Source organism: Heterocephalus glaber, unplaced genomic scaffold, assembly GCF_053883595.1.
Source record: "Heterocephalus glaber isolate CG9 unplaced genomic scaffold, H.glaber_assembly_v1.0 deba00000896, whole genome shotgun sequence".
Lineage (NCBI taxonomy): Eukaryota > Metazoa > Chordata > Mammalia > Rodentia > Bathyergidae > Heterocephalus > Heterocephalus glaber.
In genome coordinates, this window is record NW_028258170.1 from 502,871 (window position 1) to 574,959 (window position 72,089).

At 35.7% G+C, this 72,089-nt stretch overlaps 1 long non-coding RNA gene across 1 annotated transcript; it reads left to right on the forward strand.

Annotated features, from left to right (window-relative positions):
• Positions 1-1,610: 1,610 nt before the first annotated feature.
• Positions 1,611-55,103, forward strand: LOC147828850 (uncharacterized). The gene is made up of 3 exons (XR_015449995.1): positions 1,611-1,909; positions 25,019-25,088; positions 54,183-55,103. It is a non-coding gene; the product is annotated as an uncharacterized LOC147828850 (long non-coding RNA).
• The last annotated feature ends 16,986 nt before the right edge of the window (positions 55,104-72,089 follow it).

Genomic DNA, 72,089 nt, shown 5'->3' on the forward strand with positions numbered 1-72,089 from the left:
TCAGGAAATACTGCTCTCCAGTCCACAAGAAGGAAGAATCACCTTACTGTGTGTGTAATTTTGTAAGTATTATGCTACTGTGTGTGCACCTAGAGGGTCTTACCTTGTTTTGTTAGGTTCTCCCCTGGCAGGGTTGTTTCACAGGCTTTCTAACATTCTAAGACACATATATGTACTTATTCTTTAAATGGATAAACTCTCTGTACTTCTCTCCTTTTTCATTTATATTCCCCTCCTCTCTCTTCTTTATTCATTTTTCTCCCAATCTCTTGAGTAGCCCCTCCCTCCCTCTTTTCTCCTTATATGTAAATGTTCTCATTAAGGCCTTCCTGCCCAGCCTATCCCATCTAAATCCTCCTTTCTCATTTCTAATCCTAAATTAGGAAAAATGTTGGAGAGTTTCTCAAAGTATAAATTATACATTGGTGGATGATTTGTTGTTTAGATATTGACATTATTGATGATTATTGTGTCTTCACAAAGCAGTGGTAAGAATTCAACCTCACACAAAAGTTCTGTAACAGGAAGGAAGGCTAACTCTCAATTAACACTTAATAAAATATTTCAGCTTTACTATTATTTTTAACTTTCTTATTATTCTTCTCAAGAAAACACCTTACTTGACTATATATAACAAAGCAGGTATTTTCCCACTAAACATTACTAACTTTATGGTAATTTAAATCTAGGCCATTTAAATCTTTCTTCCCATTTTTTCTTTTAAAAATAAAAAATTAACTACACTAAAATGATAAAATATATTACAGGAATGTATCCTGTAGCAGAAGCCAGCCAGCCAAAAAAACCAGGATGCAGCTTCTGCTGCATTTTGGTGAGGCCTGAGGATTCCCAATTATACTCTCAGGTCTGTCAGTGAAGACTGGAGTCCTGTCCAATGCACGAGACATGAGGGGGCTCCATAGTAATAGGCTAACATAACTTATCCTGGCAGAATGTGTTGAGTCATAAAATTAGAATAAAATACTCAATGCACTGTAGTATAATAATTATGCAAACTTGAAAGTATACATCCAAATTGATTTTTCTCCCCCTCAAAAAAATAACTGGAGGAAACTACTGTTGTGCAGAGCAAACTGTAGCATCTTCAATTGCTTTATTTTATTATTTAAATTTTAATATTTTCTACTTTTTTCTAATGAATATATGCTATGTCTATAGTCAAGTCATTAATTTAAATGCAAAACATTTTTAGGTGAAAAATTTGATTGTACTATACTTCATAGTGTCAATTATAAAGAAAGTATGACTCAAAAAATTTCTTCTCTAGCTTCCTTGTCAAAAAATTCCTGATTAATCACACAAATGTACACATTATTCCTGGCAAGTTTATATAACTAGGTGTCAATTTAAAAAGTAAATAAATGAAGTTCAGCAGAAACTTGGAGCATCACATGAGAAGACGAAGTGTTTATGTTCTAAATGTGGGACTTCTAAGGGAAAAGACTAAATCTTTTGTTCAGTAAATTCTTGAACTTTTGTCCTTGGAATCTGGCCAAGAAATCTTCCCTGAAAATTGGTCCCTAAGGATGACCAAAGGCTGCAAGTGTTCTGAATGTACAGTATATGAGGCTGACTGGAAGGACAGGCACACACTGGTCTGTTTCCATTCACAGGTCTCCATCAGACTCTTTTCAGAGCAAACTTTGAGGTGACCTTTCCATCTGATCAAGACTGGAACAAAATTACTAGGGTAATACCGTTTACCTCAGAATAAAAATATGAATGCAGAAAAGCATAAAGATAAATTAGCTCTAGAAAAGCAAACAGATTACAATAATTTCCATCTCACTATGTGGTTTCCTGTGTTATTTCTGAGAATATTTTGTGCTTGACAAGTTTTTAAATAGACAACATTGGAAGACAATTTCTTCAGCAACTTTTGTGCACAGTAAGTACTATTCTGAGAATCAATAATGCAAAATAGGAAGAAAAGGTCCAAAGGGGTAGGGGTAGTGGGAGGGGCAGGGAAAAGGAAAGAAGGGAAAGAAATAATGATGAGAAATGAATAAAACGGAAATAAAGTCTTTGTAAATAGGGAAGGGTGGAGGGCATGAAGGGAGGGCTAGACATGGGGAAAAAATAAGAACCAAGATGCATTATGTAAAGGTACAATTCCCAATGAGTAATGTAATTGTGTTGTATACCTACAATGTACCAATAAAAGAATTTAATAAAAAAAGTATTATTCTGAGAACTAGAGTGTATTACACTAGATTAAATAAAGGGGATTTTATAATAAAAATGTAGATATATAACATTTGTATGTCACCATAAGTAATGCTAAATTAGCAGAAAAATCAATATTTTGTGAAATCAAACTATACAAGCAATGTACATATTCTGAAAATATAATATTGTGAAGGAAATTCATTTTGAATGAGCAAGTTAAAAAACACATTGCCACGAGAGATCAAGGTCCATACCACCTCTGACTGCTTCAAAAAAGATGGGAACAGGTTATTTCAGTGGACTGAAAAGTGTTCATTTACTCCACAGGAGAGACAGGAAACTCTTTTCCCCACAAATCTCTGTCTTCCTGTGTTAATTTCTGCCAGGGCTTTTATGTCCAGGTGACTCCAGGCTCTCTGCCTCCTTTTTCCAAGTTAAAGGAGACCTTGACCTCCTGGGTAGGTATCTGAATGTTCTTTTCAAGAAGTCATGATATTTTGTGAGATGGAGCATTAACTCTTTGTGCAGTCATTTGTGAAGGGACTGGAAAAGTATTCTTGCTCTCAGCCAGGGCAAGCAGGAGAATCAGACTATTTTTAAAAATCCAAAAGTTTGAAGATTGATTTTTCTGTCTGAGTTACTATATCTTCAGGATTTAATACTATTGTGATTCACCTAATCAGTATAATAAGTCACTGGGGGGAAATGGAATAGTGAATAAGACACTAACAATTGTTTTTAGCCTGGTCAATTATGTATCCTCATTCAGGAATGGTAAAACAAGTCCTAATCTGGAACACATATTATAAGTCTGTTATCAGAAGTAAAAATATCTAGGTACAATCAGTGGCAATATGTAACTGCTCTTTTTTTACATAAGTAATCTCTGTGCCTTCTTTCTAAAGTTAAGGATGTGGCTGTGTCCCTATGGTATAGTATTCTCCTGACAATTGAATGTGTTAATAATCAAAAGAGTTTAGAACAGCATCATTTTCATGCTAAAAACGGGTTGTAAACCTTTAATGTATATGAAACAAATGGCATTTTATAGCCATATCCATACATGGTTTTTGTATTTTTTTCACTCTTCTTCAAAATGGTTTTCATTAATTCCAAGAAGGCTATGAAAAATGGCGAGCAATTCACATAAATAAAAATACTTTTGGAGACAGGGTAATTTTTAAAATTTATAATTCAACAGATAAGTGCAGCAGGACATCATGGGTAGATGGAACTGCACCAGTGTGCCTGGCTTCATCCTCATGGGGCTGACAGACTCTGCAGAGGCAAAGCTGGTTCTCTCTGTGCTCTTTCTCCTGATTTACCTGATCACAGTGCTGGGGAACTCGGGGATGATATTGATCATTCGTCTGGATCCCCAGCTTCACACCCCCATGTACTTTTTTCTCACTCACCTGTCACTTCTCGACCTCTGCTACTCAAGTGTCATCACCCCTAAAACCTTAGAGAACTTACTGACTGCTACCAAGAGCATCTCCTTCCTGGGCTGCTTCACCCAGATGTTCTTTTTTATAGTTTTTGTTGCTGCTGAAGGTTTCCTTCTCTCCTCGATGGCCTATGATCGCTATGTAGCTATATGCAGCCCACTGCATTATCCAGTCATTATGTCCATGGGACTGTGCTGTGCCCTGCTCACTGGCTCCTATGTTATTGCCCTTGTATACTGCACTGTGATTATGGTTTCCATGAGCCAACTGAACTTCTGCAACTCTAATGTCATCCAGCACTTCTTTTGTGACACATCCCCAATTTTAGCCCTGTCCTGCAGTGACACTTCTGAGGTTGAAATCATTATATTCATTTGTGCTGGATCCAATTTATTGCTGTCCCTCATCACCATATGTGCAAGCTATGTATCCATCCTCTCCACTATCCTGACAATTAATTCCACTGCTGGAAAGAAAAAAACCTTCTCCACCTGCGCCTCCCATCTGCTGGGAGTCATCATCTTCTACAGTAGTACGATCTTTACTTACCTAAAACCAAAGTCTTCCTATTCCTTGGGAAGGGATCAGGTGGCTTCTGTGTTTTACACAATTGTGATCCCCATGCTGAACCCACTCATTTACAGTCTCAGAAACAAAGAGGTGAAGTATGCTGTCCTGAGAGTCCTTCAGAAGAGAGTGGGTTGTAGACAATTGAAATAACAGTGATGCCAGGCATTTACATTTACCCCCTTGTCTTTTGTTCTTCTCAGAAATTCTTTGTTCTCATTTTTAAAAATTTCATCTTTTTCTTTTCCCTTTCCAGATGCTCTTTACTTAACAAACTCATTCTTGGATATTTTGAGAGACAGATACATACAAATTCATTTTATATTTGTAATCATCAACTAAGTGTTAAATCTAAGGTGCAAAAAATCTGTGCTATTGAGGAAAACTTTTATGCAAAAAGAAAATTTTTGTAATTTTAAAAACTATGTCAATATAATATTTCTTCAAACCTCAATTTTAAAGTAATTTTACAATGAAAAAGCACTTCATTTTTCATATATTACTCCATTTGTAGTGATTTTCAGCAGCAAATTTTGGGACAATTGCTTTCAAGTCAAGATTACCACACTTAGATTCTACATCTGGGGCTTCTCTTGCAGTTGACAAACACTAGTTCACTGAAACAATAAGGTGCATTATGCACAACTGCATGATGTACAATAATTCCATGTCTCTCTCATCAGGAGGTGGACATAAATCTTTTAGGAGAATAAAATAAGTCTCAGCCATTATCACCAGAAGGATTGCATTCCTATAATATTTTGACATAAAAACATTACATATTTATGAATAGTGTTCCTTTATGTTTCACAAATCTCTTTTATTGAATTTAATTTATAAACTAACAAATAGTTGAAATATAGGGCAGCAGTTCCCACTTTAGGATTAGGTAATATATAGAAGTAGAATTAAGTTATAGGAAAGTGATATATCTTAATGTTGAAGACAATTTTAAAAATGATGATTATATGTAAAAGAGAAATACATATCCATTGTTGCCTGTTTTGTGCATGTTTTTTTATCAGTGGTTATTATTATATGTCTATATATATTTACCACAATTCCTGTCATTTCTTGTATAATCTTTGCCACTTTCTTTATTCACCTTGAAGTTTACTATCTAATAACCTCTGTGTAATTAAAACATGTAAGATTACCATGTACTCAGCATATGAGAAAAATAACTACTTTCATTTTATAGAGCTTTGAACCTGAAACGTAGTGAATTTACCAATTTGAAAGTCAGTGAGCAAAAACAGCTCTTTGGTGTGTTCCTGTGAGCCATGTGGAGACCAAATCTTTCAGTGACATGACAATGAGCTTCAACCGCTTGCTTATTTGGCTTACTCCTGATGTCTTCAGGTTCATAGTATTCTTTCAAAATAAATTAGTGATTATCACATTTGCATCATATGTTATAGTTTTAAAGTAAACCTGTTACAAAAGAAATAATTGACAACGAATTTACAATATATGACCGTCCATAAGATTAGATTAAGAAGAGGGATAAAAATCTCCTATTTTAAAAATATTTTATCTCTACACTTATAATGTTCATTTAAAAATTCTGTTTGATATCTTGAGGTTAGTGTATAATGTATAGTTCCATTTCCCAAGTAAGCTACTTTATTTGAACTAGTTCAAGAATAATTACATTGATTGTTTTACTCCAAAAATGTGATTATAGAAAGAACTATATTTTGAAATTAGGATCACATTGTGTAAAATCTATTTCATCATTTTAGGTTGCTAAAGAGCAACATTTAAGAATTAAGGTTTTTTAAAGAATTTAAGATTTATCAATGATTTAATAGTTTAAGACTTAATTATTTTATCCAAATAGTTTAAGAGGTTATATACTAATATTTTCAAATCAGTGACAAAATTATAACTTAATCACTTATTTGTATTTTCATGATTTAGAAAATATATTCCATCAGTTTTTCTTGGCAAACCCATCCACAGAATGTATGACCTTGTAGACAACATTTAAGTTAAAGAAATTCTTTCCTTTTAGTTAAATTAAAGCTGATTTGCTTTCTTTGTTATGTGGGGTGGCAAAGATTTATATTATGTTATTACAGAAACCTACTGTTATCTATTGATCTATAGGTGTCATCTTGATTAACCTGATTGGCTCATTGGCATTGGATCACCATGCAATGAGGAGCAAGTGCTGGGTATATGAGGAACTTGGGCCATTGTTCAGGATCTGTGCACAGATTATGCAGATACTCTTTCTTACTGTCACTTTCATTCTCAATACAGAGGATATTGAAGTGTCAGGAGTGCCCTGACAAGGAGGAATAATAAGGGTATGTGTGTGTGTAATTATATTATAATTAAAACTACTGTTTTGGTAGATATAGGGTGTTACTGTGTTTGGTCATTTACAGTCAGTGCCAGTGTTGTTTTATGTGGTTTTCTAACTGTTGAGTCTTGGGACATGCACCCCAAAGCTTTGCTGTTTGAATAGTTCATTGGAATATTGAACTACTGAATATTAAAATATTGAATATTGAATAAGCCACAAGGGGTTAAGGGAATAAAGTTTAGAAGGAAAAACAGAAACACTTTATTTGCAAGAGAGGAGGCTAGAAGGGAGATTACAAATGCTACCCTGTGAGAAGTAGGTAGGGGGCTTGAGAAAGGCTAATACCTGTGAACCTTTGTCTTCAGCTTTCTTTAATCAAAATGATTCTCTCTCCCAGGCCCATATCTGTAACTTGTCACAACCTGATTGGTTCTCTGGACTGGCATAGGTGGATCCCAGGCCCTGAACCCTACCCTGAGGTTCCACTGTCTACATGCACATTCCTAGATGGGCCAGCTTGTCTTTATCAAGGTCTTGTCTCTAGAATTTATATGTTGGTTAGAAGGAACTTTACATACAAGGTCTCATTAGTGATTACATATGTAGGGCAGTAATATATTGTCACTAGAGTGTATATATATGTATGTATATATGTGTATATATGTGTGTATATATATGTATATATATACATACATATATATGTATATATATGTATGTATATACGTGTGTGTGTGTGTGTGTTATGTAGGCCCCTCTCCCTTTCAACTCCATGGAGTTTTACTGTAGGCGGGTAGAGGGGGCTAACCTGGATATGGCACCTGCTATCTGCCTCAGTGCTGTGTTTTTCCTGCTCTCCATTGTCTTGTTAATTGCTCTCTCCGGTAAAGCTTTATCACTTGCTAATCAGGATTAACCAGAAAACCTAATGAGTCCTTTCCCTGCCTATGGACCCATACATAACATTTGTCAGATACATGCATCTGCTAGTTTATTAATTAGGTTCAACCTCCCTACATTTTTTCTCTCTTTTTTTATCTATAATACCTTCTATTACCTTTTTTATTTCTTCTATTCTCATATTCCCTCAAACATTTCCTCCTTCCCTTTTTCTTTTGCATAAATAATCTCATGAATGCCTATTTTCCTCATTTTCCACCTTGTTACTCTACCTTTCTATTCCTGAGTAGTGAATTTTGCAAAGAAGTTTTAAATTAAATGTTCATATATGGTGTGTTCATCAGATATTGACATTATTGGTGGTTGTTATGACCTCAAAAATGTGCTAAGAACTCAAACTCATGCCAAAGTTGAAAACCAAGCATTAGACCTCATGCTTTCATGCTGATACATCACAGCCTAAGATACATCACAACAACAAACCACTTACTCAAAAGATCTCTACACAACAGTTCTTCCACTCTCCACTCCCGGTGATCTTCAAACTTCAACAATCACACACACACACGCACACACACACACACACACACACACACACACAGACACACACAGAGACACACAATGAATCATCAGAAAAAAAGGAAAAATGTTTCCCAAATTCATAATTTCCTTCCAAAAATTGATTCCATTGATATTACAGTGGAAGAAATTTCAAATGATTTATAAAAATGATAGTGAAAATGATCAATGATAGCAAAGATGGTGCAAATAAGAAGTGTAATTAATGAAATACTTAAATATTTCCTGAGGTCATAGAAGGTACAATAGAGAACTGAGTGAATCAAGGAGGAAAACATGGTACAATATATGATAGACTGCATTACTAAAAATAGAAATTCTGGAAAATGAATTTAAGATACATTACAAGTCAATCCTTCAGTAGTCAATAATTGAACTAAGTTAAAGTAACAAACAAAACAATCCAGCAGGCAGGCAGGACTGATATTTAAACTCTAGGCACTCAGAGGCTGAACATGCCAACCCTTTTTCCCCAGGGACTTTGTCCTTATGGGAAGGGAGGCAGAGGCTGGCAATAATTAAACTAATTTGAACTAATAAACAAAACAAGTCAGCAGGCAAGATGGAAATGTAAACCAAACACAAGTGAGAATCTTGTTCTCATTCCAAAACAAATGAGGACTCTATCCACCTAGAGAAGTGGCCAGGCCCTCCTTCTGCCCAAACATGGCAGGTTTAAACAGATAACAAACAACTGGGGTGTCCTGGTGGTCTTACCTTATCCAATGACTATGTGGGATGAAACTCAACCCATGTCCTCTTTCCTTCTGGTTCTTAGGGAACTGCAAGTGGTAGAGAGAGCAACCCAGGTGCTCTGAGGCGACACAGAATAATCCCCGAGGGTGCACCTACCCATCTAGTTCTCTGGGGAAATCTTTGCTCCTCCTGCAAAGGCTTTGAGTGTGACTTTAAACTTATCAGCATAGTCAATCTTTCTACCCAATGCACCAAGATACTGTAGCAAATATATCTCACAGTGTTGTAGCTCTAGGTGGTATAAAAGAGTCATGCCAAGAAGAAACCATCACACACACTGGAAGTTGCAAGCAGGTTTACTTCCCTACCTGACTGATTGGGGACTTCTCCACAAAACAATCAGTCCCACCTGGCTGCTGAACAGAGTTTATATAGATTTCAGAATAGAGGGGTGAGGATACAGTGGCCAGACAGTTAACATTAGTTCACTGGGTGACATAGATACATTCAGTTTATACAATTCAATAGAAAGGTACACTAGGATCCAACTTCTTTATATATCAAGGAAGCAGGGGTCAGAGAAACTCTACTGAAAACAAAGGACAATGAAAGAAAACATGTTGGGCAAGCCTGAGTGAGACCTGGACATGCTTTAGGTATGGGAGTTGTTAGACCTAGGAGGAGATTTTTGTCTGCTACCTGATTACCTGCAGCACAGGATTGTTCTGGTCAGAAATCATTTCCTGGTTCAGTTTTATTGCAGGTTTTTACAACTTAGGTGTGAATGGAACCTCTCTTATACATTGCTATTAAGTTGAGAATATTTTCTATGTGTAATACCAGATTTACTGAAGCACTATCAACTTATATTTTTGAGACTCTATTCTATTAACTCATGCCAAAAATATGTAAACCCTGCATGTCCCAATGAATGCTGTGACTTATCAAATCCAGTAGAAATCATTTCTATAAAGTATTTTGTATATATTAATTTTCTGTCTTCTGTCATTGAGTTAGTGAAGATCTTCAATATCAAAGTGAAAAAATCAGGCAATTTTTATATTTCTTTAAAATAAGTAATCAAACACAGAAGCTCTGTTGCTAGGCAACAGAGCTTCTGTTAACTGTTAATTTGGACATCATTCTACAGAGGTATGTGACATTGAGCGAAGCATTTAAAAATTTTATATATTGTTTTCTCATCTGGGATACAATGAAATAGTACAAATATTTCATGGAGATATAACCACAGAAAGTATAGGCATTGATAAAATTGTTCAGTAGCTAATAAGAGGCATAGATATGCACATTATTACTGTTGAAAGGGAGGAAATTTTCCTCATTGTCTTAGGAAATCTTGTTAGTTATGAAAATGTTAAAACAAAGACAATTTAACTATGATGAGTATGCTAATTTATTCCATAAATTTTACACAACAAGAGGCTAAAAATGGCAAGGCTAAGGCCAACATCCCTTACAATTCACTTTGGAGTATTTTTAATTGGTACATATAAATATTGATCATTTTAATTACCCTAGCTCTCCTGCCCTCTGCTTTCTTACTATTCCCTGATTCCCTGTCCCATCACCCCAAAATTATTTTATATTATTTCATATTTTTCCTCTCTCTTCTCTCTCTGTTTCCCTCCCCCCCTCTCTCTTTCTGTCTGAGACAGGGCCTCACTACATAGTTTTGTTTAGGACATGGACTCACGATGGCAGCCACTGGACATGATCCTCCTAACCCTAAGTCTGGAGTGCTTAGATTAGACTGATGTCACCATGCCTACATCTAGCTTTTCTTCCTTTTCATGATGGGGGACCATTTAACAAAATGTGTTGCTATGTTGTCCAGGTTCACCTCAAACTTGTTATCTTCGTGTCTCAGTTTTCCATGTGCTGTGATTACAGAAATGCACCAATCTGTCTTGCTTTTCTTTGATTTGCTCTTCACATTATTTATATTGAGTTTTTCATATAATAGAAGTCATGAAGTTGAAGATATTTGTTCAAGTCAGCAGATTCTCAGCATTGTGAGGAGATTACATAGCCACAGGGTCACTAGGTTAGGACACAAGAGAGCTACCAATCAGGTAAAATTCAGATATATGGTATTTAAAAAGAGGAGTAACTGAAGTACTTCACAGGCACAGAATAAATGGTTGCTCAGTGTGGAGGAGAATTTGCCCTTGCTCATGCTGATAAGAGAGAAACCTCCCCATATTATAAGTGTCAACTATGCTACAGAGATAGAGCCTGAGAAGGAGACCTGAGTTGACACTAGCAAGTAGGAAGGTAGTGGTGCTTCTCAGTATTTCCCTGTGCAGTGAGACAGCCTTGGGTCTGGTGCCATCTTGGAAGCCCCCTTTCCCTCTGTCTAATTAGGACAAGCAGGAGAAGAAATTGGACAACACTCATGCTGAGAGGTATCTGGAATAACTTTTCTATTTTGGTAGGTGGAGTAGGAGATCAGACACCCCCACATGTCCTGGTCTTCAAGATGCAACAGGCACTTATCACAAGACAGACAGTGAGACCCTCTTAATAGTTAGGTTGGAGCCCAAAGAAGGTCAGTTGGGACATAAAAGAGTGAAATCAAGGGACTGAGGAAAATGGCCTTCTGCCTAGCTGTCTGGAGAGCAGACACCAGGGTAGGAAATTCTCCATGGAGTGAGAAAGGGAGCAAGAGCCCAGCTGGTGTTGAGCATATCTAGCCCAGTGAAGGGAAACAGCAGAACACAAAAGGCCAGGATATGGAAAACAAGGTGCTCTGAACACTGCTGCAGGCCAGAGCTCAGGCACAGGAGGATTTGTGGGAGGTGGGAGTCTGAGGCTGGGAGCAGGGCTGCAGAGAAGTGAGGAAGGGAAGGAGTGTTCAGCTCCATATCTCAGTGAACACCCTGATGTCCCAGGTTGTCTGCTCTGCTTGGAGGCTGTCAGAATAACCAGGGAAGCTCATAGACACTGGGCATCCAAGCATCTGGGAGTCAGGTCTGGGAACTGAGGCACTGGGGCCAGGGTTGGGACCTGCACACAGAGTATGCAGACACCATGCTTCCCCCTCATGCTGGCTTTGAACAGCAGAGGGGATGAGAGCAGCTGTGGTCCAGGTTCCCCAAGTGCAAACCTGGCAGAGGACAGAGGTCACCACGGAGGGCAGGGCTCAGCTCCAGACTGCAGTAAATGGCCTCTCTCACCTGGACAGAGGCTAAGAGACACAGGGAAAGACAACATGATTTCCATGTTGCTCCTTCTATTAGGCCCTGTCCCACAGTGGCATTCTAGAGGAAATACTGGTCCCCAGTCCAGATGCCCCTCAATCAGGCAGAATCACCATGTGTGTGATTTTGTAAGCATTATGCTATTGTGTGTGCACCTACAAGGTCTTACCTTGTTTTATTAGATTCTTTCCTGTCAGGGTTTTTTCCACAGGCTTTCTAACATTCTAGCACACAGGTATCTGTTAATTCTTTAGTTGGTTCCACTCTCCCCTACTTCTCTCCCTTTTCATTATTATTCGCCTCCTTTCTGTTCTTTATTCCTTCTCCTCCCATAACTCTTGAGTATCCCCTCCTTCCTATATATATATATAGAGGGAGAGAGAGAGAGAGAGAGAGAGTCATTAAGGCCTTTATCCCCTAACCCTACCCACCTAATTCTTCCCTCCTCCCTTCTGATCCTAAATTAGAAAATATGTTGGAGAAGGGCTCAAAGAAATTCTTAATTATATGTTGGTGAATGATTTGTTCTTTGGATATTGACATTAATGATGATTATTCTGTTTTCATAAAGCAGTGCTAAAAATTCAACCTCATAGAAAAGTTCTGCAACAAGGCCCTAAACCTTGCCCTCAATTACCCCTTCATAATGTCCTTGAGCTTTAATATTATGTTTAATTTCTTGTTATTCTTCTCAAGACAACATCTTACATGACTATATATAAACAAGCAGATATTTTTCCACTAATCCTTATCAATTTTATGGGAGTATCTAGGCTGATTATGTCCTTCTACTTATTTTTGTTTTATAAAATAAAAAAATCAGGTACACTTAAATGATAAAATATATTACATGAATGTAATCTGTAGATGAAGTCAGGCAGACAGAAAAACCAGAATGTAGGTTCTGCCTTACTCCTGTGTGGCCTGAGGATGCGTATTTGTCTTCTCAGTTCTGTTAGTAAGACTGGAGTCCTGTCTAATGCATGAGACATGGGTGGGGGGCTCCTTAGTATTAGGCTAACATGACTGGTCCTGGCAGAATATATTCTGTCATAAAAAAACTAGGATAAAATACTCAATGCACTGTACTCTAATAATTATGCAAACTTAAAAGTACATATCCAAATTATTTTTTTCTCACAAATAGTAAAATACTGAAGGGAATTACTATTATGAAAACAAAATGTAATGTCTTGAATTGGTTTATTCTCTTCTTTGAATTTTAAGTTTTTTAAATTTTTAAAAAGAATAAGCATTATATTTATGTCCATGTCATTCACTTTAGTATAAAACATTTCCAAGGGAAAAATTTTATTATTCCATCCTTCATAGTGTCAACTGTAAAGAAAGTATGACTCAAGAAATTTCTTCTCTAACTTCCTAGCCCAATAACTCCTGATTAATCACACAACTGTAAACATTATTCCTGGTAAATTTACATAATGCTGTGTCAAATTAAAGAGTAAGTAAATGAAGTTCAGCAGAAACTAAGAGCATCACGTGATGAGGTGAAGTGTTTTGGTCTGAATGTGAGACTTCTAAGGGAAAAGATGAAAATTTGTGCTCATTAAATCCTTGAACTTTTCTCCTTGGAATCAGGCCAAGGAATCTTCCCTAGAAATTGCTCCCCAAGGATGACCAAATGCTGCAGTGTTCTGAATGTGCATTATATAAGGCCGACTGGGAGGAGAGGCACACACTGGTCTGTTTCCATTCACAGGTCTCCCTCAGACTCTTTTCAGAGGAAACTTCAGGGCTTGAACAAAATTTCTAGGGTGATACAGTTTACTTCAGAATAAAAAGATGAATGCAGAAAAACATAATGATAAATTATCCCTAGAAAAGCAAACAAATTACAGTATTCAGTTCACTATATGATTTCCTACTTTATTTCTGAGAACATTTTGTGCATGAAAAATTTCTAAACAGACAACATTGGAAGACAATTTTTTCAGCAACTTTAGTGGAGAGTAAGTAGCATTCTGAGAACAGGAGGGGATTATACTAGATAAAATAAAGGGGGTTTTATGAAAAAAATATGTACACACATATCATTTGGGCTTCACCATAAGAAATGTTAAGGTTTTCAGAAAAAAGAATATAGAGTTTGTGAAATCAATGTGTTCAAGCAATGTACATATTCTAAAATATAATTTTTTTAGGAAAATTGATTTTGACTGGGAAGTCAAAATGTACATTGTTACCAGAGCTGAAGGTCCATTCTGCCTCTGGCTGCCTCAACAAAGGTGGGGAAAAGTCATTTTGGTGGAAAGAACAGGGTTTCTTTACTCCACAGGAGAGACAGGAGCCTCTACTCCCCACAAATCTCTGTCTACCTGTGTTAATTTCTGCCAGGGCTTTCATGTTCAGGTGAACCCAAGCTCCTCGCCTCCCATTTCCAAGTAAAAGCAGACCTTCACCTAGTGGGGTGGTATCTGAATATTCTTCTCAGGCAGTAACGGTATTTCTGAGACTTAGCAGTAATTCTCTGTGCAGTCATTTGAGTGGGAGCAGGAAAAGAATTCCTGCTCTCGGCCAGGGGAATCTGGAGAAGCAGCCTATTTTTAAAAATCCAAAGGTTTTAAAGATTGATTTTTCTGTCTGTGTTACTATGTCTTCAGGAATTTAATATTATCGTGATTCACTTAATTCCCCAGACAGAAATTACTTTAATTAGTATAAGTCATTGGGAACAAAAGGACAATGAATACGACACTAAAAATAATTTTTAGCATGGTCTATTATAGATCTGCATTCAGGATTGGTAAAAGGAATCCTGATCAGGACCACAGTATTGTAAGTCTGTTATAAGAAGAAAAATATTTAGGTAGAATCAGAGGCAATATGTAACTGCTGTTTTTTGCATAAGTAATCTGTGTGCCCTTTTCCCAAAGTTAAGGGTGTTGGTAAGTGTCCTTATGCTATAATATTTAGTGAGAATTGAATGTGTTAATAACTGAAACAGATTAGAATAGCATTGGTTTCATGTTACAAACAGGATATAACTCTTTAACGTATAAGAAAGAAATGGCATTTTATAGCCATATGTACACCTGGTGATTGTATTTTATCACTCTTCTTCAAAATAGTTTTCATTAATTTCTAGGAAGGGTATAAAAATACTGAGGAATTCACATAAATGAAAATATTTTTGGAGACAGGGTAAGTTTTAAAATTTATTGTTCAACAGATAGGTGCAGCAGGAAACCATGGATAGGTGGAACTTGACCAGTGTGCCTGACTTCATCCTCATGGGGCTGACAGACTCTGCAGAGACACAGCTGATCCTCTCCATGCTCTTTCTCCTGATTTACCTGATCACAGTGCTGGGGAGTGGAGGAATGATACTGATCATTTGCCTGGATCCCCAGCTTCACACCCCCATGTACTTTTTTCTCACTCACCTATCATTTCTTGACCTCAGCTACTCAAGTGTCATCACCCCTAAAACCTTACAGAACTTACTGACTTCCACCAAGAGCATCTCCTTCAAGGGCTGCTTCACCCAGATGTTCTTTTTTGGTTTCTTCCTTTCTGCTGAATTTTTCCTTCTCTCCTCCATGGGCTATGATCGCTATGTAGCTATCTGCAGCCCACTGCACTATCCAGTCATTATGTCCCCAAAACTGTGTTGTACCCTGCTCTCTGGCTGCTATGTTATTGCCTTTGTATATTGCACTGTGGTTACAGTTTCAGTGAACCAACTGCACTTCTGCAAGTCTAATGTCATCCAGCACTACTTCTGTGACACAACACCAGTTTTATCCCTCTCCTGCAGTAACACTTCTGAGGTTGAAATTATTATATTCATTTGTGCTGGATCCAATTTAGGGTTGTCCCTCATCACCATTTCTGGATCCTATCTGTCCATCCTCTCAACTATTCTGAAAATTCATTCTGCTGCTGGAAAGAAAAAGCCTTCTCAACCTGTGCCTCCCGTCTCCTAGGAGTCACCATCTTCTATGGCATTATGATCTTTACTTACCTAAAACCGATGACGTCCTATTCCATGGGAAGGGATCAGGTGGCTTCTGTGTTTTACACAATTGTGATTCCCATGCTGAGCCCTCTCATTTACAGTCTCAGAAGCAAAGAAGTGAAGAACGCTGCCCTGAGAGTCCTGCAGAAAGAAGTGTGTTGCAGACAATTAAAATTACAGAGATGTTAGACATTTACACTTTTCCCCTTGTCTTTTTTTATTCTCAGAAATTCATTGTTCTCACTTAAAAAAATTAAATCTTTTTTTCCCCTTTCAGCTGCTTTTTACTTAACTAACATGATCTTGGATATTTCGAGAGACAGGTATTTACAAATTCATATCATAATTTGCAGTCATCAATTAAGTATTAAATCTAAGGTGTAAAAAATCTACCCTATTAATGAAAATTTTTATGCAAAAAGTGAAAATTTTGTAATTTTATAAACTACATCAATATGATATTTTTTCAAACCTCAATTTTAAAATAATTTTACAATGAAAAAGCAATTCATTTTTCATATGTCTTTCTATCTATAGTAATTCTCAACATCAAACTTTGAGACAATTGCTTTCTAGTGAAGATTATTGCATTTAGGGCTTGGGATTTAGCTCAGTGGTGCTTCAACCTGCCTTGCAAGGGGAAGGTCCTGAGTTCGATCTCTGATTTAAAAAAAAAACCTTAGTGCATTTAAATTCTAGATCTGATGCTTTTCTAACATTTCACAAACACTCTTTCACTGAAATAATAAGATTCAGTATGCCCACCTGCATGATATATAACAATTCCATGTCTCTCTTATCAGAGGATGGACATAAAACTTTTAGGACAATAAAATAAGTGCCAGCCACTATCATCAGAAGGCTTGGAATCCTGTAACATTTTGACATAATAAACAGTACATATTTCTGAATAGTGTTCCTTTGTTTTACAAATCTTTTTTATTTAATTTAAAAATTAACACACAGCAAAAATACAGGGCAGCAGTTCCCACTTTAGCATTAGATTTTATATTAAAGTAGCTTTAATTTATAGGAAAAATGGTATAGCTTAATGTTGAAGAAAATTTAGAAAATAATAATTATATATAAAGAGAAATACATATCCATTGTTGCCTGTTTTGGGAGTGTTTTTGTAAATTGGTGATTATTAATATATATTTATAAATATTTAGAACAATTCCTGTCCTTTCTTGTATAATCTTTGCCACTTTCTTTATTCACCTTAAAGTTTACTATTTCATAAACTCTGTATAATTGAAACATGTAAGATTACCATCTACTTAGTGTTTGAGAAAAATTATGCCTCTCATTGTATAATGCTTTGAAACTGAAATGTACTGAAGTTACCAATTTGAAAATCAGTGAGAAATCATAGCTGTTAGGTGTGTTCCTCTGAGCCATGTGGAGAACAAACCATTCATCATTTTAAGTTTCTAATGTGCAACATTTCTATTTTAAAAATTAAGTTTTATCAATGATTTAATAATTTAAGACTGTTAATTATTTTATCCAAATAATTTAAGGTGTAATATATTTCTCATATTTTCAAATCAGTGACCAAATTATGCCTTTTATTACATCAGTATTACATGAAAACTTTTTTAATTTCACATCAATATCTTGTCTTTTCCGGAAGCTATATTTGTAGATATTCCTGGTTGGCTTTCTTTCAGATTAGGGTTAAGAATTTAATAAATATTTATTGTTTGATATATCATTAGGGCTCTTCTCTCATTGCATAAAGTTCTTAGTAAATTCATATATTTGTCTACTATTTCCACTTCCCACTTTCCACTCTCCAGGCATTTTTATAAAAAACAGTTTTTTCTTATTCTCTCTTATTTGCATTTTCATGATCTAGAAAATATATTCTATCAGTTTTTCTTGGCAAACCCATCAACAGAATGTATGACCTTGTAGACAACATTTAAGTTAAAGAAATTCTTTCATTTTAATTAAATTAAAGCTGATTTATTTTCTCTGTTACATGGGGTGGAAAAGATTTATATTATGTTGTTACATAAACAGTATAATCTATTTATCTATGGGAACCATTCTGATTAACCTGAATGTCTCATAGGCATTGGGTAGCCATGCAACCAGAAGCAAGGGCTGGGTATATGAGGAACCTGGCCAATTGGTCTGAACCTGCACCCAGATTATGCATATACTCTCTTACTGTCAACCTCATTCTCAATACAAAGGACATTGAAATGTCAGGAGTGCCCCCACAATGAGGAATAATTCATGTGTGTGTGTGCATGTGTAATTACATTACAATTAAAACTATTGCTTTTGTAGCTTTAGGGTGTTACTGAGTTTGGTCATTTTCCCTCACAGTCTGGGTTGTATTATGTTGTTTCCTAACTGTTGTGTCTGGGTATGTGCACCACAGCTTTGCTGTCTGAGTAGCTCATTGGGATCTTAAACTAAGCCATGAGGAGTTAAGGGAACAAAGTTTAAAAGGAAAAACAAAAACACTTTATATGCAAGAAAGGAGGCTGTCAGAGAGAGCACAGAAAGCTACCCTGTGAGACATAGGTAGGAAGCTTCAGAAAGCATATTAACTGTGAACCTTTTTCATCAGCTTTCTTTAATCAAAATGATTGTCACTTCCAGGTCCATACCTGGAACTTGTCAAACCTTATTGGTTCTCTGGACTGTCATAGGTGGATCCCAGGCCTTGAGACCTACCCTGAGATTCCACTGTCCACATGCACATTCCTACTTGGGCCAGCTTGTCCTTATCAGGGACTTATCTTTGGAAATTATAGGTTGGTTTGGAGGGATTTTGCATACAAGTTCTAGTTAGTGATTATATATCTAGAGAAGTAATATATTGACTCTAGAATACATATATATATATATATATATATTATATATACACTAAATAAGAGTTATGCTGTTCTTTCTCCCTTTCAACTCCATGGAATTTTACTGTAGGTGGGTAGAGGATGCTAACCTGGCTATAGCTCCTGCTATCTGCCTCAGTGCTCTGTGTTTTCAGCTCTCCCTTTTCTGGTTAATTGTTCTCTCCAGCAAAGCTTTAACGCTGTCTAGTCAGGATTAGCCAGAAAACATAATGAAGTCTTTCCCTGCCTATGAACCCATACATAACATTTTTCACATAAACACACCTTCTAATTTATTAATTGTGTTCAACCTCCCTACATTTTTTCACATTTTCTATTTATACTCCCTTCTTTTATCATTTTTGTTCATTCTATTCTCCTACTCTCTCCGATATCCCCTCCTTCCCTATTTCTTATAAATAAATAGTCTCATGAAGGCCTATTTTCCTCCTTTCTCACGTTGTTACTCTCCCTCTCTGTCCTGGGTAGTAAATTTTGCAAAGAAGTTTTAAAATCCATGTTGATATATGGTGCATTCATCAGATATTGACATTTTTGGTGGCTATTATGTCCTCAAAAAAGTGGAAAGAGCTCAGACTCATGCCAAAGTTGAAAATCAAGGGGTGGACTGGATGCTTTCATGCTGAGACATCACAGCTGAAGATATATCACAACAACAAACCACTTACTCACATGATCTCTACACAAAGTCTTCCACTCTCCACTCCCAGTGATTTTCAAGCTTCAACAATCACACACACACACACACACACACACACACACACACACACACAGAATCATCAGAACAGGAGGAAACAATATGTTTTCCAAATTCATAATTTCCTCCCCAAAATTGATCCCACTGATATTGCAGTGGAAGAAATTTCAAATAATTTTTAAAAGTGACAGTGAAAATGATCAATGATAGATGGTGCAAATAAGAAGTGGAATTAATGAAATACTTACATATTTCATGAGATCTTAGAAGTTACAATAGAGAACTGAATGAATCAAGGAGGAAAACATGGTACAATATATGATAGAGTCATTACAAAAAATAGAAATTCTGGAAAAAATTAAGATACCCTAGAAGTCTATTTTTTAGTAGTCAAATGAAAAATTCACTTGAAATTCTCAACAATAATTAAAATGAATAATAAGAAAGAATATCAGAATTAAATGACAAAGTGGATCTACTAGAACATCAACCTAATGAGAGAATAAAGAAAGAGAAGTAATGAGAAGATAATTTGAGAAACATTTGAAAATCTCAAAGAATAAGATGAAGACTCAAGAAGGATGAGAGAGTACAGGGCAATGGCATAGAAAACCTATTCACTGGAATTGTAGGAGAAACTTCTACTAGGGAACAGAGGCAAATAAACATGACCAAAACAAAAAGTCCTCATAGCATATCATATTCAAATTGCCAAAAAATTTAGACATAGAAGGTTAAAAGCAGATACAAAGAAATGCTAAATCCCTCAGAAATATTAAATCAAAGGCAAAAACAAATTTTTCCAACTGAAAAATCTAAAAGCCAGAAGGGCTTGAAATGATGTGCTTCAAGCCCTGAAGAAAATAATTATAAACTTACACTGCTATACCTAATCAAATTGAAGAAAAATAAAGACCTTCAAAGATAAGTCTAAAGAAATGCTGAATAAAATTTGTTGCAAAAATTCTAAAGGAAATTTTGAAAACCAATAAACAGCAAAGTCACAATCATGAGACTAAGGGAAAAAATTAATCTCATTGTGACAATAGATAAAAAAGAAATACCAGATATGAAACAAACACTAAGAAAAGAACAAAATGTGATAAATTAATAAAAACTACTTAAAAATTTTAATGAAAGTGTTTTATGTCTTCAGTAAGTGACATAAAATGATAGATTGGATCAAAACACAACATCCTAATACATGTTACCTGAAGAAATCACATGTGGCCCAAAAAGAGACTGATTGAAATGAAAAGGATACTTCTGTCCACTTGAAGACTAAAATAAGTTGGAGGAGCTATGCTTAAATCCACCAAAGAAGAATTCAAACGGAAGTGATTCAGTAGAGACAAAGAAGGCCATTGCCTATTGGCAAAGGGAGTGATTTAGCAAGAGACAACCACTGTAAGTACACATTCCTGGTTGTATCTCATAGAAATTTCTCCAAAATAGACACTATTTTAAGCCCATAAAACAAGTGTTATTGAACTTAAAATATTAAAATAATTGCAGGTGTCCTATAATATCACAATATGCTATAAATCAAAAGCAAAAATCCACAGAAAAAGACTACCACAGTGATTGAAAATTACACTATTGAATAATCAATGGATCTTTAAGGTATAAAAGGAAAAACTGAAAAATGCTGATAAGTGATGATAGAAATGCAATATATCAGAATCTGAAGGATACAATGAAAATAGTTCTGAAAAAAGTTTAGAGCAGTGCCTATGTTGGAAAAAAAAGTGATCATAAATAAATAACCTAGTGATGTAACTAAAGTTCCTAGATGAACAAGCAGTAATCCACCTTAACGCCAATGGATGGAAAGAAATATATGCATAGGAGAGATGAGGTTGAAAAGATGCAAGGATGGGGTGGGAAGGAGCTCACATTAAATAATTATAAATGTCATGTATGAGAACCAGCTCCTTGAGATTAAGCTAATCATTATGTACTACAAATATTCACCAATAAATATATAAAAATTAAAATTTGTGAAAACTGGAAAAAATTGAAAAAAATAATGGAAGTGAATGCAACTCAGTGACATCATTTACATTGTTAAAAACACTATAATGCCAAAAGCAATCTGTTGGTTGAATGTAATTTCTACTAAATTACCACCATTCTTTACAATTCTAGAAAAAAGAACACTGAAAATCATATGGAAACTCAAATGACACAGAAATTCTGAAATATTCCAGAGTAAAAAGAATAATTCTGAAGGTATCATACTATTTCATTTCAAATTAAAATGCAATGCATTGTGAAAAAAACCCACATTTTTAATACACAACAACAAATATGAACACCAGTAAAATAAGACAGAAAACACAGAAACAACCACATCCACTGCCAAACATTTGATTTTTGACAAAGGGAACAAAATCTTATTCTGCAAAAATGACAGCCTCTTTAATAAGAGCCAGTGGAAGCCTGGATATTCATGTGCAAAAGCTATCTCTCATCCTGTATTAAAACAAAAATGATCAGATTAGAGGTAAATCTGGAAATTTGAAAATTGATGGAAGAAAATATATAGGAAAGCCTAGAAGTTGCAGTCACAGAGAGAATTTCTAAATAGTACCCAATAGCATGAGGAAGTAATATAATGAATCAACAAGTTGGACTATATCAAATTAAAAAATTCTGAACAGTAAATCAAACAATCAAGCAACTGAAGAGGCAACCCACAGAATGGAAGAAAATCAGAGCTAGCTACTCTTCTACTAGAGGATAATTATGTCTTATCAAAAAAAAATGATAGTGGGGGCCGGGGATTTAGCCCAGTGGTTTCGCCACCTGCTGTGCAAGCCCAAGGACCTGAGTTTGATCCCCGGTACCAAAAAAAAAAAAAAAAAAGAAAAGAAAAAAATGATAGCAGTAAAAGAAGAAATTCCAAACAATAAAAGGGTAAATCACTGGAGAAGATAATTCTTAAAAAGAGAAGAAACATCCAATATGTCTATGAAAAATAACTTTAGTAACTATGGAAATGCAAATTAAAACAGTGAGATTCCATCTCACACCAATCAGAATATCTATCATTGTTAATAAAAAAATGAAGGTTGGAAATGTTGAGAGTGACATGTGCTCTCTCTTTTGGTGGGAAGGTAAATTGGTACAATCAGTATGGAAATCGGTATGCACTTTCTCAAAAAAAAGACCCTAAAAATGGAAATGGCATTTAATCAAACTATAAGCAAACTTTGAATGGATGGGACAGCAGACCATAATATTAACAAAATAAACCATTCTCAGAATACTGTGTATCACATTTCCTTTTATATTTAGAAATTAAAAATGAATGAATAAGATAACAGAAAACTAGCAAATCACTTTTCTCAATTAAGGAAGTGAATCTGGGGATGGGACATGTAAAGTTTCCAATCAGATGAAAACATATCATGTGCATACATTCATATACCCCTCAAAATCACAAACATTATACTGAATTACTAATTTTGCTGCAGTAAAAAAAAGGATTTACATGGCACAGGCAACTACTGAAAGGAAGACCCAGAGATACAAGGAAAGTTAATAATTTTTATCTAAATGTGGAATTAAGAATGGATTGCCCTATACAATTCCCTGGCCCCTTTGTACAGTATTTCCTTCCCTTGTGTACACTTCAAGACCCTTCTAGAATGGGGATTAGATGACATACTTCCATATGAGGTACATCATAGAATTTCACTATTGAATTCTTGTACACAGAAATGATGATTGAAGGCCAGAGAGCTATTTCCAGGTTATGAATTATTTGGGAGGACAGGAGTTTTACTGTATATGTCCTTAAGAAGTTGAATGGTAATTGATACAGGTGGCTTTGAGGGTGAAAGCAGATACTGAGAAGTGTTATGAGAGGAAGGTTAGAGAGATCTTGCTTCCAAGGCCCTTCTCTACTCCTTAATTTCAAAGTGCTCAGTCTGCAAAGGAGATGTACTTTGTGGGGCTATGTTCCAATATGTAAATATTTTCCCATGTAGAAATTCCATAGAAGTTTGACAAATATTGAGAGTTAAGCATCAGTATGGACAGGAGAGTTGAGTTAGTAAATGGACAGTAAACTATTCCTAAAGGGACTGAGGCAGAGCAAGGAAGGAGAATAGGTAAACAGAAAAGAAGCCAAGAATATTAACCAATCCAAGCACATAATGACAAGTATAATTCATTCATTCATTTATTTTTCACTTTATAAATTTTTAAGTCAATCACATGTCCCAGGCACATTTTCAAGTCTTGGAGACACAACTTTGAGGCTGATCAAATGCAATATGCAGCTTCATGAACTTGATACCAGGATATTAGTAGATCTAAATTGTAATGATCACTGACAACCAAAGTGAGAAAATAAAGCTGCTACATGGTCAGAGAAAAAGTGCATAGGAATAGTGAAAATCAAATTATTTTCCAAATGGAAAATTTAGCCTTCAGGAATGAAAGTTTATTAAATTGAATGTTGAATAATCTCAGTCTTATGTATTATTTTATATTGATCTAGAAAATAGCACATAATGAGAAACTGACTTTTTCAAACATTTGATTTCTGTGGTAGTGACATATAAAAATGATCCTTGAATTTTATTGCCAGTTAACTGAACATCAGTACATGATGAATTGGTTACTTATACTAACCAGATTCTTAAATGTAATGAGATCACCCCAGTTTCTCATTCTTGCTTCTCATTACCTAGATAATATTTATTAGTTTTAATGTCAAAGACTGACACACTTATGTTCCAGCAGACAGCATTAAATAAAGCATTTCTTGAACTGCTGCATAAAAAAAGTCGAAAAACAGAACCTGGAATGCTGTAAAATTTTTGAATTTCATAATACAGCAATATGCAGAAATACTGTTACAGTTATGTTGTTTGTTCATTGCAGAAAACTCTTTAAAATATTATGATCTGAGATTTAGCAATTAAAAATTGTTTCACTGTAAACATGGGCGAACATATATCACTGTGCTCTGATACTTTTAATTCTTTTGGGAAAATACCTAGCAGGGGAATACTTGGGTAAAATGGAACTTCTAATCCTAGTTTTTTGATGAATCTCCACACTGATTTGTACAGAGGTAGCAACAGTCTGCACTCCCACCAACAGTGGATAAGGGTCCCTTTTTTCCCACAATCCTACAAGCATTTGACTTGAAATAGCCCAAATGCCCTTCAACTGGTGACTGGATAAAGAAGTTTATTTTGTTTCTGTTTTTGTTTTAATAAAATGGAGTACTACTCAGACATAAAGAATGATAAACTGAAGACAGTTATAGCTAAATGGATGCACATTGAGGCCATACACTTAATTGAATTAAATAGGACACAAATGTGTAAACACTGAATGCTTTCTCTGGTGTGAAAAACTAAAAGAGTAAATGAAGACCAAAATGTGTAATAGATAATATGAAATAGGAAGAAAAGGTCCAAAGGGAAAGAGGAAATAGAGCAGGGAGTGAAGGGGAAAGGAAATAAGGGAAAGAAAATAATATGAGTAAAGAAGGAAAAAATAGAAACAATGTTTTTTGTGTTTTTTTTTTTAATAGGGAAGGGTGAGGGGTGAAAGGGAAGGAAGAAGAATGGAAAAAATGAAGAACCAAGATATATCATGTACAGGTATAAATTCCCAAGGATGAATGTGACCATAATATATACCTAAAATGTAACAATAAACTTTATGAATAAAATATACTGTGATGTAGAAATGAATTTGAGGAAACTATGATTCAGATTAGTTTAGTTTTCACTACATAAAACTGTGCCTATAAGGCAGTCAGTGCTGTGTTCCTGAAAATCAAATTGCTTTAGTTTTACAGAAATTTTACATATATATTCTGATGCCAAATGTTAGTTCTTTCAACAATGATGTGTGAATCCATTTTCATAGCACATACCAGCATAAGTCCAGATAATTTTACACTTACTATATATTATTCCTTGGATTTCCTTAAACTCTGTACCCCAACATCTGTGCAGTCTTTTCAACTGAGGGGTGTCTGTCTGGAACAACTTCCTCCCAGTTACTTCTAAGACACCTCTTTCAAATGTTTGCTTCCCTGACACATTTCCATTGAGTTCTACTTTGATCACATTGTTGTTTCCTATGGGTCCTACTACTGAGCCCTATTTATTACTGTGTTCTTTCACATGTAGTTTCTTCAATTATAGTTTTATGATCTAAAATGCTGTATCCCTTATTTTTGTATTTTTCTGCTTTGAGGGGAATCTATTATCTATGACTACCACTGTTATTAAAACCAGATCCCCAGATCAACTTTTGAATCTTTTCCTAATCTATGAGATTTTATACCAGTTGTAAATATTATCATTCAAAAATGAAAAAAAGATAAAAAACTTTTGATTTTTGAATCAGTCAATGCTGAAAGGAAAAAAAAACTACCATGAAAATATTAAAGAGAGTGAGGGAGTGACAGAAAGAGAAAAGAATAAGGAGGTAAATAAAAGTCAGATCTTAAACTGTGATGTAGTGGCAGTTAATCTACATGAATGTTTACACTGAAAGGGATTAAAAATCATTGGTGTGACCTTGGTTGCTGTTGTGAAACAGAAGTTACACAAATTGTTCTTCTGTCTTCAGCAGCACTACACATGGCCCAAATGTGTCTCAATGATAGAAAAAATGACTCAAAAATTCTTCCTTGTGGCATCTTGCAATCTCATGCCTATGGATGTAATATTGGCTTAGATATTTACCCTGAGCCTCTCATTTTGCTTAAACCTCAATATTAGGGTTAGGTTTAGGGTTAGGTTTAGGGTTAGGGTGAGGGTTGATAAGGTTAGGGTTAGGGTTAGGGTCAATGTTGGCAGGATTACAGTTAAATTTAAGATTAAGATTGTTAGGGTTAAAATGTGGATGAACAACATTGCCTTTCTACAAGTCCATGAACAATATAATAGTTAACAAAAGTAGCTCTATTCAACATGACAAATTTTCTGTTGGAATTTCTAGAACACTTTTTTCCTCTGAGAGTCATTTTTTTCTATTAATCAGAGTTGATTTTGTGGGATTCAATGCAAGATTCACAATATCAATGTTCCTTGATTCTCACTGTATCTTTTTCCAATCCGACATTGGTTTCTTCTTATTGGATTGAAAATATTTAATGAAATATTTCAGTTTTATTATTATATTTTAATTTACTTTTATCATTTCAAAACATCTGACATGATTATATATAACCAAAGCAAGTTTTTGTCCACTGAATTCATTACAAAATTTATGTTAGATTCAGTGCTGATTTTGTCTTCTTGATCATATTAATTTTGAAAATAAAAAAATTAGTGCCACAAAATAGGACAACACATTCCACACATATAGATAGCAGTTGAAGCAGGTGACACTGGCCAATTGGAATGGAGGTTCTCTCCCATTCCTGTGCATTCTCAGAATGTTCATTTATCACCTGTGAATAGATAGTTCACTCAGAGAAGGATGAGGTGCTATAGAATATGCAACACAGGGAGGTGTTGGTTTGTAAAAGCCTGACCTAACATATGTCATATTAGATTGGAGTGTTTTAATTATAAGGTAAGGCTGAGACTGAATACAATAGTTCTATAGAGATATAGGTACACATCCAAATAATTTTTATGGACACAAAGGAAAATAATTTTAAGAATTACTAGTATGTAAATAAAATGTCAACAATTCTTGCATTTCTTCATTTTCATCAATGAATTTCGTTTTTTTTTTTTTTCTAATGAACATGCCTTACTTTTATCAATATGTCATACTTCTAAGTGTAAAATGTCTTCTGGTGACAATTGTATTGTTCCATCCTTTATTTTTTCATTAAGTAAATATGTCTGTGGAAATGTGTTCTCCAACAGTCTAATCCAAGATTCAGCACTAATCACTTCAATGTAAACATTATTCTCTGCAAATTAATGTAGTTGTGTGTCATTTTAAGAAGTAAATAAAATGTAGTTCAGGCGTTGTTTAGGGTATCTCAGGAGAACATTAAGTAATTTTGGCTTTCAGGGTGTAGCTTCTGGTGGAATGGACAAAGTCTTTGTTTACTTACCCCTTGAACTTTTGTCCTTGGAACCAGGCCAAGTAATCATTCCCAGGAAACTGCCCTCAGGATGACCAAATGGTCTAGTGTTCTGAATGCCCATTAAAAAAAGGCACCCTGATATCACCATTTGGGAGGGAAGGTGTACACTCTTCACTATATATTCACTTTTCCTTTCTCCATTCTTTTCTGACAAGACTTCCTGATGAAGTCTCCATTTGAACAGGCACTGAAAAAAAAAACTACTGTGATATAATTTATCTCATTAAAAAATGTATGCACTAATCATCATAAGTTATAAAGAAACAAACATATCTGAGAAATTTTCAGCTTCTTATATGATTTTCATATTTTATTTTGCATAGTAGCTTGAGGTTGATCAGTTTATACCAAGATAATCTTGAAGAAGTTTTATTTTTCAACAACTTTATGTCACAGTAAGTATCATTCCTCTCATTTGAGTGGATTGTGTCATACAAAATAAAATGGGTATTTCATCAGAATAACTTCTATTCAGATATCATTTAGGTCTTATTTTGAGTAATGGTAAGATCTGTGAAGCAAGAATGTAGACTTGTTGGTTTCAAAATATGCAAACAATGTACATATTTTGAAAATGTAATATTTTGATAAAATGTCATTTTGAACAATCAATTTAAGAAAAGGTGGTAGGAGACAGACACCCATACTGCTCTCACTCCAACCACCAACCTTCAAGAGTGGGAGAAATTTCATTTTCTTTGAAAGAAAATTGTTTCTGAATGCTTTGCTCCAGAGTAAGTACCTAGGCCTGTTATGCCTCAAATCTCTACCTCTGCATGCCAGGCTCCCCAGGGATTTTATATCTAGGTAACACATAGCTTCCTTCCTCTGTTGTCCAAATTAATTCAGATCTTGGTTCCCTGATGCCTGAATCTGCACATGATTTTCAGAGGGATTTGATGATTTTCTGACAGCATTGGTTCTCCGTCTGTTTTTCTCAGCTGAGGTCAGAAGTGGTGATTATTTGAGCTCTGACTGGGAGAAATTTGGAGAAGTAGCCTATCATTAAAAATTCCAGTGCTTAAAAAATCATTTTGGAGAGGAACAGAGGCCCCAGTGATGAGGAGGTGAGCTGCGTGGAGGACAGCAACACACATTCCTCCCTTCCACCCCCTTTAAAATGAGAAGACATGTAAACAAGTCTCAAAACCAGACTTCCAGATCACCTAAAACAACCATAAAGGGAAACAAGAGGAATCATGTGATACTCAATCACCTGTACTCCCTAAACCAGCAGTGAAAGAGCATATGGAAAAAATAAATCAGAAATAATTTCTGAGATAACAACAGAGATTGTGCCCATAGTGCAAGACATGATTAACAAATTTAGAGAGAACACAGATAAAGAATGGAGGAGCTGAGGAACATGATGGAATCCCAACATAAGAAACAAATGGAATCCGTAAAACAGATGCAAACAGATTTCCAGGAGATTAAAAACTCCATTGAAAGTCTACACAGCAGAATGAGCCAATGTGAGGACAGAGTTTCAGATATAGAAGACAAGATTGCAGTTAGTTACCAGGAAGAGAAAAATCGCTTCAAAATTTAAGGGACCATGAGAAAGCAATCCAGCAGCTCCTAGATGATGCAAGGAAGAATGACATAAGACTGATTAGAGTCAATAAACAGGAAAGTGCAGATGACATAAAAAAACTGTTCACAGAAGTGATGGTAGAAAGCTTCCCAAGCAGGGGAAAAGAACTTGACAAACAGATAAGTGCAGCATATAGGACTCCAACTAGCTGTGATTAAAAAAAAAAAATTACACATAGGCAAATAATTGTTAAGATTCCATAAACCCAACAGAAGAACCAAGTTCTACAAGCAGTTAGAGAAAAGAAAAAAGTCACATACAAAGGAAAGTCCATCAGAATCACAGCAGACTTCTCAATGCAAACCCAAAGGCAAGAAGAGCTTGGAGTGACATATTCCAAGCTCTATAGTAAAACAGCCTCAAACCCAGATTGATGTACCCTGCAAAACCATCTTTCAAAAGTGATGGTGAAACAAGATATTTCCATGACAAATAGCCCCTTAGGAACTTCATGAATACCAAACCATCACCTCTAAAAATATTAGACAATATCCTAGGAAAAGACAAGGAGGTGCACAACCCCAGGAAGCCCAACAGAATAAATCCATCAGGCATGACAAGAAATTAAACACAAAGTGGTAGAATCCAACAAAAAGAAAATGTCATGGCAATGACAAGTCAATACATATCACTTATAACCATCAAAGTTAATGGTTTCAATTCACCAATCAAAAGAAATAGACTGGCAGAATGGGCCAGGAAGCAAGATCCAACAGTATGCTGCAAATAAGAAACACACTTAAACACACAAAAAGAATCTCATAGACTGAAAGTTAAGGGTGGAAAACAATATTCCCTGTGACAGGAAACTAAGAAAAAGCAGGAATAGCTATCCTGTTTGCAGATCAAGTGGATTTCAAAGAAACACTAATTAAGAGAAGTGAAGAAGGACACTACATCCTTGTAAAGGGAACAATCCAAGAGGAAGAGATGACAATCACAAATATATATGCACCAAACATGAGTGTGCCCAACTACATAAAACAAATACTAATGGACATGAAAAATCATATAAACATTAATACAATATAAGTGAGGGGCTTCAATATCCCACTGTAACAAATGGGTAGATCAACTAGATGAAAAATAATCAGCAAAAAACTAGAACTCAACCAAAGTCTTGAACTAATGAACTTAATAGATGGTTACATAGTATTCCACTCCACAAAACCAGAATACACATTCTTTTCAGTTACACACGTTTTTCTACAAAATAGACCATGCCCTCACACATAGAAGTTATTTAATTAAGTGCAAAGGAGTTGAAGATATCTCCTGTGTATTATCAGACCATAGTGCAATGAAATTGGAGCTCAATAGCAAAAGAAACTACAAAAATTTCATAAACACATGAAAACTGAACAACACACTTCTGAATAACAAATCACATCACAGAGGTAATTAAAGAAGGAATCACAGTTCCTTCAATTAAATGAAAATGACAATAAAACATATTAGAATTTATGTGACACAATAAAAGAAGCCTTACAAGGGAAATTTATACCAGTGAATTCTCATATTAGGAAAACAGAGCAAGCCCAGTTAAACAACCTAATGCTGCCCATCAAGCTTCTAGAAAAAGAAAAGTAGGACAAACCCAAAGCTCATAGAATGGAGGAAATTATAAATATCAGAGCAGAAATCAATGCAATGGAGACTAAGAGAACAATACAAAAAATCTATGAGGCAGACAGGCAGGTCTGCCCATGCCCTACTGAGGTCCTGAGTCATGCAGAAGATGCCAAATCACCCTGCTGGAGACAGGCAGCTGCCTGGTTCCACACTACAAAGACACAGAGGACACCAGACCACCAGACCAAGGTACTGAGTTATGCTGCTCCAGGCCGAGAGGTAGGGGCTTCTGAGTCACCATCCTACTGCTCCTGGTCCAGAGGAAGGGGCTTTCCAGCCACCATCCCTCTCGCTGCTCCCAGCCCACAGGAAAGGGCTTTTGGGCCACCATTTCTACTGCTGCTCCTGGCCCCTGTCCCACAGCTCCAGCTCAGAGGAGGTAATCTGTGCAGGAGTTAAGAGCCACCTGCCCCAGTCGAAATGAGAAAACACATAAATAAGTCTCAAAACCAGACTTCCAGATCACCTAGAGCAACCCCAAAGGGAAATGAGATGGAACACTCTGATACTCAACCATTTGGATCCACTGAACTGGCAACAAAAGGGGATCTGGAAAAAATGAAATCAGAAATAATTTCTCAGATAACAGGAGAAATTGTGCCCCTAGTGCAAGACATGATTAATAGATCTAGAGAGGAGCTGAGGAACATGATAGAATCCCAACATAAGAAACAAATGGAATCAATGAAACACATGCAAATAGATTTCCAGGACATGAAAAACTCCATTGAAAGTCTACACAGCAGAATGAGCCAATGTGAGGACAGAATTTCAGATATAGAAGATAAGATTGCAATTAGTGACCAGGAAAAGAAAAATTGCTTCAATATTATAAGGGAACATGAGAAATCAATCCAGCAGCTACTAGATAATGGAAAAAAGAATAACATAAGACTGATTGAGCTCAATGAAGAAACAGGAGAGAGTGGAGATGACAAAAATAAATTTAAAAAAATAAAAAACCCTTCACAGAAAAAATGGCAGAAAACATCCCAAGCAGGGGAAAAGAGCTTGACATACAGATAAGTGAGGCATATAGGACTCCAAATAGCCTTGATCAAAAAGAATCTACACATAAGCATATAATTATTAAGATTCCAGAAACACAACAGAAGAATAAAGTTCTCCAAGCAGTCAGAGAAAAGAAACAAATCACATACAAAGGAAAGCCCATCAGAATCACAGCAGACTTTTCAACACAAACCATCAAGGCAAGAAGAGCTTGGAGTGACATATTCCAAGCCCTAAAAGAAAACAGCCTCCACCCAGATTGATGTACCCTGCAAAACTATCTTTCAATATTGATGGAGAAATAAGATACTTTCATGACAAAAAGCACCTCAGGAAATTTGTGAATACAAAACCAGCACTCCAAAGAATTTTACACAATATCCTAGGAACAGACATTGAGGATCACAACCCCAGGAAGCAAAGCAGAATGAACCCATCTGGCATGACAAGAAATTAAATGTAAAGGGGTAGAACCCAACAAAAAGAAAAAGTCATGGCAATGACAAGTCAATACGTTTCAGTTATAACCATCAACGTTAATGGTCTCAATTCACCAATCAAAAGAAATAGACTGGCAGAATGGGTCAAGAAGCAAAATCCAACAATATGCTGCATATAAGAAACACACTTAATTCAAAAGGAAGCTCATAGACCGAAAGTTAAAGGGTGGAAAACAATACTCCATGGGACTGGAACCCGAAAAAAAGCAGGAGTAGCTATCCTCTTTGCAGATCAAGTAGATTTCAAACTAACACTGATTAAGAGAGAAGAAGAAGGACACTACATCCTTGTAAAGGGAAGAATCCAAGAGGAAGAGATGGCAATCATAAATATCTATGCACCAAACACTAGTGTGCCCAGCTATATAAAAGAAATACTAAAAGACATGAAAAGTCATATATGCACTAATACAATAGCAGTGGGGGACCTCAACACCCCACTGTCACAAATAGATAGGTCAACTAGACAAAAAATAAGTAATGAAATGCTAGAACTCAATTGAACTCTTGAACAAATGAACTTAACAGATGTTTACAGAGTCTTCCATCCCACAAAATCAGAATACACATTCTTCTCAGCTGCACATGGGTCATTCTCCAAAACAGACCACATACTCACACATAGAACATGTTTAAGTAAGTGCAAAGGAATTGCAATTATCCCCAGTATATTATCAGACCATAGTGCGATGAAATTGGATATCCATAGCAAAACAAACTCAAAAAATTTCATAAACATGTGGAAAATGAACGACACACTTCTGAATAACCAATGTGTCACAGGGGAAATTAAAGAAGGAATCAGACAGTTCCTTCAATTAAATGACAATGACAATACAACATATCGGAATCTATGGGACTTAATGAAAGCAGTCTTATGAGGGAAATTCATAGTAGTGAATACACATATTAGGAAAACAGAACGATCTCAATTAAACAACCTGATGATGAACCTCAAGCTTCTAGAAAAAGAAGAGCAGGACAACCCCAAAGCTCATACAAGGGAGGAAATTATAAAGATCAGAGGAGAAATCAGTGCAATGGAGACTAAGAGAATGATACAAAAAAATCAATGAAGCCAAGAGTTGGTTCTTCAAAAGAATCAACAAAATTGACAAACCCTTAGCCAACCTTGTCAGAAAAATGAAAGAAAAGGCCCAAATCCATGCAATTAGGAATGAAAAGGGTGAAATTACAAGAGACCCAGCAGAAATCCAGAGGATCATCAATACCTACTTCCAGAACCTATATGCCAATAAGATGGACAACACATAAGAAATGGACAGATTCCTAGATACATATGAATTACCAAAGTTGAACGAAGAAGACCTAAAAATTCTGAACAACCCAATATCAACCAATGAAATTGAAACTGTAATAAAAAACTTATCAACTAAGAAAATCCCGGGCCCTGATGGCTTCACTGCTGAATTCTACAAGACATTTAGAGAGAAATTGCTGCCACTACTGTTTCAACTCTTCAATGAAATTGAAAGGGAAGCAATACTCCCAAATTCATTCCTGGAAGCAGGCATCACCTTGATCCCCAAAGCAGAGAAAGATCCAACTGAAAAAGAGAACTATAGGTCAATCTCACTAATGAATATAGACGCAAAAATCCTTACCAAGATAACGGCAAACAGAATGCAGAAAATCATCAAGAAGATCATACACCCTGATCAAGCAGGATTCATTCCAGGGATGCAGGGATGGTTCAATATATGCAAATCAATCAATGTAATACACTATACCAATAGAGCCAAGGACAAAAACCATATGATTATCTCCATAGGTGCAGAAAAAGCATTTGACAAAATGCAACAGGCATTTATCATAAAAAACATACAAAAAATTGGAATAGACAGTCTCTACCTCAAACTGATAGAAACCATCTATGAAAAACCAACAGCCAATATCATACTAAATGGTCAAAAACTGAAATCCTTCACACTAAAGTCAGGAACAAGACAAGGATGTCCACTATCACCACTCCTATTTAATATAGTTTTGGAAACATTACACACAGTAATTAGGCAAGAGAAAGAAATAAAAGGAATATAGGTAAGAAATGACAAAATCAAATTGTCATTATGTGCAGATGACATGCTACTCTATATGCCAGATCCCAAGAACTCCACCAAAAGTCTTCTAGACTTAATAACCAAATTCAGTAAAGTAGCTGGATACAAGATCCAGGCACAAAAATCAATAGCTTTCCTCTAGATGAACAATGGACTCACTGAGAGAGAAACAGGGCAAACAATTCATTTCATAATAGCATCTAAATAAGGGAAATACCTAAGAATCAACCTAACAAAAGAAATCAAAAACCTCTTCTCTTAATACTATAGCACTCTGAAAAGAGAGATTGAAGATGATATCAGAAAATCCAAAGATATTCCCTGCTCCTGGGTAGGAGGTATCAACATAATAAAAATGGCCATACTTCTAAAACTGCTATGTGGATTCAATGCAATCTCAGTTGAAGTCCCAGAAGCATACTTCATGGGCCTGGAAAAAACAATGTAAAAATTCATTTGTAACAAGAAGAGACCCAGAATATCAAAAGCAATTCTCGGTAACAGGGACATGGCAGGGGGTATCACAACCCACAGCATCAAACTATACTACAAAGCCACTGTGATAAAAACAGCATGGTACTGGCAAAGAAAGAGACCAGAGGACCAATGGAACAGATTAGAAGATGCAGAAACAACTTCAGACACACTCAGCCACCTCTTCTTTGACAAAGGAGCCAAACACCCTCATTGGAGGAAAGATAGCCTCTTTAATAAATGGTGCTGAAAAAATTGGGTTTCAACTTGTCAAAGATTAAAACTAGATCTGTATCTCTCACTATACACTAAACTAAAATTGGAATGGATTAAAGTTCTAAATATTAAAACAGAAAGTCTGAACTGGCTGGAACAGAGGGTAGGTAGAACTCTTGAAGACATTGGTGTAGGAAATGATTTTATGAACAAACCATCAGTTGCCTGTGAACTAGCACAAACAATCAACAAGTGGGATCTCTTCTTATTGATAACCTAGTGCATAGCAAGATAAACCACCAACAGTGTGAAGAGACAACTGACAATGTGGGGAAAAAAGTTCACCTGCTTTTCCTCAGACAAAGGTCTACTATCTCGAATCTATAAAGGACTTAAAAAGATCAGACCTCCCAAATTTAAAGACCTAATCCAAAAATGGGCATCTGAAATGGACAGACATTTGTCAGACAAAGAAGCCAAATAGCAAATAAACATATGAAAAAATGTTCAACATCACTGGTCATTCCAGAGATACAAATGAAAACAATGCTCAGATTCCACCTCACCCCCAAAACAATGGCTGCTATCATGAAATCAACCAATAACAAATGCTGGCAGGGCTGTGGAGAAAGGGGAACACTGCTCCAGGAACAGCTATCCTCTTTGGAGATCAAGTGGATTTCAAACCAACACTGATTAAGAGAGATAAAGAAAAATACTACATCCTTGTAAAGAGAATATAAATATTAATATTATAATATATAATAATTAATATTAGAATATATATATATATTTGACTTTTCTTTTTTGGTACTGGGAATTACACCCATTCATGAACAATAGGTAAACACTATACCATTAAGGTACATATCCAGCCCTTTTTAAACAAGCAGCGATAAAAGATTTCTTAAATGAGGGCTGGGGATTTAGCTCAGTGGTTTTGACTCCTGCTAAGCAAGCGCAAAGACCGGAGTTTGATCCCCAGTACCAAAAAAAAAAACACAGTAAAAGATTGCTTAAACAATATTCTTCAATTTTCCCGAATTCTTTGTTATTTTTCCCATAAATATTATTGTAATATGTAGTTTAAATTCATAATACAATAGCATAATTTTCCTTAGTCCTTTAGTTTTACATAATTAAAATTCATGTTTTTCAAATTGCATTTTGCATTGTTAAATTTTTCACTTCTGTTTCTTCATAGACTCAAGTCTCCTTCATAGTTAACCTTTCCAGGATCCTTTGAACTGCTTATCCAATGGCTTCATAAATTTCTTATAGTTAAAAAAATGTTGACATGTATATTCTCACATTTTTCCTGTTCTGTTACAGCTTTATGTTAGATTACTTGATTCTGCCCTGAAGTTGCTTTATACTTTTATTCATTCCATTTTCTTAGTATTTATTCTGTTTAATTTCTGTTGTTTTATTTTCTGCTTCATGATTATGTCTTAATTTGCAGTGACTCCACTGATGACCCTGTTGTAGGATTATATGTATCTGATTTTGTTTGTCAGTGGGTGTGTTCATGTGTGTGTGTTTATTTCAGTGTGATACTGAGCACTTTTCATAACTTGCATCTACCTAGAGGGAATTCTAAAAAATTCATGTATATTATTTACCATCATGACTAGAACACTTATTCAAATGACTCTCAATGCCTTTAAACAAATACTACCACATATGCTGTTAATTGGACAAGTTGATCATATTAGTTATTCTTATACATGTTTGATAGTGATGAACAGAGAAGACTTGGAGAGCTAATATAAGCTCTCTCAATTATGGGTTCACTGGGTTTCATATCTGTTCCTGGTTGGCTTTAGCTATAGGTTAATATGTAGCTGAGATTCCTTGGTGCTTGCAGTGCTTACATCTTGCTTCCACACTTTGGAGAAAGTGGGCAATTTCATAGGTTCCATATATTCTTGGAAGGGACCTTACTTTAGAATTTAGATTATGTGAATGAATGTGAATTCAAACTTGGGAAAGGGTCACTGAAAATTATGAGTTTGTAGATTAACTGGATTTTAAACAAGGTTTGATGAAATTTTCTTGTAGGGTTTTACAACTTATGGGCAAATGGAACCTCTCTTATCCATTGTTATTACTAGAAGAATCTTTTTTATGCATAACACCACATTTACCAGTGCACTATCCACTTCTGAATCTTGAAAATGTAACGGTTCCTCAACTCACCCCTTTTTTAACTGATCCTATCCACTCAGTTCTGCTGCTACATTGTTTCTTTGCTCATTCTTTCTTTTATTTGTTCTTTCATGTTTCCTCTGCCTTCCTTCCTCTCTCCGTTTTACCTGTTCCTTGTTATTTTCCTTCCATCCTTCACTTCCTCCTTTCCTTCCTCCCTCTCTTCTTTCTTCCTTCTTGTCTTCTTTCTTTCCTTTCTTCCTCCCTTCCTTCTAATATTTTTGGGACTGTGTCCTATTAACTCAAGCCAAAATGTGTAACATCCCAATCACTGCAGTGACTTACCAAATCTAGTGAAAATCATTTTGTATACATTAATATTCTATCTTATTTCTGTCACTGAGTCAATGAATATCTTCAATACTAAAGTGAAAATATCAGGCAATTCCTTCATTTCTTTATGCAAAGTAAATTTAAAAATCTGTGTTGTTAGGCAACTGATCTGTGTTGATAGGCAACTCATTTTATAATTTGGATATCTCATTCTATAGAGATATGTGAACTTGAGGAAAGTATTTAAAATTTTTATAAGTGGTTTTCTCATCTGAGGTACAATGAAATAGCATTAGTTTCATGGAAATATAACCACAGAAAGCATGGATATAAATAAAGTTGTAAAATAGCTAATAAGCTGCATGGATATGCACATTATTACTGTTGCAAGGGAGAAACATTTCTTCATTTTCTTAGGATTTCTGGCTAGCTGTGCAAATGTTAAGACAAAGACAATTCAACTATGGTGAGTATGCAAATTTATTCCATAAAATTTTATGTTGACAATAGGCTAGAAAATTCAAGGCTAAGGCAAGCACCCTGCACACTTCAGTTCAGAATAATTGTTTTGTTTTGTTTTGCTGCAAAAGGCTTTATTTTCTTTTGGTCCAAGACTTGGGAGTGGGCTCCAGAGAGGTGAAAAAGCTGCCCAGTGGCTGGAGGGAGAGGGTTAGGCCAAAGCCCTGCTGTCAAGTGAGCAGGAGCCACTCAAAGGCCACTGGGCTCCGGGGCCTCCTAGTCATGTTTGATGGTGAGCCTTTCAAAGAGGTACTCGCCCAGCCCAGCCTGGGGGCTGGCCAGACTGTGGAAATTAGTGAGGTGGTCGCCTATCATCTTGATGAGCTTCACCTCCTCATCCAGGAAGTGGTTCTCCAGGAAATCACAGATGGGGGTCTGTCTTGACAGAGCCCAAGGTATGAAGATCCAAAAGAGCTTGGTTCAGGTTCTTCTCCAGGGCCAAGGCAGCTTCAACGGCATCCAGGGTTTTACCCCACTCATCTTCAGAATGTTTCTGCCCATCTTGGAAGAGCACTCGGCCTCTGTGCTGGTTTTGCATTTTCAGGAGATGCTTAGCACCCTTGCATTTCTCCTTGGCCAGCTCGTGGAAGAAATGGTCCATGCCTGCCAGAGCCACATCATCATGGTTGAAGTAGTAGCCTAGAGAGAGGTAGGTGTAGGAGGCCCGCAGGTGCAGATTCACCAGGCAGCTCACGGCAGCCTCCACTTCGGTGGAATAATTCTGACAAATCTGAGAAGTCATGGCTAGTCAACAATAAGGAGCTACCCACAAAAGAATGGGGTTGGCCGGTCCTGGAAGCAGGAGATGGGCGAGATTATGGCCCCCAAATCTGTAACTGGAAGGTGGATGGAGGACAAAAAAGAGGGAGTCCCCGGGTCTGTTCCATCCAAACACTGTTGAAGCAAGAGACAGAGCCGTGGGACCACCAGATGTGCTGCTTTGTTCTTTTTTTTTTTTTTTTGGTACCAGGGATTGAACTTGGGTCCTTGCGCTTGTGCAGCAGGTGGCAAAACCACTGAGCTAAATCCCTGGCCCCTCAGTTCAGAATAATTTTAATTAGTGCATATAAATATTGATCCCTTTAACCACCCTAGCCCTCCTGTACTCTCCTTTTTTACTTTCAGCATCAGGGATCAAATTCATGACCTTGAGCTTGCTAGGCAGGTACAATGCCCTGTGGTAAATCTGCCAGCCCCTGCACTATCCAGTCACTATGTCCACAACACTATGTCCTGCCCAGCTCTGGATCCTATGTTATTGGCATTGTGGATGCCACTGTGGGTGCAGTTTCTCTGAGCAGACTGAACTTTGGCATTTCTAATGTCATCCAGAACTTTTTCTGTGACACATTCCCTATTTTAGCCCTGTCCTGCAGTGACACACTTGAGGTTGAAATCAGTATACTCTGTGCTGGATTCAATTTAGTGCTGTCCCTCATCACAATATCTGGATCCTATTTGTCCATTCTCTGTGCTGTCCTGAAAAATAATTCCACTGGGGAAAGAAAAAAGTCTTCTCCACCTGTGCCTCGAATCTCCTGGAAGTCACCGTCTTCTACAGCACTATGATCTTTACTTATCTAAAACCAAAGATATCCTACTCCTTTGGTAAGGATCAGGTGGCTTCTGTGTTTTACACAATTGTGATCCCCATGCTGAACCCCCTCATTTATAGTCTCAGAAACAGAGAGGGAAAAAAGGCTGTTGTTGGAACATGTAGAAGAGATCAGGTTCTAGACAGTGAAAATATCAGTAATGCTAGGCATTTACACTTATGCACCTGTCTTATTTTCTTCTAAGAAATTCTTTAGCATCATTCTGAAAAAATTTAAATCCTGCCTTTGCTCCTTTCCAACTTCTCTTTACTTAACAAACATGAACTTCAATGTTTTGAGACACAGGTATTTACAAATTCATATTATAATATGGAGTCACCAATTAAGTGTTAAATCTGGGCCAGAGATTTAACGCAGTGGTTCCACTGCCTGCCTTGCAAGCACAAGGACCCGAGTTTGATCTCTGGTACCAAAAAAAAAAAGTGTTAAATTCAATATGTAAAATATCTGTGCTGTTAAGGAAAACTTTTAAGCAGAAAGAAAGTTGTGTACTTTAAAAAGATATATCAATTTAGTATTTCTGCATAGCCCAGTTTTAGACACTTTTATAATGAAAAGGCACTTCATTTTTCATGTCATTCTGTTTATAGTGATTTTCAGCAGCAGGGTTTGGGTCTCTTGCTTTCAAGTCAAGATTACTGCATTTAGATTCTACAACTTGTGCTTCTCTAGCATTTGAAAAACAATAATTCACTGAATTAATAAGTTTCTGTATGCCCACCTGCATGATATATAATAATTCCATGTCTCTCTCATCACAATATGAACATAAATATTTTAGGACAATAAAAAAGTGCCAGCCATCATGACAAAAAGAATTACAGTCCTATAATTTTTGACATAATAAACTCTACATATTTGTGAAAAGTGTTCCTTTATGTTTTACAAACAACTTTTATTCCATTTAATTTACCACCTAACAAACAGCTAAAAAATATTGCAGCAATTTCCACTTTAGAATTAGGCAGTATAATGAAGTAGAATTAATTGATAGGAATTTCTTACTTTGAAGACAATTTGAAAAATGATGATTATACATAAAAGAGAATGACTATATCCATTGTTGGCTGTTTTGCACATGTTTTTCTAAATCAGTGGTTTTTAATATATGCCTATATATATTTTACATGATTCCTGCCACTTTTTGTATAATTTTTGATATTTTCTTTATTCAATTTACAGTTTAATATCTAATAGCCTATGTAGAATTGAAACATGTAAGATCACCATGGCCTCAGTATATGAGAAAAATTATGAATCTCATCATATAGTGCTTTGAACTTGAAATGTTGTGAATTTTCCAATTTGAAATATCACTGAGCACTTACAGCTGTTAGGTGTGTTCCTGTGAGCCATGTGGAGACCAAATCATGACCAAGAGATTCAGCCACTGGCTTCTTTGCCTTTCTCCTAAAGTCTTCAATTTTATAGTAATCTTTCAAAATAAATTAATGATTATCACCTTTGCCTTGTATGTTACACATTTTAAATAAAACTGTTGCACAGGAAAGAATTCGCAATGCATTTACAATATGTGACAGTCTATAAGCTTAGATGAAGAAGAGGGATAAAATTTATTTTAAAAAATAATTTAAGTCTACATTTTATTATCAGTTTAAAATTTCTGTTAAATATTTTAAACTTATTTTATAATGAACAGCTCCATTTCCCAAGTAATGCATTTTATTTAAACTTGCATAAAAATTCTTATACTGAGCTATTCACTCCAAACATGATTATAAAAATATCTACTTTATGAAACTGAAGTTATTTTATTTAAAAAAAAGGTAATTACATCATTTTACAGGTCTAAAGTGCAACATCTCTATTATAAGAATTAAGATTTCTCAAAGTTTTAATATTTTAATAGTTAATTATTTCATGCAAATTTTTGAAAATGTACTACATTACTAAAAATTTCAAATCAGTGACAAAATTATGTCTTTTATTACATCAAAGAATATTACTTGAAATCATATCTTATTTACCTTCAATATCTTTCTTTTCTAGAATTTAAATTTGCAGATATCCCTGATTGTCTTTCTTTGTGATTAAGATTAAAAACTTAATAAATATTTATTTTTCAATATATTGTTAGGGCTCTTCTCTCATCATTTAAATCTCTTCACATTAAGGACTATTTCCACTCTGCAGGTATTTTTAAATGGCAAAGTTTTATCTTTTTTAAATTCGTTCATTGGTACATTGTAGGTATACAACACAATTACATTTCTCATTGGGAACTTGTACATTTACATGATGCATCTTGGTTCTTATTTTTTCCCCATTCCTAGCCCTCCCTTCACCACCTCCACCCTTCCCTATTTACAAAGACTTTATTTCCATTTTTTCCATTTCTCATCATATTTCCTTTCCCTTCATTCCTTTCCCCTGCTCCTCCCACTATCTCTACCTCTTTGGACAATTTCTTCTATTTTGTATTATCAATTATTCATTCTAGCATTGGTACATTTCAGGTATACAATATAATGATATTCATCATTGGAAATTTGCAACTTTACATAATCTCTATTGGTTCTTATTTTTCACCCTTGCCAACCTCTCCCTTCAACCCTTCCATTCCTCCCTATTTACAAAGATTTTGTTCCTATTTTTCCATTGTCTCATATTAATTCCATACCCTGCTTTCTTTCCTCTACCCCTCCCATTTCCTTCCCCTCTGCCCCTTTTCTTCCTATTTCACATTACCTATAAAACATTTTAGTCCTTATTTAAACTTTCAGTTTCTCACACCAGAGAAACTATTTGGGATTTGTACATTTCTGTCCCATTCATTTCACTTAAGAGTACTGCCTCAATGTGCATTCATTTAGATATAAATGTCTCTAATTTCTCATTTTTTATGGCTGAGTAGAATGCCATTTTATTTTTTAAAACCCACATTTTCTTTATCCAGTCTCCAGTTGATAGGCATATGGGATGTTTCCAAGTTTTAGCTCTCACAAATTGTACTGCTATGAACATGGGTGCCCATATATCGCTGTGGTATGATTCTTTTAATTCTTTGGGGGAAGATCCCCAGCAGTGGAATAGCGGGGTCAAATGGGACTTCAAGTCCTAGTTCTTTGAGGTATCTCCATACTGATTTCCATAGTGATTGCACCTATCTACACTCCCACCAGCAGTGGAGCAGGGTTCCTCTTTCCCCACAGCCCTGCCAGCATTTGTTATTGGTTGATTTCATGATAGTAGCCATTCTTTCTGGAGTGAGGTGGAATCTCAGCTTTGTTTTCATTTGCATCTCTCGAATGACCAGTGATATTGAACATTTTTTCATGTATTTATTTGCTATTTCTACTTCTTTGTCTGAGAAATGTCTGTTCATTTCAGATCCCCATTTTCAGATTAGGTCTTTAAACTTGGGAGGTCTGATCTTTTTAAGTTCTTTATAGATTTGAGTTAGTAGACCTTTGTCTGAGGAATACCAGGTGAAGACTTTTTCCCACAATGTGGGTTATCTCTTCACACTGCTGGTGGTATCTCTTGCTGTGCAGAAGCCTTTTAATAAGAAGAGATCCCACTTGTTGATTGTTTGTGCTAGTTCAGGGGCAACTGAGGTTTTGTTCATAAAATCTTTTCCTACACCGATGTCTTCAAGGGTTCTATCTAACCTCTGTTCCAATTGGTTCAGAGTTTCTATTTTAATATTTAGATCTTTAATCCATTTTGATTTTAGTTTAGTGCATGGTGAGCGATACAGGTCTAGTTTTAATCTTTGGCAAGTTGAAGCCCAATTTTTGCAGCACCATTTATTAAAGAGGCTATCTTTCCTCCAGTGAGGGTGTTTGGCTCCTTTGTCAAAGATGAGATGGCTGAGTGTGTCTGGTGTTGTTTCTTCATCTTCTTATCTGTTCCACTGGTCCTCAAGTCTGTTTCTTTGCCAGTACCATGCTGTTTTTATCACAGTAGCTTTGTGGTAGAGTTGCAGGTTGAGGATTGTGATACCCCCTGCCATGTATCTGTTACCCAGAATTGCTTTTGCTATTCTGGGTCTCTTCTTGTTTCAAATGAATTTTTGGATTGTTTTCTTGAGATCCATGAAGTATGCTGCTGGGATCTCAATTGGAATTGCATTCAATCTATATAGCAGTTTTGGAAGTATGGCCATTTTCATTATATTAATCTTTCCTACCCAGGAACAGGGGATGTCTGTCCATTTTCTGATATCATCTTCAATCTCACTTTTCAGAGTGCCATAGTTTTCAAAGAAGAGGTCTTTGATTTCTTTCATTAGGATGATTCCTAGGTATTTCAGATTTTTGGATGCTATTGTGAAAAGAATTATTTGCCCTATTTCTCTCTCAGTGAGTCTGTCATTCATGTAGAGGAAAGCTATTGATTTTTGTGTGTTGACCTTGTAACCAGCTACTTGACTGAATTTGTTTATTAAGTCTAGAAGACTTTTGTTGGAGTTCTTGGGGTCTTCTATATACAGTATCATGTCATCGGCAATTAATGACAATTTGATTTCTTCATTTCCTATCTTTATTCCTTTTATTTCTTTCTCTTGTCTAATTGCCGTGGCTAGTGTTTCCAGACCTATATTGAACAAAAGTGGGGATAGTGGACATCCTTGTCTTGTTCCTGAGTTTAGTGGGAAGGATTTCAGTTTTTGACCATTTAGTATGATATTGGCTGTTGGTTTTTTATAGATGGCTTTTATCAATTTGAGGTAGAGACCATCTATTCCAATTTTTTGTAGGTTTTTTATGATAAATGCCTGTTGGATTTTGTCAAATGCTTTTTCTGCATCTATGGAGATAATCATATGGTTTTTGTCCTTGGCTCTATTGGTATAGTGTATTACATTGATTGATTTGCATATATTGAACCATCCCTGCATCCCTGGGAAGAATCCCACTTGATCAGGGTGTATGATCTTCTTGATGATCTTCTGCATTCTGTTTGCCAGTATCTTATTGAGGAATTTTGCATCTATTTTCATTAGTGAGATTGGCCTATAGTTCTCCTTTTTGGTTAGGACTTTCTCTGCTTTGGGGATCAAGGTGATGCTTGTTTCCAGGAATGAATTTGGGAGTATTGCTTCCCTTTCAATTTCATTGAAGAGTTTAAACAGTAGTGGCAGTAGTTCCTCTCTAAATGTCTTGTAGAATTCAGCAGTGAAACCATCAGGGCTCGGGCTTTTCTTAGTTGTTACATTTTTAATTATGTTTTCAATTTCATTGGTTGATATTGGGTTGTTTAGAATTTTTAGTTCTTCTTCATTCAACTTTGATAATTCATATGTTTCTAGGAATCTGTCCATTTCTTCTCTGTTTTCCACCTTATTTGCGTATAGGTTCTGGAAGTAGGTATTGATGATCCTCTGGATTTCTGCTGGGTCCATTTTAATTTCACCCTTTTCATTCATAATTGCATGGATTTGGGCCTTTGCTTTCCTTTTGCTGATAAGATTGGTTAAGTGTTTGTCAATTTTGTTGATTCTTTCAAACAACCAACTCTGGGCTTCGTTGATTTTTTGTATCATTCTCTTAGTCTCCATTGCATTGATTTCTCCTCTGATCTTTATAATTTCCTCCCCTGTATGAGCTTTGGGTTTGTCCTCTCCTTCCTTTTTCTAGAAGCTTGAGGTTCAGCATCAGGTTGTTTAATTGGGCTCCTTCTGTTTTCCTAATATGTGTATTCACTGCTATGAATTTACCTTGTAAGACTGCTTTCATTGAGTCCCATAGATTCCGATATGTTGTATTGTCATTGTCATTTAATTGAAGGAACTGTCTGATTTCTTCTTTAATTTCCTCTATGACCCCTTGGTTATTCAGAAGTGTGTTGTTCAATTTCCACATGTTTATGAAATTTTTTGCGTTACTGTTGCTATGGATCTCCAGTATCATAGCACTATGGTCTGATAATATACAGGGGATAACTTCAATTCCTTTGCACTTATGTAAACATATTCTATGTGTTTGTATGTGGCCTATTTTGGAGAATGACCCATGCCTTCTAAGAAGTGCAGATGAGAAGAATGTGTATTCTGATTTTATGGGGTAGAAGACTGTAAACATCTGTTTAGTTCATTTATTCAAGAGTTCAATTGAGTTCTAATATTTCCTTACTTATTTTTTCTGTAGTTGATCTATGTATTTGTGACAGTGGCGTGTTGAGGTCCCCCACTACAATTGTATTAGTGCATATATGACTTTTCATGTCTGTTAGTATTTGTTTTATATAGTTGTGTGCACTAGTGTTTGGTGCATACCTATTTATGATTGTCATCTCTTCTCTTGGATTGTTCCCTTTACAAGGATATAGTGCCTTTCTTTTTCTCTCTTCATCAGTGTTGGTTTGAAATCTACTTGATCTGCAAAGAGGATAGCTACTCCTGCTTTCTTTTGGGTTTCTGTCACATGGAGTATTGTTTTCCACCCTATAACTTTCAGTCTATGAGTTTCATTTTAAATTAAGTGTGTTTCTTATATGCAGCATATTGTTGGATTTTGCTTCTTGACCCATTCTACCAGTCTGTTTCTTTTGATTGGTGAATTGAGACCATGAACATTGATGGTTATAACTGAAACATATTGATTTATCATTGCCATGACTTTTTCTTTTTTTGAATTCTCCCCCTTTCCATTTAATTTCTTGTCATGCCAGATGGGTTCATTCTGCTTTGCTTCCTGGGGTTGTGATCCTCAATGTCTGTTCCTAGGATATTGTGTAAAATTCTTTGGAGTGCTGGTTTGGTATTCATGAAGTTCCTAAGGTGGGTTTTGTCATGAAAGTATCTCATTTCTCCATCAATTTTGAAAGATAGTCTTGCAGGGTACATCAATCTGGGTTGGAGGCCGTTTTCTCAAAAGAAGAAATATGTCACTCCAAGCTTTTCTTGCTTTGATGGTTTGCACTGAGAAGTCTGCTGTGATTCTGATGGGCTTTCCTTTGTATGTGATTTGTTTCTTTTCTCTAACTGCTTGTAGAACTTTGTTCTTCTGTTGAGTTTCTGGAATCTTAACAATGATATGACTATGTGTAGATTTTTTTTGATCAAGGCTATTTGAAGTCCTACATACCTCACTTATCTGTATGTCAAGTTCTTTTCCCCTGTTTGGGAAGTTTTCTGCCATTACTTCTGTGAATATTTTTTTATGTCATCTGCATTCTCTCCTGTTTCTTCTTTGAGCCCAATCAGTCTTATTTTATTCTTCTTTGCATTGTGTAGCAGCTGTTGGGTTGATTTCTCATGTTCCCTTATAATTTTGAAAGGATTTTTCTTTTCCTGGTCATTAATTGCAATCTTATCTTGTATATCTGAAATTCTGCCCTCACACTGGCTCATTCTGCTGTGTAGACTTTCAATGGAATTTTTCATCTCCTGGAAATCTATTTCCATCTGTTTTATGGATTCCATTTGTTTCCTATGTTGGGATTCCATCATGTTCCTCAGCTCCTCTCTAGATTTATTAATCATGTCTTGCACTATGAGCACAATCTTTGCTGTTATCTGAGAAATTATTTCTGATTTCATGTTTTCCAGATCCCCTTTTTTTGCCAGTTCAGTGGGTCCAGTGGTTGAGTATCAGAATGTTCCATCTCATTTCCTTTTGGGGTTGCTGTAGGTGATCTGGAAGTCTGGTATTGAGACTTATTTACATGTTTTGTCATTTCAACTGGGAGGGCAGGTGGGGTGCTGTTGGCATATGCATTGCTTACCTCCACTGAGCCTGGAGAGGTGGGCCAGTAGCCAGGAGTGGTGGTAGGGACATTGACCCAAAAGCCCCTTCCTCTGGGCTGGGAGCAGCTGGATGTTTGGTGGCCCAGAAGACCCTTCCTCTGGACTGGGAGCAGTGGGACTGCAGCTCAGAAGCCCCTACCTCTGGGCCAGGAGCAATGGAACAGATGGCAGCCCAAAAGCCTTTTCCTCTGGGCTAGAACTGGTGGGAGGGATGGTGGCCAGGCAGCCCCTTCCTCTGGACCAGGAGCAGTGGAACACTGGCTCAGAAGCCCCTACCTCTGGGCAGGAATTCTTTAAATGCTGAGAACTTGATTAGCTCCAGTACAGTGGTCTGGTGGTCCGGTGTCCTCTGTGTCTTTGTAGTGTGGAACCAGGTGGTTGTACAGTTAAGAGGCCAAAGAATTGGGGGTGGTCCAGGGGATTGCTGCTGGGGCATGGCTGATTCGGTGTTTTCAGCATGACTGGCCACCTTGAGACCACGTCTGCAGACCTGCCTGTCTTCAGGGGGCTGATTTGTTGTTTTCTGAGTGACTAGTTTTATCTTATACTCATATATTTGTGTTTTCATGATTTAGAAAATGTATTCTATCAGTTTTTTTGGCAAGCTCATCAATAGAATATATAACTTGTAGACAACATTTCAGTGAAAGAAATTCTTAACTTTAATTAAATTACGGCTCATTATTTTCTTTATTACATGGGGTAGAAAATATTTATATTAAGTTATTACATCTACCTACTGTAATCTATTGATCTATGGGACCCATTCTGATTAAACTGAGTGGCTCATAGGCATTAGATAACCATGCAACTCATAGCAAGGTCTGGGTTTATAAGGAACTTTGTTCAATAATCAGGACCTGCACATAGATTATGCCAATACTCTGTTTTACTCTCACATTCATTTTCAAACAAAGGAAATTGAAGTGTCAGGAGTGCCCCAACAAGGAAGAATTCCTAGTGTGTGTGTGTGTGTGTGTGTGTATGTGTATACATGTGTAATTATATTAGAATTGAAATTATTGCTTTTATAACTATAGGGTGTTACTTTATTTGGTCCTCTTCTCTCATAGCCTGGGTTATTTTATACTCTTTTTTAACTGTCATGTCTGGGGATGTGCACTGAAGCTTTGTTGTCTGAGTAGTTCATTGGAACATTGAACTAAGCCACAAGAAGTTAAGGGAATAAAATTTAAAAGGAAAAAACAAAACACTTTATTTGTGAGAAAAGAGGATGTCAGGGGTATTTCAGAAGCTACCCTGTGAGATGTAGGTAGGGAGATTAGAAAGGCTAATACCTGTGAACCTTTTCCTTCAGCTTTCTTTGATCAAAATGATTCTTGCCCCCAGGTTTATAGCTGGAACTTTTTGCAATCTGATTGGTTCTCTGGACTTGCATAGGTGGATCCCAGGCCCTGAACCCTACCCTGAGGTTCCACTGTTTACATGCACATTCCTAGGTGGCCCAGGTTGTCCTTATAAGGCCCTTATCTCTGGAATTTATACGTTTGTGAGGAGAAACTATACATGCCAAGTCTACTTAGTGATTAAGTATAAAGGGCTGTGATATATTGACCCTTGGGTAAGAAAATGTGTGTGTGTGTGTGTGTGTGTGTGTGTGTATACACTAAATAAAAGTTATATAGTCCCCTCTCCTTTTCAACTCCCTTGAATTTTACAGGAGGTAGGGACAGGAGGAAAACATGGCTATGACACCTGTTATCTGCCTCAGTGTTCTGATTTTCAGCTCTCCTTGTCTTGTTAATTATTCCCTCCAGGAAAGCTTTAAATCCTTCTAGTCAGGATTAGCCAGAAAACCTAGTGAGTCCCTTCCATGCCTATGGACCCCTACACAACATTCATGAGATATACACATCTGCTAGTTTATTAACCTCCCTACATATTTTTCTAATTTTCAATTTATGCTCCTTTCTCTTCTCTTTTTTTCTTCCTTCTTTTCTCATACTCCCTCAAATATCCCCTCCCTCCCTTATTCTTAAAAATTAATATTTGCATGAACACCTATTTTCCTCCTTTCCCACCTTGTTACTCACCCTCTCTGTTCCTGGGTAGTGAATTTTGCAAAGAAGTTTTAAATCACATGTTGATATATGGTGTGTTCCTCAGATATTGATATTATTGGTGACTATCGTGGCTTCAAAAAAAGTGTTAATAGTTCAAACTTGTTTCAAAGTTGAGAACCAAGGGGCAGACTGCATGCTTTCATGCTGAGACACCACAGCCTAAGAAACATCACAACAAGAAACCGATTACTCAAAAGATCTCCACACAATAGTTTTTCAACTCCTCATTCCCAGTGATCTTCAAACTTCAACACACACACACACACACAAGCACAAAGAATCATCAAGTATCAAGCAAACAGAATGTTTCCCAAATTCATAATTTCCTCCTAAATATTGATCCCACTGACATTGAAGTGGAAGGAATTTCAAAGAATTCAAAAAAATTATAGTGAAAATGATCAATCACAGCAAAGATGGTGTAAATAAGGAGCTGAATTAATCAAATTCTTAAATATTTAATGACATCATGGAAGATACAATAGAGTACTGAATGAAGCATGGAGGAAATCATGGTACAATATATGACAGACTGCATCACTAAAACTAGAAATTCTGTGAAAAGAACTAAGCAATCCTTGAAGTCAATCCTTAAATAGTCAAATACAAAATTCAACTGAAAGTCTCAACAGTATTTAAGATGATTCACAAGAAACAATATCAAAATTAAATGTCAAAGTGGATGTGCTAAAACAGCCTTCTCCACCTGTGCCTTTCATCTTCTGAGATTCACCAACTTTTATGGCTCGCTAATCTTTACTCATTTAAAACTGAAGAAATCTTACATCTTGGTGCCTTGGGCATAATCAATATTATGCTCAGTATTATATTTAGAACAACTGCATTCTAACAATTGGCACCCATCATGGGAGCTTGAGCCACATGCAATCACCCGCTCAGTGGCTACTCGGGTTACTCAGAATAAAAAGGAGAAAAGAAACAGAAAGAAAGGAATCCACAAAGCAGGGCACATTGCTTCAAGTTCAAGGACAAGCACAAAGTCCCAGAAAAAAAGAGGTATGTGATTCAGATGTGAGAAGGTAGTAAAGGTAGTAAAGCTGGGTCTAAAACATGGGGTAATCACTTTCAGCCCAAGTAGGCCCACAGTTTTGCAATAAATGCTGCAAAATGTAGTTAAATATAATCGTCATTTTTCACAAACAAGAACTTTAGATATAGAACTTATGGATCATGTCAAAAATAATATCCAGACACCTCAAAAAGAAGAAAAGTTATCTTTAACTGAGAACTTGACAACTTGGAGCCTTGTGCACTCTCTTTTGTGCCTGGAACAACCAAGCATTGGAGCCACTCAAGCTTCTGTTCTATGGAAATCAGCCCCTGGTGAGTGAGAACTGTTTAGTTTCAGTCTTAGAACAACTATTTGCCATATGTGCTGTCTTTCACACAGAGGACTTGGCTCTCAGAAAATGTGACATCATTGTAGGCAAACCCCAGTGCTTCCCCTCTGGAGGAGGTGGAGCTGCCTCTCCCTCTGCTTAAATTGCTAAGATCACAGGTGCAGAGAAGAGGGGCGGGGTGTGTGTGAAGCATGAGGAGAACTGCTTGGCCTAAGTGTACCAGAGGGTGTGGGTGGGGCGCCAAGTTCAAACTCAGAAAGGGTCGAGTAGGGCTTGCAGTCAAATTGGAAAGAACTGAAGAGAGAAAATATGTGATGGTTTGAAAACAGGTAGGAACACTCTGAAGAACATAAAACAAAATAGTGAGGAAAATAATCTTGGCTTTAAGAACCAAGGCTGGTGCTATGTTATCAGCCTCATGCTGCTCTAAATATCTGGAATCCAAAACAAAGCCAGAAAAACTGCAACTGTGCTCTACCACACATCGTCATTTTACAAAAGGAATCAAGTTACAAATTTTAGCTAATGGATAAATGTATCTTTGTTTCAATTTGAGTGGATGTTTAATTGGTGTGCTTAAAACATTTCTTGTTCTTTACAAATTCTTGAATTGTAGTTATAGGGTAAACTTGCTCTTTTTTGTACTTTATTGATGAAAAACTCAAGGTTACTACAGTTCTTTGGCAGCCAAATTTTAAAATGTAACAATGTGAGGACAGGAAAAAAAGGGAACACTAAAATTTTAACAGCTGAAGACATGTTTGTTATAGAAGGCTTATAGTAAGTGAGTTGCAGGGAAAATATTAAGAAAACTATAAGTAGAAGAGATATACTTTTGATATGAAAGGATTTTTGTGCATTTGTCTTATTAGAAGAATACAGAGAGATATACAAGACCAGAAGTCTTAGGTACATTGAGAAGTTGTGCAAAGTGATTATCAAGGATATATGTATGTTTGCTTATTGTTTGCAATTTGTTATAAAAGGTTTGCATTTACAGGCATAAAGAGATGTACATAAATGATTATTACTTAAATATGTTATTGAAATATGTTTACATTGGTTGTCATCAAAGGGCTAAGTTCTAAATATGTTATAGTAATATGTTTACACTGGTCATCTTCAAAAGATTAAATTTTCTGTGAGAAAAAAGGGGTTTTTATTGATAACATGCTTTTGTTACCAAATTAAAATAAAGGACATAAGGTTTCATATATATAATTGTGACAATTTTTATTGTTAATTTTTGATGTACTAAATGAATTCATGCTTTCTGACTATACAGGTTTTCTAATATATTGTTTATGATAATAACTCCTTTTGATTTGAGTATTTGTCTTTCTCTTACACTCCAGCTATTTATGATAACAGGTACATTTATAGAATGATGTATTTTGTTAGGTGGCATCCTATCAAAGGATAGTAAGTTAGGTGAGAAATTTTTGTGTTTTTGGAGAATGAGTATGTTTAACAATGGCTATTTTATATTATGATGGACATTTAAGTGTGTTACAAAGATAATGTCATTATGATTGTCATGCTAAAATATGTGTGGTTCTTGATTTGAAGCTTTATTTCCATTAACAATTAACAGGAATTCAACTACTAGAACAACCATGATTGATAATAATAACCATCTTCTAACTATATTTTATATTTCAAAGTGGTTGATATCCAGGTAAAATTATAATAATTAAGTTCACTACTCCCATTGCAATGCTAATGTTATTGATCTTTTATTCTTGGTGTTCAACAACTAAAGTTTAGAGACCAGAACTAGAAAGATAACTGGGCTAAGAAAACAGTCAATATTTTGGCCCTGGCTCTTCAAGGTCTGCAAACAATCTAGGACATGAGAGAACCTTTGCTACAAGATCCTGAAACTTTGGTAAATCACCCAACCTCCTGAGCAGGGAGATTGTTGGACACCAGAAAAATAAGAATCTATAGTGTGCCAAAGGACTGTCACTTGTAGGGAAAAATCTCCCATGCTTTCATAGAAAGCTACATGTTCAAGCAAGTCGGTGACACATTCGATGGCTGACACTGACAGGAGCTGAAAAGCTCTATACAAGGTTCAAGTAATGTCTGTGGATACTTAATTGGACTTGATAGACAGGAAGAGGTTAATTTTAATTAATATATGTCTCACCTTAACTTGGTCTTAAACATCCAGTGGAAAAGTATAATCCAAAGTTATATGAGGTCAAGACCATAGTAATAAAACAGGATATAAGAAGGGCTCCAATTTCTGACTCCTACTGACAGTTTCCAAATACACTGATGACTCACCCCTGTTATGGGTCATTAGAAAAAAACATGGTAAAATTTACAGACCTCAACAAGAGTTTTTAAATTTTTAAAGTTAAAAATTTTAATGTTAAATTAATTTTTAAAGTTAAAAGTTTAAATTAAAGTTAAAGTTAAAATTAAAGTTAGTTAAAGTTTAAATTCATTTTTAAATTAAAAATTTTTAAAGATAAAATTATTTTTAAAAATTATTACATTTTCCATCTTTTTACAGGTGAAATTAAAAGAAAAGTAATGACAAAACATCAGACTTATAGATAAGTTCCATTAGTAAAAGGGTCTAAGTGTCAGCAGATTACAGTCACTACATTTGTCCTCTAAAAACAGTTTATAAACATGGCTCTTTCCCCATCCTGCTTTTTATTTCAGTACTTATACTTTGATTATAGTGCTCTAATTTCTTAAAATTTCATTTACTTTTGCCTATAGGCTGCCAAACTCCAAGAAATCTAATAGATAAAATCAAATGTGTTAGGTTTTTAATCAAAATCCACCAGATTGACTTTATAAAGAGAGTTTGTAATTGTCAAATTACAATATGATTTTTATTTGAGGTCTATTAAATTGGCTTCCTGAAGAGAGTCCCTAACTGCTGTCTTCCCTACATCGACCCTTCACAGTTTGAAGCAGATGGACTGATACTACGCCCTTTTTCCCCTAACTGAGGTTGGAGATGCTCTTTATAAAGGAAATTATTATAGACAGCTAAGTCATTTAGTCACATTACAAGTCCTGGTGACATAGGTCCATTGGATAACTCATGGGGAGAAGCCATTGTTGGATGTACTCACCTTTCCCTAAAAATACAATTACATAAACAATAAAAGGGGGGTCCAGCTACCTCCACAAGCTCAATTAGATCTTTTTACTTTCATTTTAAATTTTTTAGATTCACTTATGGTATGTAAATATATACAAAGATAGATCTACACACATGTCCTAGACACTAGTGTTGTCAAAGTATGTCCTAGCTAAAAGGTAAATGGCTTAATACAATTAATAACATAAGGACCAGGGTATGCTTATTTTTCAACAGGAAATGAAAAGTTTCTGTGGCCATCATCCCAAAACTTACCACCATGGACCAAGATGATGGATTTGCTGCAAGCAACACAGTGTGACACCCTGCTGAGAGCCATACAAAGGCTGCGTCTGAGTCACTCCCCTCACCTGCAACAGCTCAGGGACCTGCAAAGATCACCAGACCTGATGCAGCTCCTGTTTTCAAACAAGAGAAGGGGGAGATGCAGAGGACCATAATATTAATTATGCACAAGGGAGGCTGTGAAGAGTTAACCCCACAATTATTGCCTTGTTTATAGAAGTGAGTCTGGCCAAAGCCTACATGCCTAGGTCAGAGTAACTCACACCCAAATTCAATTCCCACAACTAAAACCTTCAGACTAGAAGGGCAATATTATAATTACAAACATATATTTTGCCTATTCTATTCCTAATTCCAGAATACTTTGTCTTGTCCTTTCTGAGCCTTGTTTACATTAATTTCCATAGAAACCACACATCACATTTACCCCCAAATTATTGCCAATAAAAGTCAGTGCTTGGGACTGTCCACCACCTTTGTTCGTTACACTGGCATTGGTCATCCTGGCATCCCTCTATCTCTCTCTTATTTCTATCTCTTATTGTATTTATTTTCTCAGGCCTGTATCACACACTGGGCATGTGGGTACTGAAACATTTCTACAGGGGTCTCTGGCATCTTGGGAAAGGATCAGAAGACTTCTGTATTTTACGTGATTGTGATCCACATCCTGAACCCTCTCATTTATAGTGCTGTTGTTAGAATCATGCAGAAGAGAAAGGGACTAAAATAACAGTGATGCTAAATATGTATACTTGTCTTTTCTCTTTTTCCTTTTGATAAATTCTTTGGTATCTCTCTTAAAGCAATTTAATTTGACTTTTTTTTTTTTGCCCCAACTGTGTATTAACTAACTTGTACTTAACACATACTTTGACATTTTAATGAGCATTATTTTAAAAACTCATTTTAAGTGGAAAAAATAAAGTCTTTGTCAAGTCTATTATGGCATTTCCTGTGATGTTAAGAGCAACAAATGTGCAAAATAAGAAAATTTGTTTCTCATTTAAAAACTTTAATATACTAGAATATCCACCTTAACTCTATCTTTAGAGAATTTTATAGTAAAACAGAGCTCTACATTTCTCATAACTCATTGTGTTGATAGAACAGTGAATAAGAGGAGATTAGTTAGTAGAAACTGCTTTCAAAACAAACATACTGGCATTCAGATCCTGGATCTACCACCTTTTCATTTTGTAACACTCATTAATTTACTGAAATGTTATGGCCCAGTCCATCCACCTGCACAAGATACATAACAATTCCATGTGCACCTCATCATAACATTGGTGTAAAACATTTGGGACAATGATAGGATTGCTGGACCTTATCTTCAGAAGACTGGGATTCTATTTTTTTTCTTAAATTCTTTTATTGGTACATTTTAGGTATACAATACATTTACATTTATCATTGAGTACTTGTACCTTTATGTGTTGTGTCTTGGTTCTTATTTTTCCCCCATTCCCTGTCCTCCCTTCACCCCCTCCACCCTTCCCTATTTTCAAAGACTTTGTTTCCATTTTTTCCTTATCTCATAATTTTCCCTTTCCAATTCCCCTCTCATTTCCCCTACCCCTGTGGATCATTTCTTCCTATTTCAAATTATCAATTATTTGTCTAAGAAACAACCTACAATGTGGGAGAAAAAAATTTAACAACTCTACCACAGACAAGAGACTGGGATTCTTACCATATTTTAGTGCATAATAATTTTTGAAGAATATTCATTCATATTTTACAAGTTTCTCTTGGTGAATTTAATAGACCAACACACAAATTTCTAGAAGAAAAAACAGAGGTCATTACTGTCCAATATTATATTCAGCATAAAACAATACACTGAAATAGAGTTAAATTATAAGAAAGTGGTACATGGTAATGTTGTAGACAATTTGGAAAATAATGAAAACTATTAAAGCAAAGGAATATATCATAGCAATTATTGAAAAACTTGTGCATATTCCTCTAGATAACTTGTTATTAACATACATTATTGAAAGAGTTCTGACATTTCCTGTGTGATCTTTGCTTCTTTCTGTATTCATTTTAAAGTTTATCATCAAATAATTTCTTTGTAATTAAAATCAATGAGATGAATATATTCTCATTATATAAGCAAACTTAATACTGTCATTATGCATTGCTTAGAAACTAAAATATTGTGACTTCACCAAGCTGAAAATCTGCATGTGGTAATATCTTTTAGCTGCATATTTGCTAACCACACTGAAACCATAACTTTATGTGAATGCAAAGAACATTTAGCATCCTGTTTCTTTGCCTTTCACCTGATGTCTTTAGATTTGTAATGTTGTGTAAAAACACATTACATAACTCACTATAAGCATCATTTGTATTATATTTTAATAGGAGTAATTTGGTGAAAAAAATAGGATGGAGAATGAATTTTGAATATATTTCACTGAATTAGTTTAGGTCAATAGAAAAATAAAATCTCATTGTAATATTTTATTTACATTTCTATAACTGCATATTTAAATTTCTCTTCTTTATTTCAGGTTATTTGATATTATAGTTTCATTTTCTAAATAAATATTTAATTTTAAATTACTATTCTTTTAATCCCAGCATGCAATTGTTTAAATTATTTATTTTTTGAAAAGTTTTACTTTTTTGTAAAATTATAATTTTTTATTTTTATTGTCTAAAGTGCAACATCACTATTTTAAAATTTATGAATTTACTGATGTTACTAATTCAAACAACAAATTTGTATATATTGTGTAAACATGTAGTATATTATTCAAATTTCTGAATCTTTCAAAAAGTTGTTTCTTCCCTCAAATCAATATTACCTCAAATTATATTTTCTTTTCTCTATGATACCTATCATTTTAAAATCCATTTTATAGGTATTCCTGATTATTTTTGTTTGCAATTTGAATCAAGATTTTAATAAGCATGTATGGTTCAATATGTTGGCTGGGCTCATCTGTCATCACATACATATCTTTGTAATTTCATATATTTATGATGTCTTGCCACTTTCCCACCATTTTTATAGGATGTGATTTTACATTGTACTAATTTGTGTGCATTTCTATGATTTAGACAGATTGTGCTGGGGTTTTTTGGCAAAGAACTTAATTGATAGTATGGCTTTATAAATGATATTTACATTGAAGAAAATCTTAAATTTTTATAAAATTGAGACTAACAAAATTTCTTTATAATATACAGGGGAATACAGTAATATTATATTAATAAATAAGCATACTACACTTCAATAACAATCAGAAGAAAATATTTCAATGACTTGCTACATTATTAAAGCACTCAATAGCTCATGAAAAGGAAGTTATTTTTCTGAAATAATTTATTATCAGCTGTTACACTGTGCCAGGTCAGAATGTTATACAATACAAATAAAATTTTTAATGAATTTCTTTTTTAAATTAATTTTATTGGTACACTTTAGGTATACAGTATAATGACATTCATCATTGGAAATTTGCACCTTTACATAACTCTCTTGGTTCTTATTTTCCCCATTACCCTGCACTCCCTTCAACCCCTCCATGTCTCCCTATTTACAAAGACTTTGTCTCAGTATTTTCATTTTTTCATGTTAATTCCATTCCCTTCTTTCCTTTCTCCTACCCCTTCCACTTCCCCTTCCCCTTTGCAACTTTTCTTCCTATTTCACATGTCCTCTTTTTTTCATTTAAGAGTATCACCTCAATGTGCATCCATTTAGCTATAAATGTCTAAAATTTCTCATTTTTTATGGCTGAGTAGTACTCCATTTTATTTAAATAATCATTTGTAAAAAAATTTTTTTCTTTATCCAGTCTCCAGTTGATTGGCAATTGGGCTGCTTCCAAGTTTTAGCTATTACAAATTGTGCTACCATGAACATAGGTGCACATATATCACTGTGGTATGATTCTTTTAATTATTTGGGGAAGATACTCAGCAGGGGAATAGCTGGGTCAAATGGGACTTCCAGTCCTAGTTCTTTGAGGTATCTCCATACTGATTTCCACAGTGCTTGCACCAGCCTACACTCCCACCAGCAGTGGAGCAAGGTTCCTCTTTCCCCACAGTCCCACCAACATTTGTTATTGGTTGATTTCATGATAGCCATTCTTTCTTGGGTGAAGTGGAATCTCAGTGTTGTTTTCATTTGCATCTCTCCAATGACCAGTGATGTTGAACATTTTTTCATATGTTAATTTGCTATTTCTACTTCTTTGTCTGAGAAATGTCTGTTCATTTCAGATCCCCATTTGTGGATTGGGTCTTTAAATTTAGGTCTGATTTTTTAAAGTTCTTCATAGATTCTAGATAGTAGAGCTTTATCTGAGGAACAGTAGGTGAAAAACTTTTCCCACATTGTGGGTTGTCTCTTCATACTGCTGGTGGTTTCTCTTGCTGTGCAGAAACTTTTTAATAAGAAGAGATCTCACTTGTTGATTGTTTGTGCTAGTTCATGTGCAACTGAGGTTTTGTTCCTAAAATCTTTTCCTATGCCAATGTCTTCCAGAGTTTTACCTAACTTCTCTTCCAGCCAGTTTAGTGTTTCTTTTTTAATGTTTACATATTTAATCCATTTTGATTTTAGTTTAGCGCATTGTGATAGACATGGGTCTAGTTTTAATCTTTGGCAAGTTGAACCCCAGTTTTTCCACCACTACTTATTAAAGAGGCCATCATTCATCCAGTAAGGATGTTTGACTGCTTTGTCAAAGATGAGGTGGCTCAGTGTGTCTGGAGTTGTTTCTGCATGTTCCAATCTGTTCCACTGGTACTCAGTCTATTTCCTTGCCTGTACCATGCTGTTTTTATCACAGTAGCTTTGTAGTAGTTTCAAGTTGGGAGTTGTAATGCCCCTGGCCATGTCTCTGTTCCCGAAAATTGCCTTTGCTATTCTAGATCTCAATGTCTGTTAAGGATGCCGTTGGAATTTCAACTGAGATTGCATTGAATCTATGTAACAGTTTTGGAAGTATGGCCATTTTCACTATGTTGATTCTTCCCACCCAGGAACAGGGGATGTCTTTCCATTTTCTGACATCACCTTTAATCAATCTTTTCAGAGTGCTATAGTTTTCAGAGAAGAGGTCTTTGATTTCTTTTGTTAAGTTGATTCCTAGCTATTTCAATTTTTTGGATGCTATTTTGAAAGGAATTGTTTGCCCTATTTCTGTCTCAGTGAATCTGTTGTTCATGTAGAGGAAAGCTATTGATTTTTGTATGTTGACCTTGTATACAACTATTCTGATAAATTTGATTATTAAGATTAGAAGAGTTTTTTTGGGAGTTCTTAGGGTCTTCAATATAAAGTATCATGTCATCTGCAAATAATGACAATTTGACTTCTTTGTTTCTACTCTTTATTCCTTTTATTTCTTTCTCTTTTCTAGTTGCTATGGCTAAGGTTTCCAAAATTATATTGAACCAGAGTGGTGATAGTAGACATCCTTGTCTTGTTCCTGATTTTAGTATGAAGGCTTTCAGATTTCAACCATTTAGTGCAATATTGGCTGTTAGTTTTTCACAGATAGCTTTTATCAGATTGAGGTAGAGACTGTCTATTCCAATTTTTTGTAGGGTTTCTATCATAAATGCATGTTGGATTTTGTCAAATGCTTTTTCTGCATCAATTGAGATGATCATATGGTTTTTGTCCTTTGCTCTATTGATATAGTGTATTACATTGATTGATTTGAATATGTTGAACTTGCCCTGCATCCCTGGGATGAATTCCACTTGGTCATGGTGTATGATCCTATTGGTGATCTTTTGCATTCTATTTGCCAGTGTCTTATTAAGGATTTTTGCTTCTATGTTCATTAGTAAGATTGGTCTATAGTTCTCTTTTTAGGTTGGGACTTTCTCTGCTTTGGGGTTCAAGGTGATGCTTGCTTCCAGGAATGAATTTGGGAGTATTGCTTCCCTTTCAAATTCATAGAAGAGTTGAAACAGAGGTGGCAGTAGTCTTGTAGAATTCAGTTGTGAATACATGAGAACCTGGCCTTTTCTTGGTTGGTAAGTTTTTAATTCCATTTTCAATTTCATTGATCGATATGGAGTTGTTTAGTATTTTTAGGTCATCTTTGTTCAGTTTTGGTAATTCATACTTATCTAGGAATCTGTCCATTTCTACTGTGTTTTCCATCTCATTGGTTTATAGACTCTTCAAGTAGGTATTTATGGTCCTCTGGATTTCTGCTAGGTCCATTGTAATTTCAACCTTTTCATTCCTAATTGCATGGATTAGAGCTTTTTCTTTCCTTCTTTTGATAAGGTTGGCTAAGGGTTTGTCAATTTTGTTTATTCTTTCAAACAACCAGCTCTTTGCTTTATTAATTTTTGTATCATTCTCTTAGTCTCCATTTCATTGATTTCTCCTCTGATCTTTATAATTTCTTCCTTTGCATGAGCTTTCTGTTTGTCCTGCTCTTCTTTTTCTAGAAGCTTGAGGTTCAGCATCAGATTTTTTATTTGGGCTCACTCTGTTTACCTAATATGAGTATTCACTGCTATGAATTTCCCTCATAAGACTGCCTTAATTTTGTCCCATACATTCCTATATGTTGTATTGTCATTGTCATTTAATTGTGGAACTGTCTGATTTCTTAATGTCCTCTCTGACCCATTGCTTACTCAGGAGTGTGTTTTTCAATTTCCATGTGTTTATTAAATTCTTGTCATTTATTTTGCTATTGATCTCCATTTTCATCACACTATGGTCTGATAATTTATAGGGGATAACTTCAGTTCCTTTGTACTTGCCTACACATGTTCTATGAGGTAGTATGTGGTCTATTTTGGAGAATGACCCATGTGCAGCCAAAAATAATGTGTATTCAGATTTTCTGCGATGGAAAATTCTGTAAACATCTGTTAAATTCATTTGTTCAAGAGTTTGATTGTGTTCTATTATTTCATTGTTTATTTTTTGTCTAGTTGATCTATTTGTGACAGTGGGGTATTGAGGTCCCCCACTACTGTTGTATTAGTGCTTATTTGATTTTACATATTTGTTATATTTGTTTTATATAGTTGTGTGCATTAATGTTTGGTGCATATATATTAATTATTGTCATCTCTTCCTCTGGGATTGTTCCCTTTACAAGGCTGTAGTGTCCTTCCTTGTCTCTCTTAATCACTGTTGCTTTGAAATCCACTTGATCTGCAAAGTGGATAGGTACTCCTGCTTTTTTTCTGGTTCCTGTTATATGGAGTATTGTTTTCCACACTTTAACTTTCAGTATATGAGTGTCTTTTTGAATTAAGTATGTTTCTTTTATGCAGCATATTGGTGGATCTTGCTTTTTGACCCATTCTGCCAGTGTATTTCTTTTGATTGTGAATTGAGACTGTTATCATTGATGGTTATAACTAATACATATTGACAGCATTGTCATGACTTTTCCTTTCTGTAGGATTCTCCCCCTTGCATTTAATTTCTTATCATGCCTGATGGATTCATTCTTCTGTGCTTCCTGGGGTTGTGACCCTTCTTGTGTTTTCCTAGGATATTGTCTAAAATTTTTGGAGTGCTGGTTTGGTATTCATGAAATTCCTAGAATCCTCCTTGTCATGTAAGTATCTTATTTCTTCTTCTTCAATTTTGAAAGATGTTTTGCAGGGTACATCGATCTGGGTTGGGTTGGAGGCTGTTTTCATTTAGGACTTGAAATATGTCACTCCAAGCTGTTCTTGCCTTGAGGATTTGAGTTGAGAAGTCTGCTGTGATTCTGATGGGCTTTCCTTTGTATGTGATTTGTTTCTTTTTCTCTAACTGCTTGTAGCATTTTGTTCTTCTGTTAGATTTCTGGAGTCTTAACTGTTATATGCCAATGTGTAGATATTTTTGATCAAGGCTAGTTAGAATCCTATATGCCTCACTTATCTGTATATCAAGTTCTTTTCCACTGCTTAGGAAATTTTTTGCCATCACTTCTGTGAACACTTATGTCATCTGCATTCTCTCATAGTTAGTTTTATGTTATTCTTCTTTGGATCATCTAGCAGCTGTTGGATTGATTTCTCATGACCCCTTACTATTTTAAACAAATTTGTCTTTTCCTGGTCACTAATTGCAATCTTATTTTCTATATCTGAAATTATGTCCTCACATTGGCTCACTCTGTTGTGTAGACTTTCAATGGAGTTTTTAATCTCCTGGAAATCTGTTTGCATCTGTTTTACGAATTCCATTTATTTCCTCTTTTGGGACTCCATCATTTTCCTAAGCTCTATTTTTTATCTGTGTTCTCTCTAGAGTTATGAATCATGTCTTGCACTGTATGCACAATCTCTGCTGTCATGTGAGAAATTATTTCTGATTTCTTTTTTTCCAGATCCTCTTTTGTTGCCAGTTCAGAGAGTCCAGGTGTTTGAGTATCAGATTGTTCCATCTTGTTTCCCTTTGGAGTTGCTTTAGGTGATCTGGGAGTCTCGATTTGAGACTTGTTTAAGTGTCTTCTCATTTCAATGGAGGTGGGGGATGTGTGCTGCTGGTGCCCACATTGCTCACCTCCTTGGCACTGGGGGTGGTGGTATGGTGGCTCTGAATGTTTACCTCCTCCTTGTTGCAGACAGCTCTGCTCCTCTGTGCTGAAGGCAGTGGTATGGCATCCCAGAAGTTTCATCTCTTCTGTGCTACAGATCACTCTGCTCTTAGCCACTGTGGGCAGTGGTATAGCAGCCCAGAAGGTTCACCTCCTCTGTGCCGGTGGCAGCTCACCTGCTTGTTCTGGAGGCAGTGGCATGGCAGCCTGGAAGTTTCACCTGAAATGTCCTGCTCATCCCTTTTCTGAGAGCTGTGATACTGGTACCATCCTAATGACTGCCTTCCCCAGGCCCTGTCACTGCCATCTCATCTAGGCCCACCTTGTTATTGCTTGCTGTCTCTGGCCTCTGCTATGAACAAGGCCCAGTGGCCCAGTGAGGGGAAATGCTGCCAATTGACAATGCAAACTCCTCACCCTCTCTATAAATAAATTCTTTAAAGAACACAATACAGCACTGCAGAATATGAAGAGCTACTCTTACTTTTACAGTTAATGTAGAGATACCAGTGTCATTATATCTTGCTAAACACTAACCATGTTTCAGACAGTAACTGAAGAGGCTGAAGACATTAAATTCACATGTTTGATTCTTAAAGAGTAACTCTCAGGTAAGTACTGGTGCTACACACATTGAGGTTCATGTCATAGAAAATGATCCTTTCTTGGTTCAACCAAAGGGTTAACAATTTTATTTTGGAATTTTCTATATATCTAACAGAGTTCATATCCTTTGCATCAAAATAATTTAATTCTTAACTCAGGATGTATTTGGAGTCTAATTCAACACTTTCTCTGTTACTGTCCTGGAATGAGGAAAAAACATTTCACTTTTAAAATTATTGCAGTAGCACTTTAGCTTCTCACTGGCTTTACTTAGTCAATTATGAATCACACTGAAAAAGACTCTAAGGAAATAAAGGTAAAATACAGAGTCTAAGCACAGGCTCATCTCTATCACTGGACAGTGATATTGTTTCATGGTAGTATATCCTTTTCTCAAACCCTACAAGACTTCATCACATGAGACATATACCTCTAAGCCTCTATAAGGACCCAGTGCTAAGAAATGACACTGTTCACTCTCCCTACACCTCTAACTCTTGCTATATAATGCTGTCACTCTCCAAGTTTCCACTGAGGTATCTCCTCAGTCTTCTCTGGAAACGTAGGTCCCCAAATGACTGAGGACACTTTCACTAGTCCATCTTCAAACTTTCTGCTGTCAAATATCAGCAATCAAAAACAAGTCTACCCTCACCACCTTATTTATAACTGAATCTGTCCACATACCTCTCCATGCTTTCTTTTCCATAGCAATTTTTTTCCTGTCTTTCATTTAGTATCCTTTGCTCTTGCCTTCTGTCACATATCTGTTTTTCCATGTGATCACATAAGGCTGTGCACCCAGATATTTCCTCAGCGCTTAGAGCAAGGTTTCAGTAAGTGTATTTGGAGGCTGAATTTATAGAGGATCCCACTAAGTGAAGCACAGGAGAGTTAAATAACTCATTTGTGGTCTCTCCACTGGTTACTGCCCATGCTCATTTAAACTTTCAATAAAATACAGAGGGGACATGGATGGGGCCACTACATAAAGTAAAGGAAAACTCTTGTTTAGTTTATAAAATACAAACACATATATATTTCCTCTTGGCTCACTGTGTTACCACATGAGACACACACACATACCCTCATTAACTCTAAAAGCTCCACTGCAAGCCCACACCTTCTTATTCATCACACAGACCAGGAAGGATTCCAACAAAGACTCCTGCAAGGAGCATGCAGGTAGGCAAGGGTGCCTGGCTCAGGATTCTGGGACCTGAGGTCCAGCCAAAGACAGGCTAGGAAACACACTGTGACCTGTCCAGGTGCTGTGGCCTGGGAGGGAGGGTCCCTAACCCAAATTAAAGAGGCTCAGGGACTGAGGCTTGCACTTGTCCATCTTTTTCCAGGCCCTGTGTCCTCTGCAGTGTAACTCATTTCTGTCTGCTTTTTTTTCTTCCTTCCCACAAATAAAACATCTTCCTTTAAGCTTCTTCTTCCATCTAATTCATTATTGGTGCTGAGATTTTGATCAGGCTGGCTGCTCACCCTGGATATAATGCTCCTATAATAGAATCATATTTTTATTTATAATACATTTTCTGATTTAAAATTTATCATTCCATCAGTCATACTGTCAGTCATAAAATAAATATGTTCCTGGAAATTTAATCTACACTCAGTCAACAACAACAACACAACACAATAAAACAAAGCACAATGCTGACACACCACTATTGAGTGTAGACATTATTCTTTGTAAATTTACATAATTATGTAACAAATTAAAAATAGATAAATAAAGTTTAGGTCCAACACAGAGTATCATGAGAGAATGTGTTTCTGCTCTCCTTTGTGGAATTTCTGAGGGAAAAGGAGAAATCCTTTGTTCATTTTCTCTTAGAATATCAGTCCCTGGCCTCATGCCCAGTATTCCTCATTGGATTTGGGCCCAGAGGGTGTCCACATGAGCAGGACCCTGTGTTCTCCTTGATGTGGCCCTGGAAGCACCAGGCAGGGAAGCAGGGTGCACAGTGCTCTGGTTAAATGCACACTTGCTTGCTGGTACTCTTTTAAGATGAGACTTTCTGGCTGTGTCCACTTGACCAAGGCCTGAACAAATCTACTAGGGTGATTTAATTTAACTGAGGATTAAAAAAGATGAATGCACAAAAATATAACAGTCACTTATATAAAAATATAAAATTAATTTGTATTAAGGAAAAAATATCATGTAATGTCTCATGTTCTAACATTGTTATCATATTGTCAGAAAAACAATGTAATTTTCAAATTTCTAGACAGGCAGTATAGCAAAAATTTTCATGAACCTTGACTCACAGCAAGTATCATTTTCAGAATTGGAGTCTTTTAGAAAAGGAAAAATAAAATAGGGATTTTGTCATAAAATTATGCATAGACATACATTTAAAACTTATGAAAGTAATGTTAATATATTGAAAGCAGGAATAGAGTAATGACAGAATTGTAATCAGAACTACAAAATGTAACCTTAATGCTAAAGTTATTTTTTCTTCTTTTTTTAGAGAAAAGTGTCTTCCGAAAGCTGAAAGCATAAACAGTCTGCCTCAGGAATGTGGAGCAGAAGGCTATGTTTAAAAACATCTTAATGTTCAAAAACTTTTTTTTTGGTACCTGGGATCGAACTTAGGTCCTTGTACTTGAAGGGCAGGCAGTGGAACCACTAAGTTAAATGCCCAGCCCTAAAATTTTTTAACCCCTCAGTCTTCATAGATATATTCAGCAATTCATTCCTAAATGCAGTGTATAAGTGGGCCTCACCTAAGTTTCCTAAAATGTGAAATTGATTTGTAATTAATCCCCAATTGCACTAAGAACTAAATGTGAATAAAGGATAAACTGAAATTCTTCTTCTTGTAGTTTATTACATATCCTTGCACAAGTTTGCAAAAACAAGCTATAAACAGAAATAGAGAATTTTTAGCATTTTCTCAGGAGGCAAAATATCTTGGTAGAATTCCAGTGAAAATAAGTGACTGCTCTGACTTCACAAAAGTTCTTTTCTGTGCCCTTCTTGTCATCTCAAATTCTGTGGGTAACAGTGACTATGGCATAAACCTTATATGTGAATTAAATGTGTTAAAGAAAATATTTAGGATGTTTAATATTAATGCTAATTTTACAGGATATAACTTCTTAATCATGTCAAAAGCAAATGGCAATTCATACCATATCCTCTAGAGATATTCATACCATATCTGTATCCTTTGAGATTTGAATTTTTTTGTTCATATTCAGTAAGTTCTTTCAATTTCAAGGAAGAGTAAACTAATTAAAATAACAGCTGGACCACTCATACAAATGAAACATGTTAAGCTAAGCATGGAATTTGATTTCTCAATAGTTTAAAACATTACACCATGAGTGGAAGGAACTCTACCACTGTGACTGACTTCATCCTCATGGGGCTGACAGACTCTGCAGAGACACAGCTGATACTCACTCTTTCTCCTGATTTACTTGATCTCAGTGCTGGGGAATGGGGGGATAATACTGATTATTCATCTGGATCCCCTGCTGGCCACCCTCATGTACTTTTTTCTCACTCACCTGTCATTTCTTGACTTTAGCTACTCAAGTGTCATCACTCCTAAAACTTTACAGAACTTACTGACTTCCACCAAGAGCATCTCCTTTCTGGGCTGCTTTACCCAGATGTTCTTTTTTATCCTCCTTGGTAGCACTGAATGTTTCCTTCTCTCCTCAATGGCCTATGATTGCTATGTAGCTGTCTGCCAGCCCCTGCACTATCCAGGCATTATGTCCACAGGACTGTGCTGTACCCTGCTGCTTACTGGCTCCTATGATATTGGCTTTGTGGATTCTACTATGAGTGTGGTTTCCATGAGCAGACTGCATTTCTGCAAATCTAAAGTCATCCAGCACTTCTTCTGTGACACATTCCCATTTTTAGCCCCCTCCTGCAGTGACACATTTGAGGTTGAAATCATTATATTCATTTCTGCTGGATACATGCTAGTGCTGTCCCTCATCACCATATCTGGATCCTGTGTGTCCATTCTCTCCACTATCCTCAAAATTAATTCCACTGTGGGAAAGAAAAAAGCCTTCTCCACCTGTGCCTCACATCTGCTGGGAGTCACCATCTTTTACCACACTACAATTTTTGCTTACCTAAAACCTAAGTAATCCTGTTCCTTGCAAAAGAATCAGGTGGCTTCTGTGTTTTACACAATTGTGATCCCCATGATGAAACCTCTTATTTAGTCTCAGAAACAAAGAGGTGAAAAATGCTGTTTTTAGATTCCTGAAGATAACCTGCTGCAGGCAATGAATTTCACAGTGGTGCTAATCACTCACAGTTGTCTTTCTATTTTTTAAATGGGAAATTATTTAGTCTGGTTTTGAATCAAAAATTGTGGTTTCATTTACTGTTCTTTTGTTTTGTTTTGTTTTGCTTTTTGCTCTCCAGCTATCCTTTCCTTAACAAACATGATAGTGGACATTTTCAGGCATAGATTTTTAGACATTTATGTTTCACCTGGCAATCATGAAATATGAGTTAATCTGTATAAGTACAGGTGGCTTCAAGGAAAACTAATGTGCAAAACAAGAAAATATGTTGGTCATATTGAAAATGACATCAATCCGTATTCAAGCAGGCTCTAATTTTAGAGAATTTTATATTAGTCATTCTGCTTATAATAGAGAGTAAGAGCAATGATGTTTTGGGAAATGACTTTAAAATCAAGAATTGGGCATTTAGATTCCAGCCCTACCACCTTTTTAGCATGCCACCCAGATTAATTCACTGAAATTCTAACAGTCAATATGGTCAAGTGCACAAGATATATAATAATCCCTTGTCCATCTGGTCAGTAGGTGGTTGTAAAACATTGAGGGCAATAACAATGAATACTGGTTATTATCATCAGATCCCTTGAATTACTATATTTAATACTTAACACACTTTTGAATAACATTTCTCCATGTTTTATGATGTTTTTGTTAATTTAATATTGTAAACAAAACACTTGTAAAGGAAAAAATCAGAAGGCAGGAGCTCCCAATTTTGGATTCAGCGTAAAGTTAAATATTGAATTATAATGAGGTTATTGGTAAGTAATATGTCCTAATATTGGAGACAATATGAAAAATGGCAATTACTAGAGAAAAGAAAACTTTGTTTTAATTATTGACATTCATATGCATGTTCTAGATCAGTGCTTATGAATATGTCTACATAATAAATATATATTTTCTGTAATTTCTTGTTTAGTATTTGCTACTTTCCTTTTTTACTTTAAAGTTTTATATCCAATAATCTGTCTAATTATATAATGCAAGATTAAAATGTTTTCAGTATATGAGCCATATTGAAACTCTTATTGAAAGCACTTTGATACATTTATAAGATGTGGTTTTTCTTACAATAATTTTAATCAATTTGTGTGAGTTAGATAATTTATACTATTGATTTTTGTTGGCAAACTTGTCAATAAATTCTCTGACTTGGAAAACAATATTCAAATTGAAGAAATTTATAAATTTTAATTTAAATCAGTGCTATTTTATTTTCTTTATTCCATAGGGTATAAAGAATTTATATCATGGTATTAAATAAGTATAAGATAATCTCTTGGCCATAAGAAACATTTAAACTATTTGCATTTTCCCAATAATTTACTTCTCATATCACTACATAGCTCATGTAATAGAAGTTATTTCTCTGCAATAATGTGAGATTTCATGCCCTCTTTCATGGTGCCAGGTCAGTGCGCTATATAATATATTTAGCATATTTTAAAAGACCATAACACAGCACAGCAAAATACAAACTCCTGGTTTTGCTTTCTAATAATTAATGGCTAGGCAGCAATACTGCTGTTATAATTTACTAAAAACAGTGGTCACTGAAATGTGTGCATTGTTAAATGTTTTGTACATTTTCTAATAGTAGATGCTGTGCTCGGTATTGGGGGCTAAAGCATCCAAGTCATAAGTATAAACTTAGATACAAAATGATTTTGTTAAAGGAAAGAATAACTTAACAGATGGTGGATGATGATGGGCAAGGTAATTGTATTAGGAAACAGTTTTCCTAGTGTGATGAAACTTTCAGGAATAGACTCGCTCAACACAAAACAATATCCATGGCTATCACCTGAATTTATCAGTGTTTCATATTCACCCTGTTGCTCAGATTACTTTTAGGTTGGCTGTTTTTGGCAGGTAACTCAGTGCTTAGGTACTCCTATCTTTTGCTTTGTTATCTTCCTCCACATAATCAAAGGGAGTTTATCCAATATTCAGTGTGAAGACATGTGAGGATTTGTTTTACAAGGAAAAGCATTATGGAGATTTTATTCATATGAATGCTTTTCATAAAATACTTTTAATTTATTAAGTAGATAATTACTCATATTACTTATTTCTTCTAATGTATATTTAAGGAACTTTACTTTTTCATCATCAAATTCATCAGCATAATATTTTCATAATATATTTTACTTCCCATTTTAACTTTTGTGATGTCTTGGTAATATCTTTATTTTTATTCTTGGTTTTCTATTTTTCTCCATGCAGTAACAACCTTTGATTTAAATCCAAAATTATAATAATGGCTGCTGGTGATTGAACCCATGCCATGAACCCCAATAGACAAACACTGTAAACTTAAGATACATATCCAGCCCTTTTTCAACTAGCAGCAGGAAAAGACGGCTCAAAAATGTTGGTCAATTATCACCAATTTTTTGTTATTTTTCTCATAAACGTTATTTTTATATGTGGCTTAAATTCATAATGCCGTAGTATTATTTTCCTTCAGTCCTTCAGTTTTAAAGTAATTGAAACTAAAATTTCCATTATTTCTCACATTTCAATTTACATTTTTACATGTGTCATTTCTCTTTCTACATAGACTCAAGTGTCCTTCATAATTATCCTTCCCAGGATCCTTTGAACTGCTTAACCAATGGCTTAATAAATTTCTTATTTTCAAAAAAGTGTTGACCTATATATCCTCACATTATTCTTGTTTGATTACTGCTTTATATTAGACTATTTGGCAGTGCCCTGTAGTTACTTTATAATTTTATTCATTCCATTTCCTTAACAATAATTCTTAGATAAGTTCTGTTGTTTCTTTTTCTACTTCATGATTATTTCTTAATATGCAATGACTCCACTGATGACCCTGTTGTAGGATTCCATGTAACTGATTTTGTGTGATAGTATGTGTGTGTGTGTGCATGTGTTTGCATGTGTATTTTCAGTGTGATACTGAATACTTTCCATAACTTCTATCTACCTAGTGCAAACTCTGACAATTTCATGCATGTTGTTTACCCTCTCAACTAGACTCTGGATGACTGGATGCCTTTAGACAAATACTACCAGTAATGTGTGTATTCGAACAAGTTGATCATATTAATTATTCTTTTTATACATTAAGTTTATTGGTACATTTTAGGTATACAATACAGTTACAGACATCATTGGGAACTTGTACCTGTACATGATGTTTCTTGGTTCTTAGTTTTTCCCTATTCCCTTCCTTCCCTTCAAACCCTCTACCCATCCCTACTTAGAAAGATGTTTCCACTTTTCCCTTTACTCATACAGTTTTTTTCTTCTTTCTTTTCCCCTACCACTTTAGAACTTTTCTACCTATTACACACTATCAATTATACATTTTGATACTCATTTACACTTTTAGTTTTTCACAGCAGAGAAACTATTCTGTATTTACACATGCATGTCCTATTTATTTCACTTAATAGTATGGCCTAAATGTTCATCCACTTAGTTATAAATGTTGCTAGTTTTTCATTCTTTATGGCAGAGTAGTACTTCATTTTATTAAAAAAACCACATCTTTCTCCAGAGGCAGAACCATGCCAGTTTAGTGGTGGACACAAGGAAGTTTCACACACTAGGAGTGCTAAGAAACATCCAGCAGCTGCAGCAACTTTACTGCCAAACAAGATGTGGGTTTTGGGTGCTTTGTCCAAGCACAAGCACTTTGTCCAAATACAGATATAAGCTGATGTTGAGGCTCAGGATGGAGTTGGCATGGCTATCATATTCCCAATTCCTCTAAGCATGATGTCAAAGTATTGTCTCAATTAGAGCCTCTTAATTGGGCAAGGGATTATACAAGTGATTGTGTAGTAGGATCTCATATACATCAGGTTAACAGAGGTTTTGAACTGTTTTGTTGCCCAGCTTAGCAACATAGTCTGAAAAATATTGATTTTTGCTTGGTGAGGAACTAGTCCTCTGGGGAGCCAGAAGTTGAATCCCCAATTCCATCCAGTGACCAGTTTGGAGTCCAAGGGCCTTTGTATCAGAATTGCAACTAAGCACCCACAATTCCAAACTATGATATCATTTGTGACATTTTGTCCCCCATTATAGGAGATAATCTTTACACAGCCCCAGTGAGAACAGCAGAAGTCAGTTGGGGACCCACACTACTGCTGTCAAAATGGATTGAACCCTGGACATACATAAAATTCATGGCTTCCCAGGTTGATGAACTGATAGTGGTAGCTCCCCCAACCTCTCCTAACTAAGTTACAAAGATCAATCTCAGGGAACCTGAGAGGTTTCTGGAGGTGGATTTTACCAAAAGTGACATTATCTACAGTTTCTCTTGAACTAAAAGAGGTTAGGAGAAAGGAGTTGATCTCTCCTTTCTGCAACTCCCCAAAGTTCAGCCTCATCAGCCCAA